Here is a 62,244-nt window from a genome sequence, read left to right on the forward strand (position 1 = left end):
TTTAAGAGCAAGACATTTAGGAGTTCCCCAACTAAGTTAAAAAGCAGGGCGAAAGAGAACAGCCCTGGCGGAAACCCCTTGCCATAGGAAATTCCTGAGAAGGTACCCCATTTATCAAAACTGAATAGAAGCATAGTAACATTGTTTTATCCAACTTCTCCATTAGAACCGAAACCATTTCTCCATAACCTTAAAAGAATAGACCATCCACAGTGTATGCCCTTCTAAAATCCACTTTAAAACACATCCTTTGAGTCCCTTTTCCTCCAAAAATCAATCCCCTCATTGGCTTAAGAGAACAATCCAGAATTGACGACCTGGAATGAAAGCAAACTGCATAGGGCTCATACAAAATGCAATTCCTTAATCTCCTCTAAAGACATTTTGAGAGGATCTTGTACAAACCTCCTACAAGGCTTATAGGTATAGTCATCTAATCCACCAATATTGGCCACCTTGGGGATAAGAGTAATGAAACTATGATTTACTCCATGTTCCCAATCTTTCCTAAATAAAAGTTATGAAAGAATTTCAGAATATCAACTTAAGACAACCCAAAATTTCTTGAAGAAGCCCATATTAAAACCATCTGGGCGGGAGCTTTGTTGCTCACATGATTGTAGAGTCTCCCATATTTCTTCCTCGTGAATTCTTTTTCCAGAATATTACTTTGCTCCACTGAAATTTTGAAAATTCATTTTATATCTTCTACTTCCAAAGTAGAACTAGAGTTGTAATTCCAAAATGATCTTTGACACAAGCTTTGATGACAGATGGATCTTGAGTTCTCCATTGACATTCAAAGCATTCATGGAATTCCTCTTTCTCCTAATCAACGCACAAGTATGAAATCTTGTATTGCGGTCCTTCTTCCAGCCATCTAGCTCTCGATTTTTGAAACCATATTTGTTCTTCATCTTATACAACCTCCATAATTCTGATCTCATATTGTTCAAATCTGATCCTCTGTCCCAAACATATTACCTTGCCTCTGCTACAAGTTTACCTCTTCCAAGTGAATCCTCTTTCTAAATCTGTAATCTCTACAGAAGGAAAATGGTCTCTCTTCCCCGCCCATTGTTTGATCGACAGTTAGTAGATTTCAGGATAGATAGAATTCCTTTCCTCTGATAGACTTGCATTCTTTAACGTAGACTCAACTAAATTCTGGAAACCATCCTCTTCCATCAAATAATTAAAGAGTTTGAAAGGTTTCTTCCCCAACTGACCCCCATTCTCCAGAAAAACAGATTTGATCTGACACTGACCTTGGCAACAAGTATTGGTAACATCAGGAAATGCTTCTAGGAAATGAACATCAACGAGGAACCTGTCCAGTCTAACATAGGGGTAAATCCTGGTGTTACACCAAGTGAATCTGCCCCATGTAAAGGTAAATCAATTAACCTGTATGTTGCAGAAATTGGCTGAAAATTCTTATTGAACTTCTGTTTGGCTCTCCCCACCTTCTCTCAGAAAGATGCTCATTAAAATCACCTCCCACACATAAGGGATATTCAGTCCACAAATAAAAACAGCTAACTCTTCAAAGAAGCTTGCTTTCTCTTCTTCAAACTAGGCCATAAACATTAAAAAACACCTAAACTGTGAAGTTCGAAACTTTCCAAAAACTGCAATAAACCTTCTGTTTATAATAAGGTTGTCAACTTCAAAAGAGCACTCATCTCAGCAACTCAATAGCCCTCCAGAAGAACCCTGCTGGAGATTCTGCAAAACCTTGAAGAGTATTCAAACCACTTCTCCTTAGAAATTGTCTTTGAACCTTCTCCATTTGTTTCTTGCAATAGAAGAAGAATAGGACGTCTCTTTAAAACTAGATTTTGAACAGCTCTGTGTTTTTCCTTCCTTCCCAAACCCCTAACGTCCACGTAATAATGGCTAATTGAAATTCATCATGATTCAAATAAGTATTAGAAAACCCAAAAACACGAAAATCAAACCAGCCTAAAATCCTCCTCCAACTTTATGATTTCTCCAAAAAAGCTGATTTCCACCCTTGAAAGACACACCCATCTATTACTGATTCCCAGTAGCTATAGCTTCCTCCAAAAGAACAAAATCTGAAGAAGAAACTGTTTCAATGCTAACTTGATCCAATGCCAATTGGTCAACAATCTTTGGTCTATTAAAGGACTTAGAGTTGAAGGAATAACTATCTCCTTCTAAGTGCCACCCTTCCCACATACTATCCAAACTGCTGTCAACAACTGTCTCTCCAAAGTAGACCCATACAGCCTTCCAAATTAGGTTTGCAACTGCACTGACGGCAGAACTGAATAGGATCCAAATCTTCCCATTTAGCCTCTAGAGATTCCTTCTCGAGGAACAACAATTTCATCTTTCCTAACCAATCTTCTCTCCCTGGATCTCTTGTAGACCTTTTGAAGCTAATACTTCTCTTCCAACGGTTCACTCTTTGTAGTCAATGGAGAGTTGGATCGATCAAGCGTTCTTCCCTGGAAATCTTACTTCCAGAACATAAAATGTAGTCAATCGGCTTTCCTCTAAATTTGATTCCAATCCTCTAGAACACTTTCTCAAACCAGAAAGTGGCAGACCTTTTTTATCTTCCTTTGAGTTTGCAGATTCAACCAGAAACTGCTTCTGGTCCATTTTCCCAAATTTATCCAGCTTAACACCAGCCCAGCTGGATATTTTAGAGGTGGAGAACCAAGTTGCCTATTATCTGATGATGGGCTATAGACCATCAGCCGAAAAATTTGAAAATCTACATCCCAAACCCGCGTATTCACCAAATTGTTAGTCCCAAGATCCTGACACGCTGTCAGCACACAATTAATGCCTTTGCCAACTTTGTTAAACGTGGGAGTTGATTTCCTCACCAACTCCAACAAACCCGTGTTAGCTCCTGGTCAAACCAAATATCTACCTTTGTCTGTTTTCTTCTGAACGTTCAGCACTTTCCATGCTATCTGACAGACTACTGTCAACCTTGTCTCCAGAAATTCCTCACCAAATTGTCTATCGTCGGAACCTCCACCGGCGACGTTAAAGGAAACGGAAGAATATCAAGCACCGAACCCAGCTTAATCTTAACTTTGAACGATCTTCCATAGGATCCAATAGTTATCTCCTCAGGGACGTCATAAGGGCTGGCCACCCTAACCAAAATCTTCACCATCGATAGGTCTGCTTGATAAATGTATCTTCATGAATCTCTTCCACCAATCCCACTTCCTGCTACCGTTCAAAAAGGAATTTTGCCAACATAACAATGGAACCCCAAACAGATGTACGAGGCAAAAAGCCATTGGACACCATCATCGTTCAATAAAAGTGCCAACCTATCAAACCAGAAAAATAACTCATCCTTTTCTAGCCATGCATCCATTTCTTCATACAATAATAACCCATCTGGAGATCTGGACATCAAAACCTTCATTAACTAAGGCCTTCTGGACTAATTCGAACTCAAAAGGATGTTTGATGATCCCCGTTAATGATCTCTCACCCAACTGGAGCTCTCAGACGGAATATGCATTTCCCAACTATTTTTATACCTTTCCTCCTGTTGAAACCATCGATCGACCGATCCTATGGTCCGATGCATTGTTCTTCAATCAAACAGTAAGGCCTCCTTGTAAGATCTTGTATCCCTTACACTTGTTAATAAACCTTCTCTTTGAACCTTGAAAGATCTTCTGTGTTCGACCTTGAAGGCATCACCAAAGAGTGTCTTCCGACTGACCTCACCCTAGCATCCTTGTATCTTGCAGTACCCACTGAAATCCTCCAACCATCAATCATCGAACCATTCAGTTTGGCTATCGCCCTTCTTAGACTTTCTCATTGCCAAAATGCACAAAAGCAAAAGTGAAGAATTTGTATTTCGGATTCCTTGTTTCTCTGGGAATGAACACTCTGACTACCGGACTGAGATGAAAACAACTCCCTTAACTCTGTCGAGACACTCTTTTACTGAGATGATCAACGAACGCCGTCCAAACATTCTCTGAAGAAAATTCCCTCTCAATTTTACTCTCAACGTCACTATCTTCTCATATCTAAATTGTTTTAATTATTCTCCAATTAGAGAAGTGGTTCAGAAAGCTCCATTTCATTTGAACTCTGTTTGGCATATCTGGCTTACGAAACCCTACAAAATCCAGCCCAAGCCACTGCCATGGCCAACAACATATCTCGATCGATTCCGACTCCTTGAGTCTTCTTGTGATTCGAATTCTTCTAGCTGACGGCTAAGCTCCTCTACTCTTTCCCTCAACCTAGTCGCCCTCATATCTGCCAGCCTCAATGATTCTCAGCATCTCTTGCCATGGCAGCAACAGCAATTTCTTCTTTGAATTTTAGCTCTTCTCTAATTCCAATATGACTTGCTTTGCCTCTTCAAGCTCCAGTTTAACCGCTGATAGCTGTGGATATATTAAACCATGATAATTAGGAGTAAGTACAGGATATTCTGTAATGAGAAATATACTAAGATAAAAGCCTCACGAACATCAAATAAGCACTTCATGCTTTTAAAATATTTCCAAATTTTTGCTCAATTTTTAAATGAAAACAGAAGAAATAAGTTAATTTATATAACTACTTCCCTCATTGTTCGCAATATACTAGAACCTAGATCTCTTCACCAATTCTAATCCTAAATTTCAATGGGCATGCTTGACATCCATGTTCTCATAATACCCTTTGTTCACGGATTACAGAAAAATAAACAATTTCCTGAAATGCAAAAATGCAATTAGTCATCAGGTTGGTTGATTCAATAATTCTTCTCATGAAACATCATCCTCAAAAGAAACAAAAAAAATCTTTTAAGCTATTTTGTCAGTTTCTCCAGCTTATGCCTATGGAAATGTTATACAACTTTAAGTTATCCAAACATATTGTCACTACTCTATGTCCAGCAAACAAATGCTTCCCTTTCAAATATGAAGCCGAAAATTTTTTTTAATTCATTTTACAATCCAAACATGCTCGACAATAAAGTTCTATCTTGTGGCATATTATTCTTTACCATTAATTGCTTTTGTCCTTGTCTATCTGTTATGTATTAAGATTCAAATAACCCCAGATTCTTCGGCTAAATTGTAAATAACATTCTGGCAGAACTTCAGATGATTATTACACGTAAGGAAAACTGCCACCACAAATACCTTCAATAACAGTTCACAAAACCGGATCTGTAATCTATTAAAAGACCAGGAGTATCTTAGAGAACAAACCTGTGCTAAGAACTCTTGTTCCACAGCTCTTCCCGCAGCAGCCTCCTGCTCAGCTGCTGATTTCCATCTTGTAATTTCTTCCTCCGCAGCAGCAATGTCTATCATAAGTCCTTCAACCTTCATGAATTAGTTAAGTCAGCATTACATGTACACAAGGAAGCAAGAATGCAACTTCACTTCTAACCCCAAAAATCAACCTAAGAATCTGAAAACTGTACTCCGAGACAATGGGACCTAACATTAAGCCAGTTGACTGTCAGAAAAGGCAATGTTAACTTACACTTTCATTTGCTAATCTCTCCTTCTCTTCAAGCTCCTCTATACGCATTCTGTGGTTGAGCTCCTTGGCTTGAGCTTCCACATGTTCTTTAAGTACACTAGACTCTGCCCTTAATACATTAAAACAGTACACAGTTCAGTTCATGCAGAAAAATTGCATGTTAAACTAACCTATTTCACTACTAGTGTTCCTTTGATCATTCCATACAAAGAAGGTTTTACACATATTGAATATATGCAATTTCATGGGTTCGAAATCAGGTACCTTAATTCCTCCACAGAGTGCTGTAGTTCAATGATCTCAAGCTGAGATGTTTTGACAATATTCTCTAAAGCACCAGCCTGTCAAATGGCACCATAGATTCTCAACAGGAAAGGCATGGCCTTGAAAACTATGCAAATTTAAAGAGAACATGTAACAAATCAATGACGACAGAAAAAATCTCACCAGAGTGTATATTTCATCCTGGTCTGAATCCAGATCTTCAGGTTTATTTCCATCGCCGATAAGTTTACTAAATTTTTTGATAAGATAAGTTTACTAAATTTGAAGTCAATTCCAGCCTCTTTCAAACTATTCTCAGCAGTTTGAAACAATTCATTAGTTTTGGACTTATTTTCGGATACCATCCTCCTGGACAATGCGCTCCTAAGCAAGAGCCAATATGTTCTTTCTCCTTAACCAAACGAGCAACTGTTCCATTCAAACTCTTTACTTCACGATTCTTTTCCTCAACTAGGTCTTTTATTTTCCCAGAAGAATTCCGATTAATTCATAGATAGACTCCATCCCTGCCACAAGCACGTTATTTTCCTCTGAATCTGTTTCTTGTGGAAGAAAAGGGATCTGATACATCTGATTGATCCATATTATCAGCATCAACAATCTTATAACATCATAATCATTTCATGATTCTAGAAACAAAATTCAACTGATCGACCAGTAATGGCCTCTGTAACATCTTCATTTGCCAATCTTTCAATTTATCAGTATATTCACTGTTCAAGTTCCTCAACTCCATTAGTTCATCCTCGGCCGAAGTAATCTTCTCCAACGTCTCTCTTTCAATAATCACAATCTTCCCATCCTTTTCAGCTATACTTTTCTCTAAATTTTCAATTATATTAGTTTTCTTTGCCACCTCTTCTCGTAAACCACTTATGTGGCTTCAAGCTGAGAAACTTCAATGGCAATTTCATAATTTCGTTGCTCTATCTGCTCTGGCTTCATTTCTAGATTTAGTTGTGGTTTCTATCTGTTTAACAAGCTCTTCAACAATCTCGTTTGTTCTTTGATCACCCCATAAGCAACAGAGGGCAAACCTGTGTACTTTTGTGATCGTGGCAATCCTCCAGAGAAGTTCTTGAAAACTTTTCCAGATATTTTTCGATGCCAGATACAAGCATATGTGCAGAGGTCTCGATCTCCGATCGCAATCCATCTTTTCCCTTGGACACTTCCTCCAATTGCTTCGCCAAATCTTCTATTTGTTCGTAACTCCTCTTTGATCTTATTAGCTTCCGCTAATTGCGCCGTTAAGCTCTCGTTCATTTTCGAAGCTTCTTCTTTCTCGCGGAGAGCTTCATCGTGTCTCCCACACTCGTCTCGCTTCTTAATCGCCTCGTGAGCCAAAGCTTTTAATCGATTAAACGAAACTTGAAGTTCTGATTTCAATTTCTCCGCCTCTTGTCGTGCTTGTTTCTCTCGATCAAGCTGCGCGAGAATTTCACGGAATTTCTCGACTGACACGTCCTCTTGAGATGGATCTTTAATAACGATCGGTACCGGCTCATCAGACTCCACGTCGCTGAGCACCGCATCGACTTCCTCGTCGCCCGCACTCGCCATTTAAGAACGACACCAATCTGTTCTATAATCGATCAGTAAAAAATATATCGTATTTTGTAGCGATCGGAACCCTAGAATTAGAAGCAGACGAGAAAAATAATGGAAGTTACAGATTGAAGTAGGAAAGAAAGGAAATCATTAAATTGGAAAAGGTGAAGATAAATTTCGATTAAGTTTATCAGAAGCAGAAATTGCATAAAACAAAGAAATAAGGGAAGGAATGGCGGCGTCGTTACCTAAAGACAGTGTCGCTGAAGAAGGAAGAACACGATTAGCTACCAACCAGTCTCTCTTTGGTCTCTTTTATTTTTTTTTTAAGCCAACACCTTGGAAAGAAATTAACTTCACGAAGAAAACAATTTTATTTCGGAGAAGAAAACAAATTCACAATGAGTAAACTACATAGATAGTCACTAAACTATGTGTAATGTTTTTATTTTTGTCACTAAACTATAAAAATATAATATGATTGCTCATATTTTAAAATTACTTTTAGGTCACTCATCCATTAACTGTTCATCCAATGTGTCTTCTTTCCATTCTACATTGATTTGATTTTCCTATTTGGACTATAAGATGGTACTCGGATTCATATGTTTTCCAGCATCAACACATGATCAAGATGTCTTCAGTTTCTATACCGAAGAGAGATATTCCGAAGGTTTCGAGGAGGTGCTTGCACGATACCAATAAATCGTTCCTTAGCTTCAACTTGCAGGTGCCTGGTTTTACTTGGGGTCCTTGGCTTATTCTTGTTATATAGATATATCTCAAAGTCGAAGCAGTTGGTTCTTACGGTAGTCGTTTACATTTGCTAATGAGAGTGCCGACATCTTTCGCACCCGTCATTACGTAGTCGTTGTGAGTAACATGGTTACTTTTTCTATCTCCGTAGTTTCATTTTAATAATCTAAATATTTTTTTCAAAATCATATCTAATATGTCGTTTTGATTCCATTTAAAAAATTAGCCGGATAGTGATTAATCAAAATATTTGATAATTCTCTTTTCAGCAGAACAAGCTGAAAGAAGAATACAAGCCTCTCTTTTCACTAGAAAAAGCTGAAAGAAGAATAAAAACCTTGTGCCATTTTAATTTCATATGCTAATAACCAAGATCAAAGTCCAAAACCTTAACTGTAATGTCCAATAATTCTATATCGCATGTAACTGCATGGAATCTATAATGTTTGTAATCCGAGACAAACGAAAGCGGGTCGACAACAATTGGATTCTGGACCAGCATATTCACTCTTCCATTGCATCTCCATCTTCAGTTACGACTACCTTTTCCCTTAACAGAACGATCTTTGTCAATAGAACCTCTGCAGAAAATTGCAGCATCATATTCTTGTCAAGAATTCAACGAGGATGCAAAAACTTGTGTATACTGAGAAAGCAATAGACAACTGATGATCGGATGACACTGCTCACCAGTCTTCTTGGGAAATGTAAATTCTTCTGAACTGACATATGCACGGGTATTCGGAACTTGATAGTTTCTTAGGTATTCCTTGTGTCCTTATACAAGAAAGTATTGTAAAAACAATAGCGTTGAATGCTTCGTTTCGGAAACCAAGTTTTAATCCCGGAAAGTCTCAAATATTTGTAAGAAGATAAAAAAGGCGGAAGCCAAAAATATGTCAAGAGAACCATGATTTTGTACACTACCTTTGTTATAATACAAATGTCAACGTTGCTTCCATTGCCCAAATCATTGAAAATACCGGCATAAATAGCCTCGCGCACCAAATTTATTCCTTCTTCTTTCTGCACCGAACAAGTATTGAACCATATTAATGTATCAAAAGCAAGACTAAGAACTACGATCTGCGGCTCTCCAGAGGTGGACTTTGAAGACACCTGTTTTGCTTAGCAAAATCAAGTAATACTTTACTAATCAAATCCACGGCAATGTTAGATGGCAGTGAGAACTTACATTTAGTCCTTCACAGTACCTTGACTCGAAAACAGCCATAGCAGCGAGTGAACCAGAACCCATAGTTGCAAATCGCAGAGCGTCGGTAGATCATGAGGATAGATCTGTATGATATCCGGTCAACGCAAAAGTGGAACAGAACAATAATAAAGTAGGAAAGAATATCAGGTTTCTGTATAACTAAGATCACCATATGCAGATGTGGCCCAGTCACATCCACTCCACCAAGCACCAAAGCAGCTTGAACATACCCTGGTGGCTAGACAATGTGAAATTGAAAAACCATTGAGGCCTTGTTCACTATCTATTAATAATGAAAAAGATCAATGTATACCAAGGATCACACTTAGATGTAAGCTTACTTGAAAAGATGGGATTTCAAAGAGTTAGGGCTGTTTCAACCCTTGATTCTCGACCAGTATGATACCGATGAAGTTGAAGCCAAGAGCTGACCATGTCTTTGATCGAAGGCACATGAAACAAACCAAATTGTAATACTCACATATAGCACTCGATAATAAACCAAATCATCAGGAAAAGAAGCAAAGTAGATATGCAAGAATGGTGAGAAAATATATACCAGTCACCGCCTCTGTGTCAGCAGCAGTTCCTGCTCCACAGCAAAAATGTTTGGGCCATATAATGAATTTTCTCACAGTTCTTATCACAAACAATGGATCCTGCAGTGGCTCTGGTATCTGCTTCGAGAATGACACCTTTCTGGTACAAAGAATATACTTAAAAGTCAGAAAACTAGCTGTACTCATTACCATCCATCCTCACAAAGAGAATAATAATTGAACAATTCAAACAAAATTGAACATCTGAGAAGCACCATTGATTCAGTAACAAAAAATCATAATCAAAACCATAGATAATAAATGCTGAAATTATCAGTTCAAAGTAGTCACATTACCAAAACGGCAGAACCAATACTAATTTTATACCAAAGCAAAATTTTCTATATGCAATTTCTATAATCACATTATAATAACTAAACAGCCAACCACTTCAATAAGAAAGAAAAATGAGACAATAAATCAAGTATGGTAAAGATAAAAATAGACCGGTAATAAGACCACAATTGTGGTTCCTATCTTCCGAAAAGATGGAGGGCTTGCTCCTTTTCAAGAGCATTTCATTTCTTCTGCAAATCGAAGCTGAATCCGCCTTTTGGAGGAAGTTCCAAAGCTGCCTTTGACATTTTTTTTTGTAGTTCTAACAAAAAAAGGTAAAAAAAAAAAACAAATTGAACAGTTTAATCAAGTTTCATGGGGACAAAGCAGTGAATTTCACGAGTAAGACAACAATTTTTCAAGTAAAGAGGGTTTTTTCATGATTTTATTTATTTAATGACACCTTCAACAAGAATCAGATATCAGGACCTTTGAAGTGAAATTTGAGTTCAATAAGAGCAAAAATTATTGCGAAAATTAAACAATCCTACACAGCAATTTGTGGAATCCTATATAACTAATTTCGACATTCGTGCTAATAACCACGACTTAGGTTTCCGTTTGGCTAATGGGAAACTGAAGGAAAACAGAGAAAAATGATGCTGTAGTTCATTAACTCATTCAATCTATTAGTTCAATTCGACATTGGAAGCACTTTAAAAATTAAATCAACTACATAAATATAATATAAACAATTCAGACAGAAAAAATGTATAAAATTTTTCTCTTTCATTTGCATCTTTCTCATCAACCAAAAAAGCAGAGCAAAACATTTCTGGATTTTCTTTCTTTTTTTAATCAAATATTCGAAGTGTTAAAAAGATGAGAGAGAGAGAAAGAGAAACTTACAAGGATTTGAAAACCAGAAATTGAGAGAGCGAGTGGAAATTACAGAGAGAAACGAGTAGTCGACAATGGAAGTATGGGAAATAAGTTTTGAGCTTTTGGCGCTTATAAGTAATGAAACTTCGCAAAAAAAACAAAATTTTAATTTTAGGGTAATATAATTCTAATACCTTACTTGATATTTATGTGCATATGGTACTCAATTTTTATGCAATTAGATACTTAAGTTTTTCATGGTCTAATAGGTAATTAATTTGTATTAGGTGCAATCAAATACTCAACTTTAATTTTCCAATATATATTTTTAAATTAGTCATTAGTATTAATCTATTGACGACTAATTCAATCTGGTTTTGCAGATGCTATGAGGCGATCATCTCAATCCAAATGCTTCATTCGCAACTAGAGTTCGAACCTTAATTTGTTTAAGAAATTTAATGGCCTCGTCCTACTAGACCAACTAGTATTAATTAATTATACGTATTTATACTTTAATGTATAGTTTTTGAATATATATACATATAGTCTCTTTACCAAATAATTTAAATTACAAGTACAAATTATCAAAATTAAATAAAAGTAATTATAAAATATTTAATTAATTAGCTAAACAACGTTAAAATTTATAAAGAGGAAAGGGAGACGAAGTCGTTGTAAGTTAGTAAATTAATCCTACCTTTCTTTTTTATAATCTAAGATAGATATAAGGTAATATTGTTCAAATACTCTTAATATTTGAAAATGAATGCTCATACCTTGCATACACGGTGCTCGAAACCTGAGACTTCAAAAGATAACAACAAATCTCTTAACAACTATAGTCGCTTGGTTCGTACTATTTCTCCCCCCCACACTCTATTGTGATATAGTATAAGATGATTATAATGTAGTATTTGTTCAAAATATTTCTTAACTATTGACAACGTTCACTTTTTAAATTTAAATTTTCTCAAAAACCTCTTTAAAATTATGCAATTAAACAACAAATAATTCATTTTGAGAGATTACAGATCTTCTCAAATTTAAAAGATCCAGGGTATTTGTTTGAAAATCTTAACAATGTTGAGCAACATGAGCAAGTTTCACTTGCTGATGTATCACAGCAAAATGCCATTGCAACAATTTCATCCCATTATGACAAGAAGCAAGAGTTGGATTCCAAAACCAAAGGTATACAAAGCTAACACATCTTTACAGACTGCTTGCTTGCATAGTGTTGAGCAAGAAACGAAAACAATTAAAGAAGCCATGCAACGTGAAACTGGAGATTTGTAGCTCAGACAAAGTATGATGCCTTAATAAAAAAAAATAGAACATGGTCTCTGGTTCAGCTACCACCAGGAAAGAGAATGTTGTTTTCCGGATTCGAGTAGCTGCGTCTAGTGGTGTCTATGCTTTGAAACCAACACTTTGGTGTGATAATACGAGTGTTGTGACAGTATCTCCGAACAAAATTATGCACTCAAAGTTCAAGCATGTTGAGTTAGATTTGTTCTTTGTTGGAGAGAAGTTGGCTTCAGGGGAGTTACATTACATGTTGATTTTGCCTCTTTCTCTATATTTCAGTAAATTTTAATCTTTTTCATTCTCACATCTTGTTTGTACTCTCTGCTGTATTAGTTTCCTAACACTAATATGCTTGTTTCCATCTCAATCTCTCAAACAATACCAAACAAGGAAAAAGCAGTTTCCTTTATTCTCAATAAAACATTTGTCCCCACTGTTCTCCAAAGTTAAAGCTCTCACCAATCCATGATATATATATTTTCATTCTTTTCCATGGCAAGAAGCTTTGTCCCCCCCCCCACCTTTATTCAATTCAAAGCATCAATTTCAACAACAAAAGGAATATAAAGAAAGCAACCTCTCGGTTTCCCCAATTTAAATCCTGACAGATTAACAAATTGTTAGTGACAATAAAGATCTCTTTCACTTTATACTTCATTGTCGGACTGGAAACTCTCGAGAGGCATCCATGCACTTTCATGGTTCACTTAGCATGCCTTCTTTTAACCTGTTTTGGTATCATTTTCCGCCATGATCATGACTTGTTTCTTGAGAAACCAGCACAGGCAAAGAAAGTGCTTTTGATTCTGCTTTGAATTTGATTCGTGTCCACATTTATAATTCTTTAAGTAAGAACCTCTTCTTTTATTATTTTCAACAGTTAAGTAGGTGACAAGATTTGCAGTCCTTTGTGTTCAAAACTGGAAACACCTTTGATTCACCATCATCACTTAAGACATGACTTCAGTTCAAAGTGGTAGCTTCTGGCAACATTCCTCTTTGTATGTAGTTGATGAAATCCTGATAAAGAAGCTCCTCCTTAGCCATGATCCGGATCGCCGTCGTCTCGATTCTGAGATGCTGCTATCTGCAGTGGAGAACATCATGTTTTATGCAACTACATCAGAAGAACCAGTAACTCCCTGCTTGGTCTCATTGTCACTCTGAACTTAGATGCCTATATAGCTTAATGCTGAGATGTTCTTGTTCTTCATTTAGCTAAGTCTCATGCAATACTCCAACAATGTTTACTGAATCAGTGAAACTTCATTGCATTGTTAATGTCTTTTGGTTTAAGGAATTCAAGTATGTTGTTAACGACCTCGACGTTGTTTTCTGGCCCAGGTTTCTGATGAACCTGATAAAGCAAATTTAAAGAGTAACATTGGCAACATTGAATTGATTGATTCACCAGAACCACTGATGCATACCATTTATAAAATTGCACATGAGGTAAGGTTTTCTCTCAATTTCTCTAGTTCCTTTGCATTGAAAAGATCTATTGGTTTTTTTTTTTTTTTGTGATTGCAGATGCTTTGCAAGTGTCCTGGTAAAGGTGATCTTCATACAAGAACGATGGCGATGTTCGATTTGCTGGGAAGTCATAGATGGGATGCGAAAGTGGCATTAGCAATTGCAGCTTTTGCAACAAGCTATGGTGAATTTAGCTCATAATGCAGTTACGCCCTGATATCCCCTTGGCAGTATCAGTTGCAAACTTTAAACAACTTCCTAGTAACATGAGCATGTTGAAGCCTCAATTGAAGGCCTTAAGATTGCTTTTTAAGACAATGGTGGATTTGACAAAGTGCATCATCGAGTTTGAAGCTCTGCCGTTGTACATGTCGGACTTGATATCGACAACCTAGCAGCGATAAAGTCCGAATCTATGTTACAGCTTACTGGATCATTAGAAGTACCTTGGTCTGCTCTTCTCAAATCACAAGCCCATTAAATCTGAGCAAGTGCATGTTCTGACCTGTCATAAATCTAAGAAAATGCTGAATTTCCTTATATGTTCCAATGAGTTTCTTCATATGTTGAGCCCAAATACTTCCAAATTGAATAACTCAGCTAACTTCAGCTACTTCTGCAGGTATTCGAATATAACAAAAGCAGCGTTGGAGCTCTTGAGTTCGGAAAATATGTTGAGAAACATATACAGCCACCTTAGACCGCTGTTGGAGGCTTTTTGTCGACAAAGAGGTCACTGTCTGGATTGTTTAGAATGATTTAGAAGCCTTTCAATGGCAACAACATTACATTTACATTCAGTGGAATTCTGATACCTGTTTTTCTATTGTATTTACAGAGGCCAAGCTGCACCAGAAGCTACTGAACCTTTTTAAGAAGTCCCATATCGACAATAAAGAAGTGCTTCGGATGTTGTTCGCTTTAAAAGATGACTTGCCACTCAAGGATGGTTCAACACAAGAAAGGGTAAAACCTCTCTTTCTTTCTTTTCTTTCAAAACAATAAATGGTAAAACTTTATGGTAAACTCCTGGATTGATCGCCAGTTAGGTGTTTCTGAACTGGAAAGCAAGGTTGTCCTACTTTGATTCCAAGCCGGATCTTCTTACATTAGAGCAGTTGTTTTTTCTAGTGAACCAAACATATGATCATCCTAACAGAGAAAAGTAGAAGGAAGTTATGCCATTATATGGGTTCCCATTCATCTTCCGAAGTATGGACCAATGCTGAGGAGAAACGGTTCAACTTTTTATCAAACTCGGTGCCATTTTACTCGGTTCGACAACCTTGGTCTCTAAACTCTGCAACGTAAACTTCATGAGACAAGAATGGAACTATAGAGGTGAAGCCCTTATGGTAGTTTTGGATTCGAAAGGGACGATCACAAGCTCGAATGCACTCGATATGGTATTCATATGGGGTCCTAGAGCATACCCTTTTTCACTTTCAAGAGAAAATGAGCTTTGGGATGGGGAGAAATGGACAATGCAACTTATTACAAATGAAATTCATCCCATCCTCACACAATGGGTAAGATATTGAAATGTTTTTCTTTTATTTCTTCTAGATCTTTTATATTCTATTTTTGAATCCATTTCAGGTTGAAGAAGGAAGAACTATTTGCTTATATGGAAGTGAAAACCTAGATTGGATTAGAGAATTTAATGCTAAAATGAAAGATATAAAAGATGCAGGTATGCAGCTTGACATGATATATGTAGGTAAGAATAACCCTGATGAACATACAAAAGAGATTTTGAGCTTTATCAATGGAGAAATACAAAGCAACTTACTCTCATTTACAAAGATAGAGCTGTTTTGGCTTCGATTAGAATGCATGAGACGATCGAAATCCCGACTCGGGAACAATAGCAGTACTGAACCTACTGATCTTGTTCTGGCTGAGGTCTTAGCTCTGCTGCATAACAGTGATGACAAAGGCTGGGCAGTGTTTGGGAAAGGATCGTCAACAGAGGTCGTAAATGTTCGAGGGGACGAAATCATTCGATGCTCGAACCTGTTTCGACAATGGGGGGAAAATGTGGCACGGTTGGAGTTCATAGATGCTCTCAGAACTGTCCTTGAACTGCCTCTCGTTGAAGGGCCTTGCGATCACACAAAATTGTTCCTTATTCTGAAGGGTTGAGGCAAGGAAACATTGTATGCCACAAATGCAAGCGGCTTATGAAGAAGTTCACTGTCTTTCAATAAATTGTAACTATTTTCAGAGAGAAATAACTTGGTTGAAAGGACTGATTGTACTAGTGATTTAATCAGCACATTTCCACATATATAAAATCTTAATTAATGGAGCTCAAATTTGTTTAACAATGAACTTATTGCTCACTGGCGTTCGTTTAGCAGTGCGGTATGAATTGTTTCGTAATTTTGGAGCTTATTGCTCATTGTCTGATGAATGGTCCCTGCATGGTGTGTACATGGTTAGTGTTCGTGTAAGACTGTTCATCGGTTTTGGGTGTGGTTCCCCTGTGACCGGAGCTTCCATTTCCTTATGATCTTTCTTTGATGATTTTGTTTGTTTCTGTAGTATATTTTTTTGTCTGATCTTGAAACACATATTTTCTTTTTTTTTTCTTCTCATAGTTGGATTTAAAATCAGATGGCATTTGTTTAGTTATGTTGTTTATTTATGTCTGTCTTAGTCTCTTAGATCCTCGAGCTTATTATTGATAGACACTTGTAATCATCGAAGATTGGTCGTGATTAAATTGTGATAATGTCAATTATCACAATAAAAGGGTAAGGATCTTTTTTATCTTAAAATGATACATTCAAACTAAAATACTCTAAAAAAAAGAATATAAACCAAAATAATCATTCGAATAAATATTATATGCTAATTTTAGCATTATGCTAATAATATATAACACTAGATACTAATATGAATGATGGTATTATATATATAATTCGTTTTTATATATAAATCTTGTGATGTATCACCTAATTTGTCAACAAGATATTTTCCTGCTTTAAATGAACTAATTAATGAATGAATATATTTTACTAAACATTGCTCGTTATATCCACCATAAAAATAATTACACACGGATCCATCACATATTTAGTCATTGTTACTAAAAGTTGATATGGATAATTCGATCACAGATATATTTCGCTCTATCGAGATTTCTTATATTTCTTTTTGATAAATCCTAAATCTAATCTTAATCATATCTAGATAACAAGGGAACGAAGACTTTAAAGGAAAAAAATTGAATGTTTATCTAATCTTAATCTTAATCGCTCGGGTTGCATGGCTCAATTCTTATGTTTTTAAGGACAGAAATTTCTGGTTTGTGTAGATTAAATCAAGTACCAGCTGGTGCATGAAAAGGCTACTGAAAATACGACCAGAGGTGCATCATTTACTGACTTCAGGAGCTGCTACTGCTAGTACCATTTGGGATTCAATCCGAGAAAAGAAACCCACGGTTCCATGGCAGAAATTGTTATGGTTTCCATGCACATCCCAAAATATAGCCTTATCACCTGGATGGCTTTTCTGGACAGGCTTCCTACCAAGGTCAGATTACAACGCATGGGAGTGATTAATGATCCTCTTTGCGTTCTTTGCTCTGTTGAACCAGAATCCAGAGATCATCTCTTCCTTTCTTGCTTTACTGCTGCTTCCCTTTGGGAGTCTATCTTCTCTTTATCAGGTTTGAATTTTGTTGTCTGCTCCTGAGATGACTTCTTGACTCAGGCAAGCAACAACTGGAAAGGTAAATCCTTGCTTTCTTTGGTTATGAAGCTGGCCTTGAACACTTTAGTGTATTTGTTAAGGGAAGAGAGGAACAAACGTTTGTTCCAAGGACGATCTAGGACTGTTGAAGACTTACTTAAGGTTGTTAAAGATGTTGTTAGACTTCACTTAAGGGGTAGGACTTTTAACAGATTACTTACTGTGAATATTAATCTTTGCAATCACTGGAATATTACATACCATTGATTCTTTTTGTATGTATTAATCTATAAAGACTATTGTATTTTGTAGCATCTTGCTATTAGGATAATAAAAAACTTACTTATCCAAAAAAAAAAAAAACTCATGACCTAAGGAAAGATGAGAGGACACATATAAACAAGTACTTAATCAACCGATCAAACATATTTTCTCAAATTTTTTAAATTATTAAATTATATATCACATGTAACATCCTCCATGTCGGGTTAGTGATTAATTTGCAAAGTTTCAACATTTGGGGATTAAAGTAGAATGATTATATAGTTTAAAAATAGTGGTTAGTAAATATGAGATGGGGTAAGGACCAAATGGTCATTTGCAAGGAATTTCTAATTAAAATAAAATGTTATGGGGTATATGAGAACCACATGTGATTTTAGGTTCCAGAACCTCCCATTTCTTCTTCCTTATTCCTCATTTTCTTCTCTTCCTTCTCTCAACGTGTGGCTTGCAATTAAAGGTAAGAAACTGAACTTGGTAGTTTCTTTGATTGTTAAGATTGGAAATGAAAGTTTGTATGTTATATAAGATAAAGGAAAGCTTATATGACATTAAAACAACAAGATTAGTGTTTTAGAGATAGATTTGGAAAATGAGTTTTTTAGATGAAATTTTGATATGGATGAGTTTTGATGTTTGAATCAGATTTTTTGACTTGTCAATAAGCTAATTAAGAAGTATGAGGGGTTAGAATTCAAATTAGAACATATTGGAATTTGGGTTGGATTCTTAAATGCTATATGGAGAATTAGATTTCTAAGTTTTAGAGGTATTTAATGGATAATAATTAGTTTAAGTAAGTGTATGAGAGCTAAGAGTAGTAAAGGGATTGAAATATGTAAGTTTGAGCTGAAATGGGATGATTTCCGAGCTCAAATTAGGATTTCTGGGTGAGGGGAATCGGTACCCATTCAAGGGGAACCGATACCCCCTCAACGAAATAAATTTCCATAATGTTAGAGGGGAATCGATACCCCCAGGGGGGAACCGATACCCCCTCATCGTATAAGAAATTCCAGAATGCTTGAGGGGAATCGATACCCCCAGGGGGGGAACCGATTCCCCCATGAAAAAAAAAGAAGAAAGAAAAGAAAGGAAGACTAAGCTATAAATTTCTTAAATTAGTAAGCTATTAAAGCTTAATTTCAAGACATAGACATCTGATGATCATCTTAAAAATTATGTTTATGTAGATACCGAGCCTACTCGAGTTCGGGAACAATCTAAAGTAGGATCGATCGAGGAAAAGGCAAAGAAGTATAGGTGAGTGCATATGCATAGCATGAATATAGTATTATATTCAGTTCTAGACTTGTGATAAGTCTAGATTCCATATTTTGACATATGATCACATTCCATATTATGATACATGACATGAATTTATATTATGTGTATTGCATGACATGAATATGCAGAAAAAGTTATATGAGCTATGTGATAAAGGTATGTAAATGATATGTCTATGTGATAAAGGTATGGAAATAATATGACTACGCGATATGAACTACGGGAAATGTATAAGCCCATGTTATGTAGATGAGAACTATAGTATAGTTGGCATGCCAAGGGTAGAGGGTATACTCGGTTCTTTAGGACATATGTATATCCTTTGGAACCTGTGTGAAGTCTTGAAAGACACATACTTGATCCATAGTATATGTATATGATTCTTAAGGAATTCTACGTGGTCCTTATGGACAATTCTACGGGCACTTCGGTGCAATTCTACGGGCACTTCGGTGCAATTCTACGGGCACTTCGGTGCATTTATACGAGCTGTGGTGACAGCATAGTGCACAACCTCACATTACTCAAATACCTTAGATTCTTAATATGCTATCATGGGCCAATAAACTTATTAATACAGAATAATGAATGTTACAGTCATACGCTTACAGGTATGGATTTTGATGAAGTATACTATATTGATTAAGTACATGGTTGCATCTCATCTCATATGATCCTGACATTTTCATTACATTACATTGCCTTATTATTATTGCCTCACTAAGTCGATGACTTAGCGTGTGAGTGTTTCACACGTAGGATCCGGGAAATTAGAAGAGACAGGTGAAGCAGCTTGACAGTATTACTCCTGCAACCATCAGATCAGAAGCAACTTAATCAGTAGGTCATTTTGTGATGTAAATAGCATTTGGCATGTAATTAAAGGGTTAAGTTGTGTATGCTCTGAATATTTTGATAAACTTATATTACAGTATGTATATTATTGTATTTTCTTAATACAAGTACAAATATTTTACTATTATTTATTAAGAGTTGTGTTTTAAAGTCAATGTAGTATCTCCGACTCATATCCGGGTCGGGTATGGGTTGGGGGTGTTACATTTAATGGTATCAGAGCTATGGTTTAGCCGATTCTAGGCATAAACCAGAGTCTATGGAGTCTTTAAATGGAATACATGCCAACAAATAGTGAGAACTTCTGATCTGGTATAGTATGAGTATGTTGTTTTGCTAATAGGATAATGTGTTTATTCTTATTAGATGTCCGGACATAATAGCTCCCGAAGTGAAGCGGGAGAAGATAGGCATGCTGAAAGCAGTAATTCACCTGCCCTGGCCAGGCAAGGTGAAGAACAGGCATCTCAAGGAGTGCCTGTGCAAGATCAAGATACGTTCTTCAGAACGTTAGACGCTATTCTGACGCGTCTTCAACCTCCTGTTCCACTAACTCCAAGAATTAATGTAGCAAAGGAGTTGAGAAGTTTAGGAGCTCCCGAATTTAAGGGAGAAGCTGAGGAAGGTCCGGTGTCAGCGGATCTTTGGTTGAATGATTTGAAAATCATGTTAGATGGTCTCCACTGTTCCGAAGTGGAGAAATTAGATGGAGCTGTGTCGTTATTAAGGGGTCAGGCGAGGATATGGTGGACGAATGTCACCATGAGAATGTCAACCGACCGGTTGACTTGGTCTTTGTTTTTAGAAGAATTTAAAAACAAGTATATTGGAGATCAGTTTATCCGACAAATGAAGCAGGAATTTATGAATTTGAAGCAGATGAGCCGCTCTGTGTATGAGTACGAATGTGAATTTAATAAGCTGAGCAGGTTTGCAGCTGAGCTTGTGCCTACTGAGAAAGATGCTTGTGAATGGTTCGTGGAGGGCTTACGCCCTAGACTTAAAGAAATGTTGATAGCATTAAACTTTTCCTCGTTCCAGGAGGCGATCAATCGTGCAAAAGCTCTTGAAAGGGCTCAGAATGAAAGATTTGGGGACTCAAGAGTTCAGATATCAAAGAGGACGACTACTTATTCTGGTTCAACACCAACAAAAAGGGGAAGAGACTCGGGATTTCGATCACAAACTAGATCAGAATCAGTTGCATCGTCTGCTAGGGGAGCAAGTCAGGCAAGAACTAGACAGACGCAGTCAGTGGAATCCGGTGCTGGGAGATCTACTCCGGGTCAAAGGAAACAGTGTGAGCACTGCGGGAAAAACCATTATGGGGATTGTCGTATGATAGCTGGGACTTGTTTTCGATGCGGAGAGGCCGGACATTTTTTCCGGGATTGTCCCTTGATTGTTGGTGAGCCGGCACCATCTGGAAGAGCTGGTTCTTTCTCACAAAGAGGACGAGGAAGAGGCAGAGGAAGGAACCCGTCTGAATTATCTGCTCAACCTGAAGTTCGATCCACTGCTCGAGTATACAACCTAAAGACAAGTGAAGACCGTGATGACCCTGATATTATAGCAGGTACTTTTCAGTTGTATGATAAATTAGTATTGGTACTGATTGATCCGGGTTCTAATTATTCTTATATTACAAGTAAGTTAGTAAAGGAGTTGGGGATTTCCTTAGAAGCTACGAGTAATGAGATTATAGTAACAACTCCGTTAGGCCATAGTGCCCGGGTGAATAAAGTCTGTAAGGGGTGTCCCATAAAGGTTCAGGGAATTGAATTCCCTGCTAATCTGATGGAATTACCCTTTGATGAGTTTGAAGTGATTCTGGGAATGGATTGGTTGTTCCGGTATTATGGAGATGTTAGTTGCAGATTGAAAAAGGTAACTCTGAAAAGTCCAGACGGAAAAGAGATAAGTGTGAGCAGTGAAAAGTTTAATCCTTTAGCAAATGTAGTATCAGTGATGTCTGCCAAGAAATTATTGCTACAAGGATGTCAGGGTTTTCTTGCAAATGTGATTGATGCAAGAGCTCAAGAGAAAAGGTTAGAGGAAATTCCAATAGTTCGAGAGTTCCCTGATGTTTTTCCTGTTGAATTGCCAGGATTACCTCCGGATAGAGAGGTAGAATTCCATATTGAAATAATGCCGGGAACAGCTCCGATTGCAATGGCACCTTATCGAATGGCTCCGAAAGAATTGCAAGAGTTAAAGAATCAATTACAAGAGTTGCTAGAGAAGGGATTTATCCGACCAAGTGTATCGCCTTGGGGAGCTCCGGTATTATTTGTTAAAAAGAAGGATGGATCAATGCGCCTTTGCATTGACTATCGACAGCTCAATAAGGTGACCATCAAGAACAAGTATCCCCTTCCGCGCATTGATGATTTGTTTGATCAACTAAAAGGAGCTTCGGTATTTTCGAAGATTGATCTACGTTCGGGTTATCATCAATTGAAAATCCAGGAGAAAGATATTCCAAAGACAGCTTTCAGAACGAGATATGGTCATTATGAATTTATCGTAATGCCATTCGGAGTAACGAATGCACCTGCTGCTTTCATGGATCTCATGAACATGATTTTTCAGCCCTACTTGGACCAGTTTGTGGTTGTCTTTATTAATGACATACTGGTGTACTCGAAATCCCATGAAGAGCATAGCACACATCTGAGGATCGTCTTGCAAATTTTAAGAGATAAAAAGTTGTATGCCAAATTGTCCAAATGTGAGTTTTGGTTAAAGGAAGTAATTTTCCTGGGACATGTGATCTCGGCAGTTGGTATTAGAGTAGACCCTCAAAAGGTTAAAGCTATAATGGATTGGGAAGTTCCTAAGAATGTGTCTGAAGTTCGGAGTTTTCTGGGACTTGCCGGTTACTATCGAAGATTCGTTAAGAATTTTTCGATGATTGTGCTGCCTCTAACAAAGCTAATGAGAAAGAACGTATCCTTTGTTTGGACTTCTGAATGTAAAGAAAGCTTCGAAGCTTTAAAGAGAATTCTGACGGAAACTCCGATATTAGTTCAACCGGAATCTGGCAAGAATTTTGTAGTATACAGTGACGCATCCCATAACGGGTTGGGGTGTGTATTAATGCAAGAAGGAAAAGTGGTAGCGTACGCATCGAGACAGTTGAAACCACATGAAAGGAATTACCCCACTCATGATCTAGAAATGGCTGCTGTAGTATTCGCTCTCAGGATTTGGCGTCATTATCTTTATGGGGAGCGTTGTTACTTATATACGGATCATAAGAGCCTGAAGTACCTGATGACTCAAAAAGAATTAAATTTGAGGCAACGTAGATGGGTAGAGTTCTTAAAGGATTATGATGTGATAATTGACTATCATCCCGGAAAGGCTAATGTGGTAGCAGATGCTCTGAGTAGAAAGACGTTTTCAGCTTTACGAGCTATGGATGCAAGATTATCTTTAACGGGAGACGGTGGTCTTTGTGCAGAATTAACCCTTAAACCAGCATGGTGGGAACGAATAGGAGAATTGCAAAGTAAAGATGAAAGGTGTTTGAAAAGAATTGAGCAAGTAAAGAACAAAGAGATTAAAGACTTTGAGGTTAAGTCAGATGGAAATCTATATTGTAAAGGAAGAATTGTAATACCCGACAATGACGACTTGAAGAAAGAAATATTAACAGAGGCTCATTGCAGTCCGTTAACGATGCACCCGGGTGGAACCAAGATGTATATGGATTTGAAGGATCGATTTTGGTGGTCAGGGATGAAGCGAAGCATCACAGAATTTGTGTCTAAGTGTTTAATATGTCAACAAGTCAAAGCCGAGCATCAAGTTCCATCAGGATTATTGCAACCGCTTTTCATTCCTCAATGGAAATGGGAAAATGTTACGATGGATTTTGTTTCGGGGTTACCCTTAACTCCGAACAAAAGAGAATCAATCTGGGTAATTGTTGATCGATTAACTAAGTCAGCGCATTTCCTCCCTGTTAGAACTGATTTCTCTATGGAAAAGTATGCAGAGCTGTATATTAGAGAAGTTATTAGATTGCATGGAGTACCTGTTTCCATAGTCTCTGATCGAGACCCTCGATTCACTTCTAGATTCTAGAAATCTTTGCATGGAGCGTTGGGGACTCGTTTAAACTTTAGTACGGCTTTTCATCCTCAGACTGATGGGCAATCAGAGAGAACTATTCAGATATTGGAAGATATGTTGAGAGCATGCGTAATGGAATTTAAAGGATCATGGGAAAAGTATTTACCGCTGGCAGAGTTCGCTTACAACAATAGTTATCAGTCTAGTATAAAGATGGCCCCCTATGAAGCATTATATGGAAGAAAATGTCGTACTCCGTTAAATTGGTATGAACTCAAAGACCGAAGTGTTCTTGGTCCGGATTTAATTCAGGATGTAGAACAGAAAGTTCGAGAAATTCAGCATAACCTCAAAGTGGCCTCTGATCGGCAAAAGTCCTATTCTGATCTTAAAAGGAAAGAAATTGAATTTCAAGTGGGAGATAAGGTGTTTTTAAAAGTGTCTCCATGGAAGAAGGTGTTGAGATTTGGTCGGAAAGGAAAATTGAGTCCTCGGTTTATTGGACCATATGAGATTGTAAAGAGAGTAGGACCTGTAGCATATCAGCTAACTTTACCACATGAGATGGAAAAGATACATGATGTTTTTCACGTTTCAATGCTTCGAAGATATAGATCTGACCCTTCTCATATCGTGACACCAGAAGAGATTGAGGTTCGTCCTGACTTGACTTATGATGAAGAACCGATTCAAATTTTAGCACATGAAGTTAAGCAATTGAGGAACAAGATTATTCCTTTGGTCAAAGTATTGTGGAGAAATCACAAAGTAGAAGAAGCAACGTGGGAGCGTGAAGAGGATATGCGACATCAATACCCTCATTTGTTCGTGCAATGAAAAATTCGAGGACGAATTTTTCTTAAGGGGGAGAGATTTGTAACATCCTCCATGTCGGGTTAGTGATTAATTTGCAAAGTTTCAACATTTGGGGATTAAAGTAGAATGATTATATAGTTTAAAAATAGTGGTTAGTAAATATGAGATGGGGTAAGGACCAAATGGTCATTTGCAAGGAATTTCTAATTAAAATAAAATGTTATGGGGTATATGAGAACCACATGTGATTTTAGGTTCCAGAACCTCCCATTTCTTCTTCCTTATTCCTCATTTTCTTCTCTTCCTTCTCTCAACGTGTGGCTTGCAATTAAAGGTAAGAAACTGAACTTGGTAGTTTCTTTGATTGTTAAGATTGGAAATGAAAGTTTGTATGTTATATAAGATAAAGGAAAGCTTATATGACATTAAAACAACAAGATTAGTGTTTTAGAGATAGATTTGGAAAATGAGTTTTTAGATGAAATTTTGATATGGATGAGTTTTGATGTTTGAATCAGATTTTTTTGACTTGTCAATAAGCTAATTAAGAAGTATGAGGGGTTAGAATTCAAATTAGAACATATTGGAATTTGGGTTGGATTCTTAAATGCTATATGGAGAATTAGATTTCTAAGTTTTAGAGGTATTTAATGGATAATAATTAGTTTAAGTAAGTGTATGAGAGCTAAGAGTAGTAAAGGGATTGAAATATGTAAGTTTGAGCTGAAATGGGATGATTTCCGAGCTCAAATTAGGATTTCTGGGTGAGGGGAATCGGTACCCATTCAAGGGGAACCGATACCCCCTCAACGAAATAAATTTCCAGAATGTTAGAGGGGAATCGATACCCCCAGGGGGGAACCGATACCCCCTCATCGTATAAGAAATTCCAGAATGCTTGAGGGGAATCGATACCCCCAGGGGGGAACCGATTCCCCCATGAAAAAAAAAAGAAGAAAGAAAAGAAAGGAAGACTAAGCTATAAATTTCTTAAATTAGTAAGCTATTAAAGCTTAATTTCAAGACATAGACATCTGATGATCATCTTAAAAATTATGTTTATGTAGATACCGAGCCTACTCGAGTTCGGGAACAATCTACAAGTAGGATCGATCGAGGAAAAGGCAAAGAAGTATAGGTGAGTGCATATGCATAGCATGAATATAGTATTATATTCAGTTCTAGACTTGTGATAAGTCTAGATTCCATATTTTGACATATGATCACATTCTATATTATGATACATGACATGAATTTATATTATGTGTATTGCATGACATGAATATGCAGAAAAAGTTATATGAGCTATGTGATAAAGGTATGTAAATGATATGTCTATGTGATAAAGGTATGGAAATAATATGACTACGCGATATGAACTACGGGAAATGTATAAGCCCATGTTATGTAGATGAGAACTATAGGTATAGTTGGCATGCCAAGGGTAGAGGGTATACTCGGTTCTTTAGGACATATGTATATCCTTTGGAACCTGTGTGAAGTCTTGAAAGACACATACTTGATCCATAGTATATGTATATGATTCTTAAGGAATTCTACGTGGTCCTTATGGACAATTCTACGGGCACTTCGGTGCAATTCTACGGGCACTTCGGTGCAATTCTACGGGCACTTCGGTGCATTTATACGAGCTGTGGTGACAGCATAGTGCACAACCTCACATTACTCAAATACCTTAGATTCTCAATATGCTATCATGGGCCAATAAACTTATTAATACAGAATAATGAATGTTACAGTCATACGCTTACAGGTATGGATTTTGATGAAGTATACTATATTGATTAAGTACATGGTTGCATCTCATCTCATATGATCCTGACATTTTCATTACATTACATTGCCTTATTATTATTGCCTCACTAAGTCGATGACTTAGCGTGTGAGTGTTTCACACGTAGGATCCGGGAAATTAGAAGAGACAGGTGAAGCAGCTTGACAGTATTACTCCTGCAACCATCAGATCAGAAGCAACTTAATCAGTAGGTCATTTTGTGATGTAAATAGCAGTTGGCATGTAATTAAAGGGTTAAGTTGTGTATGCTCTGAATATTTTGATAAACTTATATTACAGTATGTATATTATTGTATTTTCTTAATACAAGTACAAATATTTTACTATTATTTATTAAGAGTTGTGTTTTAAAGTCAATGTAGTATCTCCGACTCATATCCGGGTCGGGTATGGGTTGGGGGTGTTACATCACATCTATTCTACTTCGAATCAAATGAAACAAACAAATAATCCAAATCATGAATAAATTCATTGCCTACTTTGTCTGCTATTTAAGAGACATCAATTAATTATCCGAACAGATTTTATTTTACGTGCATAAAATTCTGATCATATAGAGCTCCACGTACTTGATGTACATTTATGAGGAATGAACTGAATTGCCTGATATATCACAAACGTGGGGAAGACGAAGATAACGAGGCAAGCGTCAATTTTCGTCCAGCAATCGCTTTTAATTTCTTTGTGGACGCAAATGAGTCGATTTTACACAAAATCTACGCCCCCAACTTGCTTGTATCAATTTTGACCTTAAACTTGGCTCCCTCCTATTCCATGTATCAAAAGAGCTTCAAATTGGGCATCTTTTTCCATTTCTATTTAACGTTGTTACTCAATGGGACTAATTTTTCAATATTCCTAAAATAGATAAATGAAATTACTAATTAGTTTCAAAGGAAAAGATATATTAACCATTGCATATAATAGTTTGATGTCGATTGTTGATGTGACAAATAGATTATATTGTTTGTTGGTTGTTCGTTTATTAGTTAAACGATGGTTGATCGATGTTAAATTCTTTTATCTCCATAAAAAATGAGAAGAAGAAAAAGTGAAGATGAAGGTGTTAGGTGCTATTCCTTCTCTTAGTCTTGATCGAGAAGTTCTATAATGACCCCTTACTGATTATATCAATTGTAGGGTTATTATGACTACTCTTAGATTGACCGTCTCAATAGATATGGCCGACTTATAGTAGATTTTACTATGGTAAATCACATGGATCTATCAAAAATTGTGTTAAGAAGCCGTAATTTTTTTAAAGGACAATGTTATGAAAGAGATTTAGAAGAGATAAAATAAAGATTATTGTTAAGGAATGAATGTAGAAGTAAGAGAAGGTTCTTTTCAGTGAACTGTTCAAACATTCAAAGTGAGAGAGGTGCTGACTTTGATGGTTTAAAGTGTTAGTTGAGATACAGACCTCAGTCCCCACTTTGATTTTAGAATTTATTAGAATAAAGCAATGTCATGGACCAACTATGTACACAAAATCAAAAGTTTTAGCTGTAAATAAACTACGTGGGACATTAGACATTGACATTCCCAAGATAGTGAACTTTGCTGGGAAATTGATTGAAGTTGGATAAGTAAATGTCACTTAAGTATGATGGGTTGCATAGATTACTATCAGGAGGGCAATGGGGTCATCAAACTCATTCTTCAATAATCTCCACATGCATTATTCAAGTAAATGTTTGCATCAATTTTAATCAATGCACGCTTCATGTTGGATGGCCGGTTGAATAGTTGATTGAAATTCTCGAGATATTCGAATCACATATCGACGACATGTTAATTTAGTGAGAAGAGCTGTTAGATCTTTTAAATAAGAGTTAATTATAGCATATGTCTTTAACATATGACCCTCATTTTTAATTGGTCCCTAAACTTTTAAATGGTTCAATTTTATCCCTAAACTATGATTATCAGTCTCAATTAATCATCAAACTTTTAAACATTTCAATTTCATCTCTAAATTACTACCTTTATTCTAAATTGATCCCCAAACTTTATATGTAAAAAAATATTATATGTAAAAATTATATTATTACCCTTAGGTCGGAGATTTTTTCACTATCAACCCAAATCCGACCCAACCCAACCTCACCCTATATAAAATCCGATATGAACTTGATTTTTTAACTCGACCCTATCATATTTTACCAGAATATGTCGATTTTGAATTAAACTATTATCTCTAATTATAAAATATGACTCGTCAACTTGAATAACTTAAATTTTTTTTACTCGATCCGACCGAATATTGACCCTATTAATATGTATATGTCAATTCTTTAACTGTGCATTGCAAGAAATCTCTTCTTATTAAAATAAAGTTATTGTTTATGCTGGCTTTGACGTGTAATTATATGCAGTGCATGTGTTAATTTAATTAATGTGTACGAACTCTTTGATTCCTGAAATTAGGCAGATTTTGAATTCCTTACCCTTAATTGTTCACTTTTAAGTTTTAATTATTATTATTATTATTTCCTTGTAAATATCTTTGATTGTTGTTTAGTTTTCGCGGAAAAGGTCGCTGGCTTTCAAGGATTTGCCCTTGTGCAAATATACCAAATTTCGTTGATTTTGAAGTTACCAAAGTTTCCTTTTTTTATTTTTAAATTCCCGAGAAAATACTTTTCTTCACCACAATAACTTGTGTATTGATTTCCAAATCAAATGGAAATGCCACTTCTATTAAAATAATATAATGTCTAATATCTAGTTTGATATATTTACCACGATAACGTTTTTATTTTAAATTCACATTATATTATTTTTTTATTACACTTTCTAATTTCTTAGGTTTTATTCTGACTAATTTTAATCAATATGTGTGCTCAAACTACAACAAATTGCTTACTTTTAAATCAATGATGTTGGTTAATTATATTGCTATTATGTTAGTATATTAATCGTTTTCATTAAAAATATAGTCAAAGGGACTAATGGCATTCTGCCACATGTATTAAGAAGTAAAAGATATTTATTTTTAAAAAGTAGATAAAACCATTAAAAATTAAAAAAAACTCAACTTTTCAAGTTTTTTTTACAATTTTTATTTTAGGAGTTTTATATTTTTAATATTTTTAAATTTTAAATATGAATTTAACATTTTGGATTTTTTATATTTTATAATTTTTTTAAATTATATATTATGTTTATATTATGACATGTGACAACTCATAAGATGACGTGACAACTTTTAAAAAAGGGTAAATTAATAAAAAAAATACTATAGGCCAAAAGCTAAAATATAAATATATTGAATATATTTTTAATTTGTATTAAATATATGGTTTTAACCATTTAATGCAGAAATAGTAAACTTACATATAATAAAACAATAATATACTCCGGAAAAGAAACAAATAATGGAGGACTGTAACCCCCAAAAGAATGAGGCCCGCTAATTTTACGATGAAATGATGATTTAATTCCTTTTTATTATTTCTCACAAATTCCATTTTTGGATGTCCGTCGCCGATGATGGGCTGCCGGGTTTCGAGAACGAGACCCTCCACGTTATAATTTCACCGTCAAGGCTTCCGCTGATAACCGAAATTACATCACTCTGTTCATCGTCTTTAACCACCGTCATCGACTTCACCGGCTTCTGATGGCCATCCAAAACCGCCAAACAACAATATTTCCCTTCCAATCCACGTTGCCAAATCCTGACCGTCCGATCAGCTGACCCACTCATAAGTAAATCACAGACGTTGACTAAGCATAGGATCGCCTTTCCATGCCCTCTCAACGCACCCGTAACCACCATGTAAGTGGCGCTATCCTCCCTCTCCCAAACCAGAATTGAACGGTCACACGCCCCGGAGAAAAGCACCGATCTCTCGTCGTCTAAAGCCAGTGCGTTAACAGCTGACTTATGTTTCTCTAGAGTTGCCACCAATGCGTACCGCTTCTCGCCTGACGGTTTTCCCCACACCCGGATCCGTTTGTCGGCGGAACCTGTATAAACCGTTCCGTCGATGGAAGCGGTGATGGCGTTAATTGCGTCGTTGTGTGCTTTGATAGACTGCAAACAACGTTTATCCGATGCTCGCCATATTTTCAAGGTTTTATCCCAAGAAACCGAGTAGATTAGGCCTTTATTAGAGGCGAGTCCGGTAACGGCGTCGGCATGCTCGATCCACAAACGTTTCACGTGACGGCGTACACTGACGTAGTTCTTCGGGAGAACGCAACGACGTAAACGGTCATTAACGGTAGGTAGAGCGGTTAAGAACTTGTGCTTTTTAGTTACGGTCATTTGCCATACTCGGATCTTACAGTCCTGGTGAGCAGTGAAGATTTTTCCGTTACAGAAAGCGACGGACTTAACGGAACCGGAAGATGAATCCCGGCCATTGTATACATCAAGAAGAGTGGAGGTTTCACGATTGTAGACACTGATTTCGTTAACAGAGGCTACATACAATAAGTTACCCTGAACCGCAACGCAGGTGATCGGATGCTTGGGTCGGGGCTTGATTGAAGAAACGCTGATGTCGGAGACGCAGAAGACTAAGCTCTCAGGGAAGAGCTTCTGTAAGGAAGGGACAGATGGCAGAGTCTGGAGGGAGAGGTTGCTAGGGAGGCTACTGCAGCTGGAATCACTTGAAGAAGCGGAAGATGACGTGGCGCTTCCCCGATTATAGGAGGAGCTGTCGGAAACGAGATGTTCCGATGAGTGCGATATTTCTGGGGAGAACGGAATGGTGGAGTTGTGGGTTAGAGTGGCGCAGGTTCCGGTGGAGCATGTGGCTAGCCATGATCGGACCTTCATGCCGGCTTTTCTAGACAAAAGAAACTGGATATACGCAGTAGATTAGAAGCAAGTCCAAATTGTTGCGGTTTATATATAGAATTTAAAAAAAAAATTAGAAAAGAAAATCTAATGCCACGTGGAGTTGAGAGAAATAATATGGTACGATCCGTCCTAGGTTCCAAAGGACAATAAATGGCACGTCCGGTAGGGTGTATTTGTAATTTTCAGGTAATTATCGAGGCTTTTAAAGTTGATGTTTTACAACTTCGAAGTGAGAGATTGAGGTGGCTACCCGCGTTAAGACGCCTCCGGGAAAGCATGTTTTGAAAAATAAATTTCACCCTTAAATATTTACTTTCTTTCGTGGGTAAAATACACAAATGATCTACCGATTATAAAATAATAATTTGTTGAGTCTTTCGACTTGTCGACATTGTTTTTCGATCGGGTGGGGAAAGATCGATACCGACTCAGAGGTTTTTCTTTGGAAATAATTTCAAAATGTGAGGAGTCGCCACCAATCATTTAAAGTACGATTGGAACACCATAAAAACTGAGTGATTTTAATAAAACATTTTATTTTTATCAAAATACCAAGTTTCAAGGTCTGCGAAAATCCAGAAATCAGGTACGGGAGTCAGTTACGCGTGGGGAATGATTAGCATCCCTCATAAACGACCAAAAATTGGTACATAGTTGATTACACTATATTTAAAATCGAAAATTTTGAGTTCGAACGTTATTTAATTTAAAAATTATTGCAGATGTAAAGTTGAAAAGGGTATTAGTTTATTAAAGTCGATAGCATTCACCCTAGCATAAACGCGGGAGATCAGCTACAGTGCTTAATAATCGAATATTGCCTCGATATTTTTGAAATCATAATGCGATTTTTGAAAAGGATGTCGACCTATTTCGAGAATCACCAGTAATCGCCCCCTGAGCATACTTACGGGAGATATACCATTAATTCTCTGATAAGTGAACATTGCCTTAGATTTAAAAATGCAATCAGACAAATTTTAGTCGTTCTAATTAACTAAGGGTAATTTAAGGCTCTCTCTATCATAAAGTGTCGAATTATAAAAAATAAGGAACCTAGAAGCTCAAACCTAAAAATGTAGGCTCTAATATTAACCTTATTTGATTTCTAAATCAATTATTGAATCGAATAACCGAGATGATCCCTCGAGCATTTAGGCGAGGGCCAACTAGAATTATTCCTAAAATTAAAAGGACTAGATTGAAGTCTAACTAAAATAGAGGTTCTAACATTAATTTAAATTAATTTTAAGGTTCGAATAATTAAATTGGAACATCGAACAAAAGCGAGGACAAAATTAAGAATTCTCCTAATTTAAGGACTAAATCTAAAAAAACTAATTAACCAAAAAACTAAGAAACACTAGCTATAATAAACACAATTGAATATATTAAATAAACAAGCACACATCAAAGGAATAAAAATAAATAAAAAACGAGGATTAAATTGCATAATTACAAAACTAAAAGGATTAAAGGAAATAAATTAAATGTAATAAGGGCCAAATTAAAACAAATCAAAATTTAATGGCTAAATCTAATCAAAATAAAAAATAGTTTTAGGGATTAAAATTCAAAAACACGTGGAAACTACAGGGACCTAAGGGCAAATTTTCATAAAAAATATATAATCATGCATAAAAAGGGTAAATCATGAAAAAGTCCCTATAGATGACTAACTTGCAAAAACACGCGTAAAGTAGGGGACTAAATCATAATTATACCAAAAATTACAAAACACAAACAGAAATAGGTAAGGGTAAATTATAACACATGTCATTGCACAGAACCATTTTATAAAAACACTTGTAAGTTTGGAGGACTAAAGTAAAATTCCCCCTAACTCTTTTTATAAATATAACATTTGGGTTTTTTTTTCATTTAAAGCAAAAAACAGAAAAAAAACGGAGAGAGCTTTATCCTCTCCCCCCAGAACCTCTCCGGCCATCGCACACGGCGGTCGGAAAACTCAAAATGACCCCAAAGACTCTGAAACCCCATATCTACCCATCTAGGCCCATACTTGGGGCTAAAACACCAAGAAACGCCCCTAAATCCGAGGAAAAAGCCACAACCCTTCTGCTTCCTCGAACTTCGACAACACCTCTGACTAAGGTAAACTTCAAATATATTATTTTCTTTTATTTCTTTTGTTTTTTTTTTTTGCAAAAAAGCTTGGTTGGTCTTATTTCGAACTAAAAAAAGGTGCCTTTTTGTATTTTACCATATTTCAAAACTAAAATGAAATATTCGTTGTTAGTATTCGAAAAGAAAAAAAAGAACTCAAAAAGGATTCTTTCTTTCATTGATATTCGAACTGGAAAGGAGAAGAAGAAAAAGAAAATGTTACTCGAAGTTAAAGAAAAAGAAAACGTTACTCGAAGTTAAAGAAAAAGGAAAAAAAGAAAGTAACCTTGACCATTTATGTTTATTGCCTTGAAATTTTTTTACAAAATTTCCAGAACTGAGAGCCTTTATGTTTTGCATGCATGGGTCTTATATCAATTTATAAGAAAATTAACATCAGTGTCATTTTGTTTCTTCTCTTTTGTTTCTGATGCAGGATAGCATGGATGACTCTTCTTCGGTTAGGGCAGAGAGAGGTGTTTGTTGATTGGGGGTTGGGGTAGCTGCTAGAGTTAGGTTTATATCTGGTTCGGGTTAGGGGGTCCGGGTCGGGTTTTGGGTTCTGGTCTTGTTTTGGGTATGTTTGGTTTTATTATTATTTTTGGTTTGGGCTTGAGGTCCGATTTTAAATTAAGATAAAGAAAAAAAAAATGGTGATCACACGACTATTAAAAGTTACAAAATAGTTCATTGACTGTAGGGAGTTGCTTTGTTGAGTCGTTCTATTATTAAAAGTTACAAAATGGTCACTCAACTATTCATTATGTTCTAAACTCATCATTTTTCATTAAAAAAATTAATAGTCGTTTGAAGTGGACATGTTGTCTGAGATTTTATAGTCGTATGAGACTATGAGATCATATTTTATAATATCTCAATTAGCATGTTATTGTCCAACTCAAATTGCCATTATTTTTTTAATAGAAAAAGACTAGTTTGAAATATAATGAATAGTCAGATGATCATTTTGTCACTTTTAATAGCCGGGAGACTCGACTTTCTAAAATCAAGAGATAATTTTATAACTTTTAATATTTGGGAGACTTAACAAAACAATATCCTATGAATTTTTGTCACTCTTTTTTTATGAAGGGAAAGGAATGCTTTATTTGGACGTGAAATTTGGGATTTTTGGTTAGTTTATGATAATTTGAAATGTTTTTTTTTTAATTTTTAAATGGTCTATGATAATTTTATTTGATTTTTAATTTTAAATGGTCTACTAATCATCAGGAGCTTTATTTCTGCAGTATTAATCTTGTTACAATTCAAAGACATACAACCTTATGGTATAGAATGAGCATAAGCCAATTAAACAATTTATCTAACTCATCGCAAGAAACTATTAAAATCATAATCTTTATCTTTAAACTCATTAATCAACAATGGTATTCTGATTTGATGAATTGAATTGCTCATCTTTGTTCCTCTCTATTTCCTCGCTCTTTTAGAAAATGCTTATTTGTTATTAATAAAAAGGGGTTTAACTAATACTTTGTATAATGATCACATAATCGGTGATATATATATGTTTAGAATTTTTCTTAATCATTGATAATGTAGACACGATGCAGTTGCTCGTACCTAGAATTTCTAGAGAAAACAATATTCATTTTAATCACGGAGACAACTTAATGGGTTTAACTATGAGATTTTTTTTTTGATTAAGCTAATGTGATTACAAAGTAGTATCTGTTCTAAGTACTCTTAATGAACGATCAATCATCCTTGCTCGAACGCGTGACCTCTAAGAACAAGAATGATCCTTTTAGCCATTGAGGTAATTTGATTTGTGCTTAATCAGAAGATATTCAAATAAGTTGCATTCGAATCATTTGCATTCTTTCAACAAAGTAGAACATTACAAGGAACAACATAATTTAAATGTTTACGGTAAAAAAAAAAAGGAAACATTGAATTATCACCGTACAACTTAGCTTAGCTGTTTCAAATCATAATTTCTATAAACCACATGAATTTATATTCGAACTTCTAATCCATTATATTTCAGTTCCTTTTTTGGAAAATAAGTAATCAAAAGTAGTACTAGTATGATAAAGTATGAAAGAAATAATATAAAAATGTCTCAAATATATAAATATTAAACAGACAAGTAAGCATATTGAAGTTGTAGGACAAACAAATTGACCACAAAACATATCAAGCAAATCAATGTATCATTGTATGATAAAATAAAGTAACCCTTTGGATAATAATAATAATACTAATAATGGATCGTTGGACCCGGGGTGGGGGTGGGGGAGCAGCAAACAAGAGAGACGACAAGAGCTTATGGCCATCCAAAAAGGTTTAAAAATGGAGTAAAAGGCCAGGCTAACCTAGTTTGGCGTAGAAATAGACGTCTAGCGTTAAATTTCATTTGAAGTTTTTTTTACGAACACCAGGTTTTATATTAAATGACGAAATTATAATATTTTAAAGAATAAAGATATATTATTAATAAAAAAGATATAAAATTATATGAAAATTTAAAATCTTTAAAAGAAACTGATCACCTCAATTAACCCCTTATCCATACCTGCCTACCTCAATCCTAACGTCTTATATCTGAACCTTTGCCGATTCTGCGGAATAATTTATCTCATCATTCACCTAAGTAAATATTAACTAAAATCCAAGTAATTAAAAACAAAGTCTCTCCACCCATCAGACAAGAAACTCAAATTGGAATCGTGTTTTTCAGGCAATTTATTTTTCTACTTACTTTATTCTTTCTTCCAAGGCTAAAAGAACGGTGATCCAAAGTTAAACGGATTAGATAAGAAAATTAAATATTTTTGTAATTATTTGTCGTATATACACACTGTAGATATAATTGTTTGTATCTCAAACTTCTAAAAAAGTAATGTTATCTTTATCAGTGAGACTACTCGATGGATTCGAGAAAATTAAACTTTAATTTAATGTAACTGGTAAATTATAAATGTAAGGATTCATCATTGATACAAAAATGCATTTAAGTTACGATATGATTGTCTATTGGTTGGGTAAGCTTCTAATTCTATGCATTTTATGGGATCACATCGACATCTAATAGTGGAATGGACCAATTTGGGTGGTACGTGTATCGGTTCAATACGCTCCTAGTTCTAATGCAGTATAACATACCAAATACACATCCAATAATCGAATTAACTGGTTGGAGGAATGCCTTTTTTTCTTCTTATTTCATTCACGTTTCTTTGTTTGTATAAAAAGAATTTTAAATGACACATTAAGTTATTTAGTGGTTAAAGAAAATATTATTATTTCTTAAGATTTTTGAGTTTAAGTAGTTATGTTTGCAGGGTGTGTGCATTGATAATTACTAAAAAAGATTCTAAATATTACCTTTTAATCACACCCCAAACTATTCCAATATTTTTTTACATGTAAATTATAAATTTCATTACTGATTTTTTTCTTACTTCTGTTTTGGTTATCGAAGTTTTTAAAAACTAATCATTAAACTTTTGAATTGTTCATGCTTTGGTCACTTCTGTAATAGGTTTCCATTTGGGGATGAGTTAGTTAGGAATAGTTTGTTGAGTTTTCTGTTATGAAGTTGTTATGCTTCTGTTATAGTTAGTTATGTACATTCATGAAGCTATAAGTAAGCTTTGTTGTAAGACTGGAGATATATCTTTTCTATTAACAAGGTTTAGAGAGCCTATTTTCTCTTATCTTCTTTGTTATCTACTTGTTGAGTTGAGCTTATGAATCTTGACATGGTATCATTCGCCAATCCTGGTGGTTGTTTCTTCCGCTGCTAATCTGTTTCTTGTTTCATCTTGTTCATCATGGTTGATCTAACTGCAGATCTGATTCGAGGTTCTGAAATTATATCTCCAAATACCTCTCATGTGAGCTCGATGACAGTTTCGTTAGGGATTAATGCGATTCAACATATTCCTAAGCATGATACTGTCAAGCTTACCGAGAGCACATTTCTTCTTTGGAAGCATCAAGTTGCGTTGATAGTCGATGGTTATGGGTTGACAAGTTTTCTTTCAAGTGATGCAATTCTACCAGATGAGTATGTTGCAAGTGTGTCTGGTCAGGCCGAGGTCAACCCGACTTTCTTGATTCATAGGCAGCAAGATAAATTGTTAGCTTCTTGGTTGCTCACCACGATCGGGACTGAGGTTCTTCCTCATTTTACTGGTCTTACAACGGCCTCCTCCATATGGTCTGTTGTTTCCCACTTATTTGGTGCTCGATCTCCTGCCAAGATTTCATCCCTTAGGCATAGTTTGCATACTCAAAGAAAGTCTGGTTTGACTATTATATGAGTATCTTGTAAAGATTAAGTCTATATGTGATTTACTTAATGCTTCTGGTAGTGTTGTTACTGAGCAGGAACATGTGAGTGTTGTTCTTGCTGGTCTCTCAATGGAGTTCGAGTCAATCATCGCTATTGCGTCTCGTGAGAGTCTGTCTTTAGAAGTTCTGACTGATATGTTGATGGATTGTGAGGCTCGGCAGAAAGTGTTCTTGAATGAAGGTGTCACATCTAACTTGATCTGCTTACCCGATGAGGTAAATAACATTGAGTTGGATGCTAAAGAGAATAATGCATCATAATTGCGTTTAGGTTAGAATCGAGACCAGCAAGGTGGCGGTTATCGTGGTTGAGGTCGAGGAAGGAGTTCAAACAGACCTCAATGCCAGTTGTGTGGTAAGTTTGGCCATGTGGTACAAAAGTGTTATCACCGCTTTGATCGTGACTTTACTGGTGTATCTGGAGGTGAGGATCAAACTGGTGATGTACATAAACAATTTGCTCGAATAAATCCAGTCAAACAACAATCTGAAGGGCAAATATTCTCTCATACGATTCAACCTTTCTCGCTCATTCCTCACCTATTTGTTCTTTTTTCACTCCCACCAGTGTTTTACTCAGATGGTCTTGGTTTACCAGGAATGATTGGTGTTCCTCATGTCTCAGGATACTATCAGTTTCATGTATATTCTGGCCAATCACCTTATGCCTCAATGGATCTTACAGTGTTCAACTCAGCTGTTTCTCCTAGTTCAACTCGCTTATCAATTCCTCTAGAATCTGCTTGGTATCTTGATACGGGTGCTACCCATCATGTCTCAAATGACCTGTATGTTTTTGACTCAGGTACTGTTTACACTGGTGCTAATGCCTTACTCATGGGCAACGGTGAGGGGGTTAAAATTGATCATGTTGGTCGAGGTTTCTTACCTACAAGACAGAAATCTTTAATTTTACAAAACATGTTACACTTTCTTAATATTAAGAAGAAGTTATTATCTGTCTCACAGTTCACACGTGATAATAACATTTTTCTTGAGTTTCATGCTTCTGAGTACTTTGTGAAGGAGAAGGATGCTCAGACCAAAACGCTTCTTCTTCGAGAGAAGCTCACGGATGAGGGGATATATCAACTGCTGCCATATGATGGTCAGGAGTCATGTGACAATAAGTAGGCAGGATTTCAAGTCCATAATGTTTCTTGTTCATATGATGCTTTGGAGCTGTGGCATAGGAGGCTAGGTCATCATTCTTTGGATGTTGTTATTTCGGTTATAAAGTCTTGTAATATCTCTTCAAGTAAAACTAAATTCACTCATGTTTATACTGCATGCATACAAGGCAAATCACACAAATTGCCTTTTTGTAAGTCTTTGACTGAATACAATGAGCCTTTTCAATTGGTTGTGTCTGATGTTTGGGGGACCTGCACCGGTTGTTCCTTCAGATGGCTTTGCTTACTATGTTTCATTCATTGATGTGTTTAGTCGATACACGTAGGTTTATTTACTCAAACGTAAATCTGAAGTAATGCAATGTTTTCTTGACTTTGTTAAGATGATTGAAGTCCAATTTGGGTATAAAGTCAAGATGTTGCAGTCTGATGGAGGTGGAGAATATTAGGCTCTAAGGTCTTGGTTCAGATCGAATGGGGTTTTGCATCGTATATCTTTTCCTAGGACTTCTGAACATGATGGTAAAGCTGAGAGGAAACATAGGCATGTTGTTGAAATGGGTCCTGCTATGTTGTCTCAAGCCTCATTACCATTAAAATTTTGGAGCTATGCTTTTGTGTCTGTAATATATCTGATAAAATGACTTCCTACGAGTGTTCTGAGTGGTCGATCTCCGTTTGAAGTCCTTTATAGACAATCTCCAGATTACTCTCTTATTCGTGTGTTTGGTTGTGCTTGTTTTCCTTGTTTACGCACTTTTAATCAGCATAAACTGCAAGTTCGTTCTAAAAAAAATATGTATTTCTTGGTTACAATTCTTTTCATAAAGGTTACAGATGCTTGGATGATTCATGCAAGGTTATTCTCTCTCGGCATGTAGCCTTTGATGAGGAGGAGTTTCCTTATAAGAAAACAAGTTGTGTTAGTTGCACTTGTACTCGAGGTAAGTCTGATGTAACCACTGGTGTGTTGCATGTTGTTGTTCCTGGTATAGCTAATGGCTCTACTCATGATGTTGGCCATAGTGAGGAAGTGGTTGGTACATCGAATAATGAAGAAGCACTTCATTGTAATGATGTTAGTTCACCTACTACCACGTCTCTTGCAGCTTCTGTGATTCCAGAACGTGTGGAACCACCTAGTACAATTCTTCTTGTAGTCTTTGTGCTTTTAAAACATGCGAAACAATCATCTGCTATGCATGAGTATGTTCCTTCAATTGTTGAGCCTGTTTCAAGGCCAATATTTGCTTCAGAGGACAGTGTACCTACCTTAGGTGATCTTCAGCCTACTCCTCAAAATTTTCATCCCATGGTTACTAGAGGGAAAAATGGGATTCGAAAACCGAAGACACTTCATGTAGCTTGTCTATAGAAGGAACCCTATTCCATTAAGGAAGCCATGCGTAGTCCTCACTGGGTTAAAGCGGTGTAAGAAGAATATGAAGCTTTGATGAAGAATGAAACTTGGTCATTACTTCCTCTTCCCAAGGGACGACAAGCTGTTCACAGCAAGTGGATTTTTAAGGTGAAAATAAATCCAGATGGGACTGTGTCTCGTTACAAGGCTCGCCTCGTAGCAAAAGGGTTCATTCAGCAGGCTGGAGTTGATTTTCATGAAGTGTTTAGTCCAGTGGTTAAGCCAACCACTATTCGAGTAATTATCTCACTTGCCTTGTCCAAGAGATAGAAGCTTCGCCAAGTTGACATCAATAATGTGTTTTTGAATGGAGTGTTGACTGAAGAAGTTTACATGAAGCATCCACCTAGATATGAACAAGGAAATGAAGGGTTGGTGTGCAAGCTTAATAAAGTTATCTATGGCCTGAAACAAGCTCCTCGAGCCCGGTTTGATAGTCTTCGAGTGTATTTGATTTTGGTTGGTTTTATTTTGGCATAATCAGATTCATCATTGTTTGTTCGAAAGACTGATGTTAGTATATTGTGTATGTTAGTTTATATTGATGACATAATCCTAACATGGAGTAATACAGATGAAGTTCAAATGGTGATCAATGAACTAAACAAACAATTCTCCTTGAAAGATCTTGGTTCTCTTAGTTTTTTTTGGGTATTGAAGTATGCTATGATGTTGATGGATTAGTTTTGAGTCAACAGAAATACATTCGTTAATTGTTGGAGAGATATGGCTTTGGTGATGCAAAAGAGCTCCCAACTCCTATGGTTTATACAAGCAAGCTTTCAGCACATGATGGTGAATCTATTAAAAATGTTATTGAGTATCATATCATAGTAAGTTCTCTTCAATATGTGGCAGTAACTCGTCCTGATATTGCTTACTTAGTAAATAGGGTCTGCCAATTTATTCAGGCACCATGTGATATGTATTTTCAGGCAGTCAAAAGGATATTGCGTTATCTCCAAGGCACAGCTGACTACGGGTTACGTTTTACTTCATCATCAAGACTATCGTTAACTGGCTTTGCTGATGCTACGTGGGCCTCTGATGTCGATGATAGACGATCAACCTCGGGGTTTTGTATTTATTTTGGAGGGAATCTTATTGCATGGAGTTCTCGTAAGCAACAAGTCGTTGCACGTTCTACTGTTGAGGCTGAGTATAGGAGAGTTGCCTCTACTGCTGCTGATATGGTGTGGGTTATGTCTTTGCTTAAGGAGATGCATGTTGTCGTGCATGGTCGAGCAACCTTGTGGTGTGATAATAGGAGTGTTGTATATATTTGTGTTAATCCTGTGCTTCATTCAAAATTCAAGCATGTTGAGCTCGATTTGTTTTTTGTTCGTGAAATGGTGGCTGCTAGTAAGTTGCAGGTGCATGAAGTTCCAACTTATGAACAAGTTGCTAATGTGTTGACAAATCCACTCTCAGTACCTATGTTTGTAAAACATCATCAAAAACTCCTAGTCACTCAGTTGTTTAGAAGTTTGGAAAGCATGGGGAATGTTGAGACTATTGAAAGTGCAGAAGATGGGTGAATGTAATAGGTTTCCATTTGGTTATGAGTTAGTTAGGAATAGTTTGTTGAGTTTTCTGTTATGAAGCTGTTATGCTTCTGTTATAGTTAGTTATGTGCATTCATGAAGCTATAAGAAAACTTTGTTGTAAGACTGGAGATATATCTTTTCTATTAACAAGGTTTAGATGGCCTATTCTCAATTATCTTCTTTGTTCTCTACTTGTTGAGTTGAGCTTATTAATATTGACAACTTCATCGTTAAATAGTTAACGACGTTATGACATGGCATATAACACAAAAATGATATTGTTTTGAAAAAAAATCAAATTTACACCAAAATGATATCGTTTTGGATCTATATATATATAACCAATTTCTCCAAAATTTTTTCTTTTCTTTTTTTCTTTTTTTTCCTCAAATTTACACCATTGCCTATCGTCAAAGGCATACGATAAGTCCTAAATTTTTTTATCGAACTCATTTCATCATCTTAAACGTGAATTAGAATCTGTTTAACAAAAAAACCTAAATTTCATGAATCATATTTATTTTTTACTTATTAGATTTCACCAAACATCTTTCAAAAAAAATGTGAAATCTCACTTGAAGCTTCGCCTTTATTATGTTCAATCGACTATTCTAGTCGTCAGATCATGGCGTATTCGAAATATGTCATTATCTTTATCAAGTGAGACTCTTTTACCATTGAGATCAGAAAAAGTATACTTTGATCACTAGAATAAGGAACCATGAAGCTTTTCCATTATTTCCATTCCTTTTTTTCATGATGGTTTATTGGCTTCTCTTTTGTAGATAAGGGTTTTGATTTGGTTAGGGTAAAAGGTGTCGAGTTGGGATGATAGTTAATTGAGGTTTAAGGAATTTTGAGTAATGGTTGGTGGTCGGTTTATTGTTAGGATGGTTCGAGTTGTAGGTATATGATTTGGTTGCTAATTCAGTGTTGAACTCGATAGACCTAGGTGATGTTGATATGTTCGTGTTTTGATGAAGGCAGTGGTAGTTGATGAAGTGGGTCATGGGTAGCAAGGGAAAGGGTTGTTGGTTCAGTGGGATTCAAGTGAAATGGATGTCGGATTTGACTTCAGGGGATTTAGATTATCTCCAGCGCATCGCTAGAGTAGAGAAAATCTCCACTTTGGAGATGAATTTCAACTCCATCTCATCTCCACTTTCAAGTTAGAGTAGAGAAAAGCTACATTGATACTCTACATCTAGAGTTGCACTGTAGCTGCGATACATATTTTTTTTTATGATTTTTGTTTTTTTTTACTTTCTCTTATTATTTTCTTTTTCTATTCCTTTTTTTTTGTTACATTATTTTCTCTTATTCTATCTTTTATGTTTTTTTATTGTAATTTCTACACAATAAAATAAAAATTAAACATAATATAATAAATTCAAGTAGATTAAATTGCAAGATAGATAAAAATACATTGAAATTAGATAAATAAACATACTAATAGTTAAATATTGTGAATAAAATATAGTTGGTTGTAATGTAAAGATAGTGCTGGAGATGAATTACTGTTTCATCTTTAGAGTAGAGATAGAGATGATGTAGAGTAGAGATGAGGGCTGGAGATAGCCTTAAATATAATGTTCTAAAAATTGTAGAGTTTATGATTGTTAGCATCAACGATCGACGCAATAATCAATCATAGTGAGCGTTGGTAAGAATCTGAGTTGGTGTCTACTTTGCTCAAAAACATTAAAATAAGCACCACACAATAGGCAAGAAAATAAAGGAGTGACTAAAAAATCTAATGTTTAAAATTCATGATTAAATTGAAAAAATTTTAAACTTTAATGAAGTGACTAAAATAGGATTGAAGATAAAGTTGAGTGATGAAATTTTTAGTTTACCATTTTGAAAGAAAAACACTTTTGATTTTTTTTATAACCATTAGTATCTAATCTATTCACAAACTAATCCAAATTGAATATTAGCCTATTATGGGGTGACCCTCTTAAATTCCGACGTTATTTTTTTCATTTATAACATTAATATTCGAATCATTGATATTACTTAAAATTTTTAATGTAGACCGAATGATAATTAATAAACACTTTTGACTTCAATATTTGGCTATATATGTTTGATATATGTATTAAAGTACTAAACATTTTGGCAAAAAAATTAAGTAATTAAAACATATATATCAATCGCATCGTTAAAGACAACGAGATGGTGGGTTCATATGACATATTTTTTGTCCTTCTGGTTCTAAGGCTTCATCTTAACTAATTTGGATCGACCCGCGTCGCACACCTAGTTTTGGTAGGTGAATCTCCTAGCAGGAATTTTCTGCATACACAAAGACTCAAACTTGAGACCTTACTTAAGCGATATCAAGCTACTTACCACTTGAACCAACCCTATTGATAATGAAAATATTTATTAATAATTTAAATATATAAAAAAATTTATATTAAAATTATATTTAACCTTAATAGCATTTGATCTCTTCAAGATAAGTGCCGGACACAATGGTGCATACAATATAAAGTATACATAGTGGCTAAGAGTTTCTTTTCTTTCTCTTTTTATCTAGCGACTAGTTTTTGTTATTCCATGAATTTTTAAACCTAAATTTTTTATAGATTTTCATGTTTTGAAAGTGTGATTTTTTGATTTTGTTGTATTTTCTTTATTCGTTAAAAAATTATATTTTTATTAATTTAAATAAATATATTTTTATTAAAATAATAATACAAAATTGTCAAGGAACACCCCGCGAAAAAAGCTAAATATTTGGATAACATTATTCACTGTTATTGGATTTGTTTATAAATGCAACTTGGTGGTCTATTGAAAGCTCCTCCTTTGCCATTTATTTATCAATTATTTTTAGGGTAAACTACAAATTTAGTATCTGAATTATTATTTTTGTTTCATTTGATACCTAAATTTTATTTTTTTAAATCATGCCTAACATTTAGTTTATGTTTCAATTTGGTATCCCACCACTTGAAGATTTAACAGAACTACGTGATATTTTTAATTTTTAATGATGTTGTGGCATTATCTTATCGTTGTATTCAAAATGAAACATAAACTAAAAAATAGATATGATTTAAAAAAAAAAAGTTTAGATACTAAAACGAAATAAAAGTAATAATTCAGATACTAAACATATAACTTACCCTTATTTTTATGTTGTTTTCATAATACATACACATTTTATATACATAAGAGAGATTAGGTACCCTCCATTTAGCTTGGAAAAAGTGACCCAATTGTTATCAAGTTTGGTATTCACTACCATATATATAAATAAATTCATATAAATTACTCGAATCCAATTACCTAAAAAAACATTTACTTTATTATTGGGATCGTTACTTGGGTTCACCATCATATGAACATAATTAATATATTTAGGGTAAAGTGGATTTCCGAAAACGCTTGGTAATTAATTATGCGTGTCATGAAGCTCATTCCATCATGCATGACGACATATGATTTGTATGGAAGCTAACACTACTTAAAAGTGCATCATTTTTAACTCAAATAGTGCATATCATTTTTTATTTTATGATTACAATGGTAATACTTTATCGTTCCATCTTTGATATTCTGCAATGTTCTTTTTTTAATAATAGGACGTTGATTGAATTAGTATTCATGTTTATTATTGATCAATTGATTCATTTAATTGGTTGAATTAGTTGTTCTACACATGAGAAGAAAATTATATCAAAAGCAACTATAGAGATTTAGTATGTGTCTTTTAATAGTTTGAGATTATTATAAGAGTAGTATATGTTCATAATCTCTTTCAATTATTGACAACATACACACTCTGCAAATGTAATTGTTCGAAATCAGGATCTCAAAGGAAAATAACACTCCCCTTTAGAGGCGTATCTAAGCCTAGGCCTACCTAGGGTCCTAGGCCATGGCACACTCATGCCTAAAAAAGATAAATTACTTATTTAGTCACCCACTTATTATTTAGTTTCTATTTTGATCATCCAACTATTATTTATTTTAAATCACACTTAATGTTATGTTTTGATTCTGTTTTGGTCACTCGTCTTTAAAAAATTAGCGGTAATATTGACATGTCATCATAAAATAATACCACCTCAGGATTGAAAAATAATTAAAAATATATATATAATGTTAACATCATTGTTAATTTTTAACGGTACGTGATCAAAATAGAACCAAAACATAAGGTTAGGTATGATTTTGAAAAAAATAATAGTTGAATGACCAAAACATAAATTAAGTAATAGGTGGGTGACCAAATTATTAGTTTACCCTAAATAAAAAATATGTATGAATTACGTTAAAATAATAATATTGGTCTGATTAATATAGTTTTTCTAGATTTATTCTAAATACATATATATATATATATATATTATTTTTTAAGTTAAAATTATAAATGAATTATTTTAGCTAAAAAATTTATTATGTTTATATTGGTATAGTCTATTAAACTTTTCTAAATTCGACACATTTTTACTTAATCATTGAGACCGCTTGATAGATTCGGTACATATTTTAAACATAATGAAAATAATAAAAGTGCATTTAATTAAACTATTGAGACATCAATTGAAAGCTAAGAGATGGGTTCAACTTTGAATGATGGTGACATGTGTTCTCAAATGTGAGCTTCACTAAGGCAACACGGCCCGGTCTAACTGAGCCCAATTACTATTCTATCTTTTCAAAATAAATTTACTTTTAATAAATTCTAATATATCATCTTGTTTAGTGGTAGAAGTTTTACCCATATACAATTATCACCTTATCAAGTATTCGGTTCACGTAATATAAAATTATAATTATCCGAATGTATGATTATCTAAAATATTATAAAAATAACTGAAATTACATTTTATAAAGTTACACTCGTAATTTTTTTTTTTATCTTTTTATTGTTTAATAAATTTATAATATTTTATTTTACTATTAAATAAATGCAATTATATGGTATAAAAGTTATATTGATTTTTTTCAAATAAATAAACTGAAAATATTAGAATAACAATAAATTAGTATAGATAATTTTAAATTTCGTAAACTAAAGCTATTAAGAACTTAAAATCTCTTCGCTCGATACGGTTGTGTTAAGTTTTGGGTTTTAACTCTTTTGGTGTATAATGTAGTCGCAATATCTTCACATGGTATTGGAAAGCTTCGGGTTTTAACTCTTTCGAAGTAGAGATGTTTGGTGTACACTGGTCATGGGTCGGATCGAGTTAGATCGTATTTTTAATTCATTCGAATTCGATCTAAAAATAATTTTTTTTTTCTATTTTTACTCTTTTTGACTCGGATTTATGAGGGTTTCCACATGACTCAAAAGTTGACTCGGCTTTTTTGGTGAAAATTCACATCCGATCCTATCCGCATTATCATAATTTTCCATAAATATTTAAAAGATAATTATAATATTATAACGGGAGTTAATGCTTTACACAGACAACTGAATCTGAAACTAAAAGTAAAAGTAAGAGCTGGTTTCCTGAAATTTGCAAACAACACAAGAGAGCAGGCTCCTGCAACGTTTCCGGTTCTCATATCTGATCTGATCACAACAAGACTACATATTTGTCTTGCTATGGAACAGGTCAAACACGGATCCGTGTTTTTCTGTTCTTTATCTTCATTGAGCAGTTGAAGATGTAAAGTTTTCTGTTTTCTTTGCCTGTTTGATTTAAGGGCGTAATAGAAGACATCAGTCTTACCGATAGTAGCCGTGACTCTCTCCTTAGACCTCTAATTTGGCTATTTGCATATCTAACTCTATGAGAGTTCTGGGACCACAGTAGTAGCTTTAGATACTTCGTTATGTTTTTCTGCATGATTACATGTTGATTTCTACTCATCATAGGTTAAGACAGAAATATGTAATCTTTTATCTTGCCCAATTAAAATTAAAGTTATGAGAGTTCTGACCAGGACTGCAAACTTGATTTCTTATGTAAAGAGTCTACGCTAAATGAATTAAACTGTATTATGAACGTGTAAAAAGGTTGAGCAGAACTATTATTCATGTATCTGAGTGAAGGCTTGAAAACTTATACTTTAGTACATAGAATTTGGTCTACTTGGATGTGGTTTAGGGAGAAAACAACAGCAAATCAGGAGAACTATGGCTGAAATATAGGTATGAATAAAGTTGAAACTCTATAAAACATAAAACTCTCTAGTTTTTAATTTCTATTAACTAAAAGAAAATAATGAATTTGGCGTTAAATTTATTTTACAGCTTATTATATTAGGGTTACAAATAAAGTTTTAATCTAAGTCCTAGATTTAACCGTAAGGATAATTTATAATCCTAGTCATCTTTCTATAAATATAAAATCATAATTACGACTGAAATAATAAAATAACTTAATAGTAGTAGCTTATGTGCCACTTTATAATTTAGTTCACGATTTACTTTCTACAGTCATGTAAGTTCTGCAGGTTGTTTCTTCTGTTATATGTTCATGACTGGTAAAACCTGTTTTGCTGTAGTGTCTCGAAGGAAAATTAGGATTTCATTGTTTCGTCCCTTGTAAGTCCATTTTATAGTTTTACTTGTTAAGATAGCTTTGGATTATTGATAATTTTGGAATATTTAATTTCTCAAGATACTACTTTACGTTGCAAACTAAAATGCTTTATAATAATAAATAGGGAGAAGAGAGTTAAGTTAAATGGGGTACCAAAATAAAAGAAGATTAGAAGGATATTATTTCGAAATCTTAGAACCCATTAGCTAATTCGAAAGAATTTGATAGAGAATTATCAAAAAAGAAAGGAGTTAGATCATCATATAATTAAGGTGGGGTCATTTATGAATTTTTCTCATAATCTTTGCCTTGGTTGGTAATTATAAATAGAAACATTAACCAATTGTTATAATTGTGTTGTAATTTTGAATTTGATGAGTTGAGTTTAAATTCAAGTTAAGGATTCAAAATTCGAATATTAAGAATAGGCGAATGATGAAACCACTTGAATCAATATCGTTTGTAATTCCGAAAAGTAATGGTAAATCTAACTTGAAATGAAGAAATGTTCAATTGTTATATCATAAAGAACAAATCTTCGATTTCACTTGCACCTAAAAACTATTTATGCTTTAATTATTTCTAGAGAGAAAGACACTTGACATAAAGAAAGACATGCATTAAGTAACTCGATCACCCATATGTATGGATAGAGTAAGAGAAATTATCGTCGGAATGTCCATGTGCGTATTTGCTCGGACGACGGATCAAATTATCGTTAGGAGGTTTTCGGTCCGTTTTTTCCATCGAAACTTGATGATGACCCGAAAGGAACTCCTATTGTTCCATACCCTTCCATGGCCGATCTCCTACTTCAAGGTAATAATCTTTGAATCTTTCCGCAACGCAACTATATTTTTATTTTGTACTCGCAAATTTCATAGATCGTACGCAGAATATTCGAAGCTTATTGAGAACGATGATAGAGGAGTGGATAAATACCCGATGTTTAGAATTGGATTGGGGAAATTTGTGGTGTTGAAAGAATCTTCAATTGCAAAAGCATTATCTATCCTCGATGAAGACGATGATGCCTCTACTGTTACTCCAAGTAAACGCTTCTATCTTTTAGTTTAATTTTTTTTGTTTAATGTTTGATTCAGTTCCCAAACCACCTCCAATCAAGTTTCATACTGTAAGTGGAAGGTCGTTATCTATTTCAAGTGAAACACTAAAGTGCGCAAGGAGTCTTATTGGTGAACCAGAGCTAGGGAATTTATTTGGTGAAATGGATGAAGAGATTATCCATATACAATTTACACGGAGGAAAAACTTAACGATGCTTCATCAAACAATGAAAACTGTTTTTTTAAGACTAAATTCTAGTGAACAATATTTTTTTTAATTGAAAGTGAAAGAACCTAGACTAAATTCTAGAGAACAATGTCAAACTACATTACATTTAATTTTAATGTTTAGAAATTTTAATTTATTTTGTTGTTAAGTATTTTTCTACATAACTTGTGTCTCAATTAAAATGTATGGTTGTTGTTAATTAGATAAAGCTACATGATATTAAATTTAGGTGATGTAGAGAAGAATTGAAATTTGCAAAATAAATTAATCTTAGCTAAAGAAAGGTAATTAGCGGCTATAGATTTGACCTTTTAGACGTTTGTTCCAAAAACGCCGCTATAGATCTAACATTTTGCGGCGTTTGTTCCCAAAACTCTGTTATAGATCTCGATCTTTTACGGCGTTTGTTCCAAAAATACCGCTATAGTTATGACCTTTTGTGGCGTTTGTTCCAAAAATGCCACTATAGATATGATATTTTGCGGCATTTGTTCCAAAAATGCTACTATAGTTATGACCTTTTCCGGCGTTTGTTCCAAAACGCCGCTATAGATATGACCTTCTGCGGCGTTTGTTCCAAAAATGTCGCTATAGATCTCAACCTTTTGCGATGTTTATTCCAAAAATGCCGTTATAGATATAGACCTTCTGCGGCTTTTGTTCCAAAAATTTCGCTATAGATCTCGACCTATTGCAGTGTTTGTTCCAAAAACGCCGCTATAGATATCGACCTTCTGCGGCGTTTGTTCCAAAAATGTCGCTATAAATCTCGACCTATTGCGGTGTTTGTTCCAAAAACGCCGCTATAGATATCGACATTTGTTCCAAAAACGCCGTTATAAATCTTGATCTATTGCGGCATTTTTTGTTCTCAAGCACCACTAACTTTAGCGGCGCTGGTATGACCGTCGCTTCTTGCTGCGTTTTTACTATCGTCGCAAGTGATTTTAGCGGCGTTTAAAAATGCCACTACAAGACTAAAAAAACGTTGCTAAAACCCTATTTTGCTGGAGTGGGATTAGAAACTGTCAGTACTCAGTATTGCTTGATACCTACCATACGAGGTTGAAATCGAAACTGGAACTTTGTTTTGCCATAATTTAACCTAAATTCAAAACCAAAAGCATCAGGTGCTCCACTTGTCGAGCCCCTCTCTCTCACCCAAAACTGGTTGGCTCAGAGAAATGGAGCTTGAAGAAAGAAAAAAAAAAACACAACAATGAAATGATGGTGAAGTGTTAATGCCATGGACCATGATGGTCCACATGGAGATGGAGGGCATGTTTTCTTTCTTTTCATGTTCGAGTTCAGAGGCTACTGGCTACGCTAAATCCGCACTGCTGCAGGAGGGTTGATGTCTTTAGGTGATGTAGAGAAGAATTGAAATTTGCAAAATAAATTAATCTTAGCTAAAGAAAGGTAATTAGCGGCTATAGATTTGACCTTTTAGACGTTTGTTCCAAAAACGCCGCTATAGATCTAACATTTTGCGGCGTTTGTTCCCAAAACTCTGTTATAGATCTCGATCTTTTGCGGCGTTTGTTCCAAAAATACCGCTATAGTTATGACCTTTTGTGGCGTTTGTTCCAAAAATGCCACTATAGATATGATATTTTGCGGCATTTGTTCCAAAAATGCTACTATAGTTATGACCTTTTCCGGCGTTTGTTCCAAAACGCCGCTATAGATATGACCTTCTGCGGCGTTTGTTCCAAAAATGTCGCTATAGATCTCAACCTTTTGCGATGTTTATTCCAAAAATGCCGTTATAGATATAGACCTTCTGCGGCTTTTGTTCCAAAAATTTCGCTATAGATCTCGACCTATTGCAGTGTTTGTTCCAAAAACGCCGCTATAGATATCGACCTTCTGCGGCGTTTGTTCCAAAAATGTCGCTATAAATCTCGACCTATTGCGGTGTTTGTTCCAAAAACGCCGCTATAGATATCGACATTTGTTCCAAAAACGCAGTTATAAATCTTGATCTATTGCGGCATTTTTTGTTCTCAAGCACCACTAACTTTAGCGGCGCTGGTATGACCGTCGCTTCTTGCTGCGTTTTTACTATCGTCGCAAGTGATTTTAGCGGCGTTTAAAAATGCCACTACAAGACTAAAAAAACGTTGCTAAAACCCTATTTTGCTGGAGTGGGATTAGAAACTGTCAGTACTCAGTATTGCTTGATACCTATCATACGAGGTTGAAATCGAAACTGGAACTTTGTTTTGCCATAATTTAACCTAAATTCAAAACCAAAAGCATCAGGTGCTCCACTTGTCGAGCCCCTCTCTCTCACCCAAAACTGGTTGGCTCAGAGAAATGGAGCTTGAAGAAAGAAAAAAAAAACACAACAATGAAATGATGGTGAAGTGTTAATGCCATGGACCATGATGGTCCACATGGAGATGGAGGGCATGTTTTCTTTCTTTTCATGTTCGGGTTCAGAGGCTACTGGCTACGCTAAATCCGCACTGCTGCAGGAGGGTTGATGTCTTTAGTAGAGAAGTCGATGATTGAATTTTTAAGTTTGTAAGGGGGAAAAAGAATTTTTGACCTTTCAACTTGAATTTTTCCCCCAAGTTAAATTGAAGTTGCAAATAATTTGTAATGAGTATAATCTATTTAAACAATGTTAAAAATTAAAGAATTTTATATTAAATTAAAATTATCAGATGAATATAAATTAATGATTGAGATTATTTATTTTAATTTTTAACCTCAATCATCAAGTTAAAATTATTCGATATTTTTTTATGTAAATAATGATGTCAATTTTCTTAAAAATAGAAAATAGTTAAAATTGTGATGAAGTTTGTAAACTAAATACAATTAAAATATTTTCTTATAACAATTGACATAATAAATTAGTCACTCGAGATCATACAAAGACTATCTCATGAAAATGTTAAACTCATCCAAAAAAATCTCAAATGAAATATTGGTATGAACAATTCTAAGTGCATCGGCAAACGAATCACAATATGAGATTAAACTATTCAAATTCATTGACAACCGCAAATCATAATTGAGTGTTATGTGAAAACTATCTACGAATGCAAAAAGCATATCCAAGTCCAAACCGAGAGTCCAAAGCAGGGAAGATTAACAGGATAACAAATAATCAACATTTTAATTATCAAAGATTACATCAAAACCAACCATGAAAAAATTAAACAAAAAAAAAATCACCAAACAACTAAAAGCATGTCATAAAGATAAGGACAAAACGTATTATAAAAGTATAATTATTAAAAACTAAAAAAACAAAGGAAAATAAATATAAATATAAAAAAGTAAATGAAAAATAAGAAATAGATGCAATCAACATCCCATTTTTCGTGCCATCTCCGGCCTTCGCAATCGTAGTTGGGCCACTTAAGTCATGAATCTCTCGTAGGGGTAATACGGTGGCCGATGGCTTGACCTCGGCTTATTCCTTTCAGGTGTCTCTTCACATGGAAGCCTAGACTGTCATCCGACCTTTGGTGGAGCGCGACATTCTTGGACCTCCTTATCCTAGGACTGTCTTACCTAGTTAATTCAGGCTTTGTCTTCTCTTCTATTTATAAAAAAAAAAAAAAAAAACCCGGATACTACCACCCGTCAAACAAAATGAAAAGGAAAGAAAAATGACCGTCTGTATTTTTTTTCAATTTATCTTAATATAAAAATGAAACAATTTATATTGTAGATATCTATTTATTTTTAATACCTATAATATCATTAAGTGGCGTTTAATATGACGAAATTTATTTAGTAGCATGAGAAAAATGGAAGACATGTCAAGGATTTAGGGTTTAGCGGTGGAGACAGTGGAGTGGAAAGGTCAAAGGCAAAGCCTCTTTGTTTTAGGGTGCTGGCAGCCACGTGCTTTGTTTATTTATTTTTATTTTAACATTGGCGTAGATAACCGAGCCAATCTCAAGATGTTAACCAGAACAACTCATGATTTCTTCTCTTGATCCATTGGTTTACGTCTCTCTCCCTCTCTCTCTCTCTCTCTACAATTCAAAGACATTTTTTTCGAAAAGAAGAAGAAGAAGAATTAAACTTGGTATCGTTATCATGGTAATTAAGATCCATGAAGAAAGCAAATTCAGGATGAAGTGGTATCATTTGCTGATGAGAGATTGCTGCTTTGACCAACTATGTGAAGTGGTTCGCTTAGTTGTTTTCCGTCTCGAGGTGGCGAAAAAACTACTGGAAGGTACTGATCCATTTCGTACGGGAATTTTGAGTTTCTAAAATGTTCTTTCCAAGCCTTTAATTCCTACACCAATAATCAATACTTAATAAACAGAAAGAAATAATAAAACAAAACAAGTAATCAAGGGATAAAAAAGGAACCTGAACTCTGGCATAAGTAACTTCGCAGATTTTCTTGGAGTTGAAAACTTCCCAATGTTGATGATGAAATGCCTTGTAAAGCCTCCATGTTGCTTCTGGAAATGTCATGTTCGCAAATCCTTATCCAACATTACACTCGTTGCTTTATTATTTATTTATTTATTAATAAGTTATGAATATATAACACTTGATACAAATTTTGCATAAAGAAGGAAAGGGAAAAGAAAATTACTTAAAATCCACCGGAAGGTAGACGAAATCATATGAAGATAAGGGCTGTTTGTCTCCGCCGTTGGCAATTCGCTCGTTGCAGTGAATGCAGTGATTGTCCAACATGTTCAACAACAATTTTTGACTGCAACATGCAATATTCAAACACACACGTAATTAAAAGAAGAAGAAAATCTCCAAATTTTCAACAAGAAACCGAAGATACCAACCAATACTTGTTGGGTATGTTCTTGATCATGACGGTGGTCCTTGAATCTTTACAATTAGATGATTCCACCATGGCATCTTCATTTATAAGGAAACGAGGATCGAATTTCTTTCCTTGTCTACCTTTCCATGGCCTGCCCCGACCATGCTGCTGCGGTTGCTTACTTCCCTTCGAACCTCCGTCGCCGCTGCCAACATTATCTTCAACTGCCAATATCCGTTGTGGTGGAAGAGATTGGTACTTTAGATTTCTTGTATGGTGATTATTGTGATTACAGAAATAACAATGAAAGAGAACTTCTTTATTGATCAAAAAGCTTTTTTACAATTGAGCTCTAACTGCTGGTTATAAAGCAGCCTCTAAGCCATGCAGTTAACGTAACAGACTAACCAATCCGCTAACAACTTAACCACCTAACCAACCAGACTACTCCACGTGTAACTGTAGCTGACATCATTCATATTCACAACATTCCCTCTAATTTTTCTTTCTTCTTCAACAAGTCGAACATTGACCTTGTCTCTAAACAATTCAAAAGCTGCTTTGGACAATGGTTTGTTCAACCCGTCTGCAGCCTGATGACACGAAGGCACGTATCTCACACTAAGCTATTTGGCAACAACCTTTTCTCTAATAAGTGTATATCAAGGTCTACATGTTTGGACTGAGCAAGATAAACGAGGTTTGCACTCATGGCAATTGCTCCCGTATTATCACACCAAATAGCTGGTTGCTCATGCCGAACAACACCCACATCAGTTAACAAGGCATTAACATAGGTCACTTCTGTAGTTGCATCCACCAAGCTTCTATGTTCAGCTTCTATGGTTGACCTGGATACAAATTTATGTTTCTTCGAGTTCCAAGACACCAAACTGCCTCCCACAAAAACACAATACCAAGACATTGATCTCATCAACACTACCACCTCAATCAATGTCAGCAAACTCTCGTATATTCATCCTATCCTCTGACGGAGAAAATAGCAGCCCATAATCAATCGTCCCTGCCAGGTATCTTAAGATGTGTTTGACGGCAAGAAGATGCATCTCACAAGGAGCATGCATGAAGTGAGCAACTTTGTTTACAATAAACGTAATATCAGGTCGCGTGTGACAAACATAGAGTAACGCTCCTACAATGCTGTGAAACTCTCGTGCATTATCAAGCGGTCTTTCTGTTTTATGAGACAACTTTGTGGACACAACCATGGGAGTCGAAGACGGCGTCACCTTAATAAGTTGTGTCTTTGCATGGAGTTCCAAAATAAATTTCCTCTAGCTAAGTAAAAGAGTTTCATTGCAATGTTTGACTTTAATCCCCAAAAAGTAATTAAGCTCTCCAAGATTTTTGAGAGAGAACGCTTCACTCAACCTCTTTATAAGTTCTTCAACCTCGACAGCTAACTCCCTCGTAACAACGATATCATCAACATACACTAGTACGTACGTAAACACCCGACCTTGACTTCGGACAAAGAGAGAGCAATCAGTCTTGGACTCTCAAAACCCTATCTACAACCAGCTCTCCATCAATCTTATATTCCAATTCTGAGGTGCTTGGCGTAAACCATAGATCGCCTTCTGAAGCTTACAGACCAATGGAGTTCCGTCATCAGTATATCGTTCAAACCCTGGAGGCTGTTGCATATAAACATCTTCACACAGACCTTCATTCAATAAAACTTTGTTCACGTCCACTTGGCGTAGAACCCATTTCCTCTCAACAGCAAGTGCCAAGACCACATTCAAGGTGGTAAACTTCACTACAGGACTAAATGTATCCTGAAAATCATATCCAGGAACTTGTGAATATCCCTTTTCCACCAATTACCTTGTAATGATTGAAGGAAACAACTGGATTTTTCTTCAACTTAAATAGCCATTTACACCCAATAGGATCCTACCCTCCGGTAACTTGACTAAAGTTCATGTATCATTCTTCTGTACAACAACCTCATCCTGGATATTTATCTCCCAAGCACGTGAACCCAATTCTTCTTGGATGCTCATTGGAACCTCAACATCAAGACAGCTTGTAAAAACCTTAAGTTTGTAAATACCACATTTACTCCGAGTTAACATTGGATGTCGATTAACAACTATCGTCTCAGCTATGTTAGGATGAGCAGCAGTAACATCCTCATCAGCATCACTAACCGAGTGTCTTTCATCATAAGAAACATGATCAGCGAAAGAAGAAGAATAAGGTTGAGGACCAGACACAAGTGGGCTACGAGCTGAGTTACTGGGTAAAGAAGGTGAACTGAGCCAAGGAGAGACATCTGGAGCGGTACAAGATGGTGATATCACCAATTTATCACGATCATGAGCCTTGAAAAAACTTGGTACTATCTCATAGGCTGCAACTTAGGGCAAGAAACAGAAGTTGAAGTACCTGACTTCACATCTGCAAAAGAAAAAATCAACTTATAAAAACTAACGTGCCTTGAAATAAAAATACGTCCGTCAGAAGAAAGACATTAAAACCCTTTATATTGTGGACTATAACCGAGAAACGAGCATTCTTGGGATCTGAACATCATTTTATGCCGTTGAAACGGTCTCAGATGTGGGAAGCAACGACAACCAAATACGCGCATTGAACTATAATCGGGTTTCTTAGCAAAAAACTTTTCAAAAGGTGACACCGTTGTGGAAGAAGACTATCGGATAGAGCAAAACCGTAACTGATAATTTAAGGGAAAAAAAATAAAGATAAAAGAGACACAAAATTTACGTGGAAAAACCCTAAATAATATAGGGTAAAAACCACGGGCAACGGTAGAAGAATTTCACTATGAGAAAATAAGAATTACAACCTCTCTCGATCTACCAAGGATAAAACAATGATAATTCTCTCTTGATAAAAAGAAGAAAACAACTCTCAAGAAATTCTCTAAATTATCTCTAGTATTGGAAGAAAGCTAGAATACTTTGGATGGTTTTGAAGCTAAATGAGCTAGGGTATTTATAGTTGAAGTTTAATGATTAATTTGTAAATACCCTAAATTATAATGACTAAAAGTGTAATTTTATCATCACCAAAATTCAACAAAATACAACTCCTAATTGATAATTTATGCAGCCCCTTTTTGACTACAAAAAATTCGGTGGATTAGTTTGGTTTTCAATAATCTCCCACTTGAAGATTTGATTGGAACAATCATATCTTCACACCATTCTTTCTACCTTGTACCTTCATGTTTCTTACGTTTCTGTCAGGCCACAAGAGGATCGACACCAAGTAAATTTATCACCATTGATCGCTTTTGTCGTAAAATCTGCTATGTTGTCTTTGGTATGGATCTTCTGCATATCTACCGTCCATTCTTCTACTTTTTCACGAATGAAATGGTACTGAACTCGTATGTGCTTTGTCCTTGAATGAAATGTTGGATTCCTTGCTAAATGCAAGGCGCTTTGACTGTCACAAAACAGAGAGACATACTCTTGATTTTGAAACCCTACTCCACCAGCAATTTTGAACACATATCCTGTAGTAGATTTACTTTTATCCAAATCTCCTGCATAGTCAGAATCTACATACCCATTGATTAGTAAGTTTGATCTTTCGTAACATAATGCAATATTTGAGGTCTCTTTGATGTATCTCAGGATCCTCTTTACTGTATTTCAATGCTCTTTGCCTGGATTCGCCATGTACCTACTAACCACTCCCACTACTTGTGCAATGTCTGGTCTTGTGCATATCACAACGAACATTAAACTTCCCACTGCCGATGCATACGGTACTTGAGACATCTCCATCCACTCTTCTTCACTGCTAGGACTCATACTGGAGGATAATTTGAAGTTAATAGGAAGGGGTAGAAATTGGCTTACAATCTTGCATGCTAAATCGTGACAAGATCTTCTTCAAGTAATTCTTTTGTGAAAGCCAAATCTTCCTATTACTTCTGTCTCGGTGAATTTGTATCCCTATAATCTTGTTTGTTGATCCCACGTCCTTCATTTCAAATTCCCTAGCCAGTTGTGCCTTCAATTCTTCTAATTTGAAGTTAATAGGAAGAGGGGTAGAAATTGGCTTATAATCTTGCATGCTAAATCGTGACAAGATCATCTTCAAGTAATTCTTTTGTGAAAGCCAAATCTTCCTATTACTTCTGTCTCGGTGAATTTGTATCCCTAGAATCTTGTTTGTTGATCCCAAGTCCTTCATTTCAAATTCCCTAGCCAATTGTGCCTTCAATTCTTCAATATGATATTTGTTGTGTCCTGCAACCAACATGTCATCCACATACAACAACAATATAACGAAATCGTTATCACCAGACCTCTTGAAATAAGCATAAGGGTCTGCATTAAGTCTGTTGTATCCAAGGCACATAATGAAGGAATCAAATCTCTTATACCAACACCTCGGTGCCTGCTTTAGACCGTACAGAGATTTGTTCAGCCTGCAAACCAAGTTCTTCTTTTCTTTTTCTTCAAAACCTTCAGGCTGGAGCATGTAAATTTCTTCTTCAAGATTTCCATGAAGAAAAGCTGTTTTAACATCTATTTGCTCTAGATGTAAATTCAATGTAGCACACATTGCCAAGACTACTCGAACTGTTGTTAGTCGAACCACAGGAGAAAATATTTCATTGAAATCAATACCTTCTTTTTGAGCATATCCTTTGACCACTAGTCTTGCACGATACCTCTCCACTTTATCATCACCATTTCGCTTGATTTTGAAGACCCATTTGTTACCAATTGGCTTCCTCCTTGTGGTAGTGACACAAGGTCCTATGTATTATTATTATTATGAAGGGCTTCAATTTCTTCTTGCATCGCCATCATCCACAGTGAAACATCTGAGCTGTTTATTACCTCCTCGTATGTTGATGGCTCACCGTCCTCTGTTAAAAGGCAATATGCAATAGTTCCTTCTATAACATAATCTGAGTGCCAATTGGGACGTCTTCTCACACGATCTGATTGACGAGTTGTTGGAGCTTCAGAACTCTCTGGTTCTTGTTCATCATGTGCTGGTTCTGCTTTAAAAGAATCTCCTTGTTCAAACTTCTTTTCCACATGTATCTGTGTAGTCTCTGAATTTTCAGCGCTATTATCGTCTTCTTTTCTTTGTAGTTTATTTTCTACAAAGATAACATACCTGATGATGATCACTTTGCGGGCAGTGGGATCCCAAAAGCGATACCCCTTTACACTATCAACATACCCCCAAGAATTTGTATTTTCTGGATTTTGGATCCAACTTTGAAATTTATTGGGAGTTGTACATCACGTACAAAATACTTCCAAATATATGGAGGTTTGAATAATCAGCTGGTTTACCAGTCCACATATCCATTGGTGTCTTCAGCTCTATTGCAATTGATGGAGCTCGATTCACCAAATAATAGGCGGTATTGATTGCTTCTGCCCAAAATGATTTTTCTAGGCCTGCATCCCTCAACATTGCTCTTGTTCTTTCTAACAAGGTTCTGTTCATCCGCTCTGCCACTCCATTTTGTTGAGGAGTGCTCGCCACTGTGAACTATTTTTTGATGCCTTCTTTCCTACAAAAGTCATCAAATTCTCCGCTTGTGTATTCTCCTCTATTATCTGTTCTGAAACACTTGATCTTATTTCCATAATCAAGTTCCACCCACGCTTTTAAGTTTTTGAAAGTTGAAAACACGTATGACTTCTTTTTAATAGGATACACCCAACATCTCCTGGAGTAGTCATCAATAAATGAGACAAAATATTTTGCTCTGCCTAGGGATGTAACTGGTGCTTGCCATACGTCAGAGTGAACCAATTCTAGAAATTTTTCCTATAGAATTTGATGTGTTGAATTTCAACCGGTGCTGCTTACTTGTTATGCAATGCTCACACAAAGGCAGTGATACCTTTGTTAAGCCTGGAAGTAGCTTTTGCTCCACAAGGACTTTCATTCCTTATTCTGACATGTGTCCAAGTTTCTGATGACATAGCATTGCAGAATCTGAACTACATGAGGCAACAGAGGCTTCTGCTTCTAGCAAAGTCTCTCCCTTTAGCATGTACAAGTTTGATGCTATCTTTTCGCCTTTCAGCACCATAAACGCTCCACATAACACCTTCATGATTCCTTTCCGTGTTTCAATCTTGCTTGCATTATTATCCAACAATCCATAGGATAATAAATTTTTCTTAAAGCCTTTCACGTACCGTACATATCGAACAACTTTAATTGGTTCATCATACATCTTCAATTTGATGGTTCTCACGCCAACCATCTCTAAGGCATGATTATTTGCAACTATACACAGATCCTCCTGAGACAGGTTCATAATGATGAAACCATTCTCTTCTTGAGGTCATGTGATATGTTGCTCCCGAATCAATGAGCTATATATCTGCATATCTCTTTTTACCTTCCACGGTGGTTGACGCTTCACAACATAGATCATCTCCATCATCTGAAGTGTTTACGGTATTGCCTTATGGATTGGAGTTTTTATTTAGACTCTAACAATCCTTCTTCAAGTGACCATTCTTTCCACAATTGTAGCACTTTAAATTCTTCTTGCTCCTCGACTTTGATCTACCATGTTTGTGACTGCTGTTTTGGCCACGTTCTGTTGATCTCCCTCTCATCATTGTCAACGCTTCTACTTGTTACAGATTTACTTGTCTGTCTTCCTTGTTCTTGCGCCGATTTTCTTCTTAGAGAACAACAACTGCAATTTCATCGAAGACTAGACTGGTGACATTACTGTTTGTCAAGTTGATGATGAGTTGATCATACGAATCAGGTAGACTTTGAAGTAAAAGTTCAGTACGTTCTTGTTCTCATATTGTACATCTTAAAGATGTAAGCTAAGAAAATAAAGTGTTCAGTGTGTTTAAGTGCTCCGTCACTAAAGTAGATTCTGGCATACGGAGAGTGTACAATTTCCTCTTAAGGAAAATTTTATTGTGCAGCGATGTGGCCTCGTACAGTTTGGTGAGATGATCACATATCTCTTTAATTGTCTTCTTCTCCTCGATACTTGACAATACTTCATCTGCTAATGCTAGATGAAAGTTTGCCATAGCATTCCCGTCTATTTCGATCCATTTTTTATCATCTGTGAAATCAACTGGCCTTTCACTGATAGCTGCTAGACAACCGTCTTTCCTCAGGATGGCATTCATCTTCAATTTCCACAATGAGAAATTTCTCCCATTGAATTTTTCAATATCAAATTTCGTTGTCATAGCTTCTATTACAAATAGCTCCCACTATTTCACTATCGTGAATAGTTCTCTGGAACCTTCAAAGAATGGGTAATAACTTCTTACTTTCTTATATTGGAGGATCCATCATTTGGTGGCAACCATAAAGACAATAAACAGATATTACACACTATAATCTGTTTTAGATACCAATTGTTGCAGAAGACGACTATCGGATAGAGCAAAACCGCAACTGATAATTTGAGGAAAAATAAAAATGAAGATAAAATAGACATAAAATTTACGTGGAAAAACCCTAAATAATATAAGATAAAAACCACGGGCAACGGTAGAAGAATTTCACTATGAGAAAATAGGAATTACAACCTCTCTCGATCTACCAAGGAGAAAACAATGATAATTCTCTCT

General features: G+C 35.5%; 1 protein-coding gene and 3 pseudogenes across 1 annotated transcript; 1 reads left to right on the forward strand and 3 right to left on the reverse strand.

The window, feature by feature from the left end:
* Nucleotides 1–4,007: 4,007 nt before the first annotated feature.
* On the reverse strand, nucleotides 4,008–7,674 carry LOC120215297 (annotated as a pseudogene).
* Nucleotides 7,675–8,456: 782 nt separating this feature from the next.
* On the reverse strand, nucleotides 8,457–9,681 carry LOC120215136 (annotated as a pseudogene).
* A 3,638-nt stretch (nucleotides 9,682–13,319) lies between these two features.
* Nucleotides 13,320–16,124, forward strand: LOC120215079 (annotated as a pseudogene).
* Nucleotides 16,125–29,941: 13,817 nt separating this feature from the next.
* On the reverse strand, nucleotides 29,942–31,526 carry LOC120215302 (protein JINGUBANG-like). The gene has a single exon (XM_039213018.1). The coding sequence runs from the start codon at nucleotides 31,485–31,487 to the stop codon at nucleotides 30,156–30,158; it is 1,332 nt and encodes a 443-aa protein (XP_039068949.1). The 5' UTR covers nucleotides 31,488–31,526; the 3' UTR covers nucleotides 29,942–30,155.
* Nucleotides 31,527–62,244: the final 30,718 nt, after the last annotated feature.

This window comes from Hibiscus syriacus, unplaced genomic scaffold (assembly GCF_006381635.1).
Source record: "Hibiscus syriacus cultivar Baekdansim isolate YM2019G1 unplaced genomic scaffold, ASM638163v2 tig00110114_pilon, whole genome shotgun sequence".
Lineage (NCBI taxonomy): Eukaryota > Viridiplantae > Streptophyta > Magnoliopsida > Malvales > Malvaceae > Hibiscus > Hibiscus syriacus.

Bases quoted from the DNA above. Each gene is read 5' to 3' on its own strand.
- LOC120215302 (XM_039213018.1), bottom strand. From the start codon at position 31,487: ATGAAGGTCCGATCATGGCTAGCCACATGCTCCACCGGAACCTGCGCC.